This window comes from Mesoplodon densirostris, chromosome 16, assembly GCF_025265405.1.
Source record: "Mesoplodon densirostris isolate mMesDen1 chromosome 16, mMesDen1 primary haplotype, whole genome shotgun sequence".
NCBI lineage: Eukaryota > Metazoa > Chordata > Mammalia > Artiodactyla > Ziphiidae > Mesoplodon > Mesoplodon densirostris.
The window spans coordinates 71,858,237-71,930,325 of NC_082676.1; the positions used below are offsets into that span (position 1 = coordinate 71,858,237).

At 44.3% G+C, this 72,089-nt stretch overlaps 1 non-coding gene across 1 annotated transcript; it reads left to right on the forward strand.

Annotated features, from left to right (window-relative positions):
• The first annotated feature begins 21,976 nt into the window (after nt 1–21,976).
• Nucleotides 21,977–22,080, forward strand: LOC132477213 (U6 spliceosomal RNA). The gene has a single exon (XR_009530233.1). It is a non-coding gene; the product is annotated as a U6 spliceosomal RNA (small nuclear RNA).
• Nucleotides 22,081–72,089: the final 50,009 nt, after the last annotated feature.

A 72,089-nucleotide genomic window follows, 5' to 3' on the forward strand; every position in this document is an offset into this window, starting at 1 on the left:
ACCCATTTCGCCCTCCTGGCGCCCTTCCCCTCTGGGAACCACTACTTTGTTCCCTGTCATCCCCCTGTTTGTTTTTGTTCAGTTTGACTTGTTCATCTATTTTGGTTTTTGTTGGTTTGTTAGTTTTTTATATTACACATATGAGAAGGCTCTATTTTGAATCATTGCATTTGGTTCATTGTGGTGGAATGTTTGATTAAGGAATTTATTTCAGAGGATGCTGTTGGCTGCTGTCAGGTGATACACTTACCAGGTCCCCATCCCTCATGCGCAGCCTGCTGGTAAGAAGCCCCTGTGCGTGGCTGATTGTCTGGAATCCGTACACCTGAGAGATAGTTGACCTCCGATGTCACCTATGCTGTCCCCTTGAATTAATCAACAAGCCTCACGAAGATAAATCCAATCTAGCTGTATTTTAAAATATCAAAAATGTAATTGTGTCTGACTTATAGATGCTTTTTCTGCTAGTGTTTGGACCACAGCCACCATGGCAATATTGAACTTGCGTCAAGTTCAATAATTTGTTAGGATTGTACTTATCGTTCCCTGCAAATGAAACCAAGGTCACCAATGCTTTAGGGATGCACACCAGGGCCGGACTGCCCGCCTGGCTGTGGGGTCAACATGCTGCAGTGCTCCTGATGCCATCAGGGACAGAGGCTGTGCTGGATGCCTCCTGGGGTCTGCAGAAATCCCACTTGCAGAGCTGCCCGTCTCCACGGCCCCCAGGTCTACACACACATCGCATATCGTCGCAGGTCCTCCCTTCAACACCCTCCTTCCTGAACCTACTCCAAGTGGGGGGTCTACATAGATTCCACCTTCTACAATCCTATAAACCTTGACACCAGCCCCTCTTTTAAGCAGTTTGGTTTTTCTGGATGGCCCTTGATGGGAAATGACTGCATTATAGCATTCTATTATCCTGGCCCTTTGAGTCTGGAGTTAAACCTTAATCTGAACATATCTTGGTGGGTAACTTATAATGACTTGACCTTTTAGTTCTTGTTGTAACTGAAACTAGGGCCCTCCAGGGAAGCTGAAGATGAAAAGTCACAGGAGAGGAAGAGTTGCTGGATATTTCCTTTGCTTATCCAATTCATCTGAGGAAAGGTGAGGTTCAAGTACAGGAGGATGTTTAGGTTCAGGTCTTCTTCTGTCGGCACCATTTCATCTCTAGAGACACAATAGACCAGGTCAACTCAAAGGTTGGACAAGCTCAGTTTGGATGTACTGGATCCTGGGAGCAGCCCCAGGATGGGCATTTGCTGGACAAGTTGGCCCCCTCATTCTTTAAGATAGGGGTTCAATGAGCTTCTTTTTGTAATTAAATATCAGCCATACTTTAAAAATAATAAACATCACCATTACCAATAATCCTCCAAATGACTTCCCCTTTTCTTGCCTTTGCCTCACAATTTCACAGAGGTTTGCAGCCCAGGAGGGGCCATCCCTGCATCCCTCACTCTCCTGCTGGGCGGTCCTCTGAGCAGGTGAAAGAGACCACCCACCCTGTTCTCTCAGCTCAGACTTCTCCATGAATGGGCTCCCCAAGTTGGCCATTGTCCTGCTGTGTTATTCGGGAATCTTCCATTCTGCCCTAGAATAAGAGAAACAAGCAAATAAGGAAGCCGGATAAAGGTCAGTGTGGAAGCAGGTGATCCGTGAGTCACTTGAATTGAGTTGGATGATTTGAGCAGAGCGTGTGCTGCTGCTGAAAACGGATGGGAAGGAATGGGAGGCTTGGGAGGCATCCATGTGCACGAGATCTGACGACCTCCGTTCTGGCCCCATGTGTCCCTTGGCCAAAACACATGGATAACAGCCATGGTGGTGGCAGGTCAGTGCGAGCCACAGCTGCCGGTCAGGCACATTGGCCCCAACATCTCTCAGATGGAATCACTGGGTGTCCGGTCCAGAGACTTCCCATCCTCTGAGCCTCTGACTCTGGCCCTCATCACCACTCCATCAGCAGGAAAGGGATGTTGCTGAGGGTGTTGCCTACAGAAGATTCAGGGAGTGGGGTCCTTCTGGCCGACAGGCACCCTACCTAAAGCAAAGGACTGAGCCCAACTCTTTCCTCTTGCGTCTCACTGTTTTTCATGACCTCACAGAGAGCTGCCCAGAAGTTACAAGGAGAGCAGCCGTGCATCAAGGAATTTCCTACACAACAGAGGTAATGGACAGGGATACCCTGGGTGATGGGGCCTGTTAGAAACACGTCCTGTCCACGATTCATATAATGAGCAAAGGGGATGGGGACCTGCATCAGAACTCAAGTCAGAGATGAGAGGCTCTGAGTTTCCATTCTCTGTGCCTCCATGAACTCGTTCCATATAAACGCTCCTGATATAATGTGAAGTGAAAAAAAAGCAACTTGGATGACACTCATTTTGCGAAACTACTTACACTAAAGATAAGCAATCATATTTACGTTTCTATACATTCATGAAGCACTGCATTCCAGGCATTAGGTTTGACGTTATAGCAGCATTTTTTTCTTTATAAATATTTAGCGAGCATTCATTGCTCTAAATAGACATGTATCAATGTATGTATAAACATGGAAGGACGCCAGAAGAAAATGCATCCAAATGGTAACAATGGGTCATGGTATTCTTAATAATGTTTTGTTTATTATTCATCTTTTGTATATTTTCAGGAATTTCCAAAAGCTAACAAGAATTGTTTTCTGATTTAACAGAAATCAGCATGATATTTCAAATATCCTTTGCAGCAAAAATCTTTACAGAAATTCCAGAGTGGGTTAGGAGCCAAACTCACACAACAGGAAGGTTTGATCTTTAAAAATGAAACAACCTCCAACTGTCCTAGGAAGGTCCCGTGCAACACTTGACACAGCATCCTTCCCAAGGTGCATTGTCCCCATCACTCCACTGATGAATCTCCCTGACCCACGCCCATCACTCTGGCTCCTACATGTGGAAGTCCATGCTAGGTCCTTCTGCCAAGACATACAGAGATTTACACTACATTTGGCCCAAATCTCTTTCTACATTTGAACAGGGTTGAAATTACTAGAAAATTAGTCAAGATGCACCAACACCAGGACTTATACCTATAGTCAGCCCATCACCCACCAGTTCATGTCTTCCAAGACAGCTCAGTTGGGTTCAGACCACTTGTCCGAAGAAGGTGGATGGGCTGGTCTCAGGGACTCACTGATGGAAGGAGTGGCTTCAGGAACCCCACAACTTTCCCTAGGTTCCCACCTAGGTCCGATTGCAGCTGACTCATCACCCATAATCTTGGTGACTTAAAACAGCAGCAATCATTTTATTCTCTCATAGTGTCTATGGGTGGTTCTGGCTCAGGATCTCTTCTTGCTGTAGTCAGTCGCTGACTGGAGCTGGAAAAACCTGGGAGACGCTGGGCACTGGAGCAGCTGGGTGTCGGCTAGACATCTCCGCCCCCGTCTCTGCTCACATAGTTGCAGGGCTGCTGCACGTGGCCTCTTTACACAGGATGACTGGGGCGCCTTCCAGCATGGCAGCCTCAGGGCTCCAGCAGCAAGGAGAAGGCTGAGTTCTCTTTCATGAGCTGGCCTCAAAAGTCCCTTCACATCCCCTCTGCACACCCTAATGGCCAAAGTAGTCACCAAAGCCCTCCCAAAGCTAAGGGGCGGGATATAGCTCCACCTCTTGACCGGATGAGTGTCAAGGTCACCTTGGAGAAGAGCCTGAGCCATGGGAGATGTTGCTGTGGGGGAGATGGAGACCCCTCGTTGGTGACACCCGTACCTTGTCTCCTCCTACTCATCCTCTGAGACCCAGCTGCATAGACATTCCCCTTTGCGAGGCAGCTTTCTAGAACATCCTCTCCAGCGTTGAGGGCTTGCTCCTCAGAGCTCTGGTATCCCATCCTGCACAAGTTTATTGCTCGCAAACCGCTTTGTGCTCGAGGAGTTCACGTCTTTCTCCTCAGCAATCCTGTAAATTCCTTGAAGGTTGGGGACTGGGTCATTCATTTTCTCTTCCCTGTGTTAACCTATTCAAAAATGTTTAAAATGACATTTGTAAAACTCTTTACCAGCATGGACAGTGTAAAAGCCTTTTTTGGACATTTGTCTTTTCTCTTCCTGACTTTTAGTACAAGGTATGAGTTGCAAAGATTGCCCCCTACCCCATAAAGAAGTGAAGAAGATAGATTGTCTTATACAGATTGAAGAAGATAACTAAAAGAAATGTGAGGAAAAGGAAAATCCAAGATTCCATACAAGGCTGAATTTCTCCACTCTAAAGCAAAATTCCAAATTTTTGAACACGGGTGGTCAGTACCAAAGACACAGATCATAATGTTAGCAGGACAATTTGAAATTACCTTAATTAAAGTGACACAAAATCCTCCTCTCTGATCTTTTTAATGTTGGGCTGACTTCATCTTTCACTTGTCTTTACACTAATTGAAAGGAAATAAAATTCCCCTTAACAAGCTGGGTTTTTTGCCCTTAACAAACATAAGCTACAAACATTATTGATTTCACAACCACTGCAAAAATCAAAAAATACTTGCTTGCTTGTAACTGGAAATATTTATGTTTAGCTAACAATGGTTTTCATGGGAATGACAGGACATTCTAATCCAAGGAAGGATCGTGGAATTGACTTCCTTCTCCTTGCCTTCCATGAGCTGTAAATATTCACCTTTTTCACATCGTTAATAGTGGGGGTACAGAGTTCTAATTAATGGGCTTTCTGATTAATTACACACTGTAAATGAAACTATATTCAACACCCTTCATAATAAAAACTCATCTGAAGAAAATTTGAGTCTTCCTTGGTGATCAAGAAAGGTTCATAATTAAGAACAAACATTATGCAAACAAGTTTCAAAAATGTTTGGTTATTTGAACAATGACTTGGGGTCTGGATGAGTTGCTTCTAGTTGACAGATCCTTGAAAAACCATAGACATATTGTTCCAATTTTGGTCTGCTGAAAGATTATGCATTATTTATAGGTTGTCTTTAATTAGTTATGCTTTATAAGAGTCACAACATTTTTCCCTTTAGTTTTTCATAGTAACTATCAGTGAAGGGTCTGATGCATATTTGCCACAAGCATTATACTGTCATCATTTACTCTGGGAAGAGAAAGGAATTAGGAGCAAAGGGAGTCTTTTTAGTAACCCATACCTTGGAAGTCTAATCTCTTCGAGTGTCTGTCACAGCCAGTGGTGGTTTCTTTGATCCTGACGTTATTATCAGACCCACTGGATCCCCGAACTGTCCAAAGCAGTGAGGGCTCCTAGGTCAGGCCATCCTGATTTCTCATTCCGTGATTGGAACCCTTCTCTATCTGCTCTTTGTCTCCTCAGACCAAGTTCCAAAGTGAAAGTGTCTTGTAGGTGTTTCCCATCAGTGCCCAAGATGCTGGAGATTTGGGCTCCACCACTGAGAACTCTGGGGCTGGGGCATGTCACCCTGCTGTCCTGTCCAGTCTGCCTTCCAGAGTCATTGTGAGGGTGAAATGTGATAACACCTAAGCACATAGAATGCAGTATTATTTCTCATCCATAGTAACGAGTCTTAAATAGACTTCCCCAGAAGTACACCCCGAGACAAGGATGAGGAGCAAGTGGCCTGTTAGGAGGTGGTCCAGGAAGCACGGGGTGCGGGGAGTGAGACAGGATAAAAGAAGGGAGTCAGCACAGGTGCGTAGATAAGCAGGTGCAGCTGTGGGCAATCGGGGCTCGGTCCTGATGGGGACCTCTGAGAAACCAGGTAACACATGACTCAGAGATGCCCATCTGACATTTGAAGAAGCCGGATTTTTATTCTCCAAGTCCTGTCTGTCGCTGGTTGGGAGCTGGTCCCAGGACACCAGGTCCCCAGCACTTCCGAACTGACCCACGTGTGGCCTGTGATCTTTGCACATCTGTGGTCTCCACACACCTGAACGAGCTCTCAGGTGCCTGCAGCAGGAAGCAGTGAGTGTACATGGAAAGGTGAGTACCTGCATGGGCCCTGGAACCATCTGGAAGGTGCATCAACACACAGAATGCAGGGCGTCTGCCCCAGTGGGTCTGATCCAGTAGGTCTGGGGAGGGGTCAAGGGTTGGCCCTTCTAACAAGCTCAGGTGATGCTGATGCTCCTGGTTCAGAAACCAGTTTTCGAGAACCATTGGCCTAGTAGATAAAGGTGGGGCTTCAACAGTGTCTGCCTAGTCAGCTGGCTGGTGATATCTTCAGAGCAACAAGTCTTTGGCTGGGGGCTGGATAAAGTTCAGGTAAGAGAGAGATGATGATGCAAGAGGGAAGTCGATGGATGTAGCATCTTTTTTCTCTCTGCTTTCAGAGAATATAACTTCTTGGCCCAGCAGTAAGGTGTACATTTCCATTCCTGAATGCCATCTTCATTTATAATGGAGAAAACCACCTAGTCTTGAAAATCATGGTGGACATAGTGGGTCTTAACCTTTTCCTGGAGACACATGTAGGAGGAGCTATGATCCCAAGGATGACACCCTCCCATGAACGTGCCCAGATTTTGGATAAAATCTCTCAAATATTGTGAATGGATGAAGCACTATAATTGCTTGCAATCACTATTTTATTCCTGGTAAAACTGCAAGAACATGTCAAGAAGCGCCTCTGCAGGAAAGAAAATTCTGGCATTTCTCCCTTTCCCACCCATTCTAGCAAAGCCCGGGTATGAGCCGTCAGGCAGACTCTGTGACATCTCTGAGCATCTGTCACCGTGACCCCCTGGAACAACAGGAGGTGGCCCTGCTGCCAGGCCCACCACTCTGAGATCAGGGATGTCCTGGGCTCACGCCATGTGTTCTTTGGCTGTCCGTTGAGACCTGGGTGCTGCACTCTCCCTATCATGTGGGTCTTATCCCACTCTGCCGCTGACGGGCAGCACCTACCCACCCCCATCATGGGTCCAGGCAGGACAGCTTCCTGGACTGCTTCAGCCCCGGGTTGGGGAGTGGCAGTGCCCATCTGAGTTTCAGAAACCTCCCTCGTCTGCAGCTGTGTGTCTGTTGATGAGGGCCTTTGGGGCTGGGGGAGGACACTAAAGTTGTACTCCCATCTGTCCCTGGAGACTATTTCTGCTGGACGTCACCACAGCCCAACTCCTTTCTATCCAAGTGATGTCAAGTACTGACGTCATCCCTAGGACCTATCCTTGGCACTTGCCAACACGATAGCAGAGAGTAATGTTGTTATAACGATAACTAAAATTAGCTCTATTTTTAATGAAGGAAATAATTCCCAAGCTTTGGCAATTTTTGTATTGGTTGTAATTGCTTTTGACACATTTCCCATCTGATTGGGAAGCGCAGGTGTGTGATGGGATCCATGTCCCACGTGGCTGGTCTGAACCAGTGCCAGGAGCAAGTTTTGCAATGAGAAGGGTCCAGCACTCTAGTTAGTAAAATGAATTTCCAACTGCTCTTGGAAACCGAGGATTGTGACAAGGTAAAGGCGCACAGAGATTAAATAGAATACATTCCGATGTCTTCATGAAAACAATGAGAAAGCAGAGGTCTTCAGGTCCTGGGATCACCCAAGAGCACAGGCAGATTAGGAGGGACCACAAAGCTCTGCTGTTTCCCACATGAGTCCATCTATCCAACCTCAACATCTGAGACTCATCTTTGACTTTTCCCTACCTTCCCACCCCTAAATACAATCGTCCACATCCTGTCACTGTGTCTTTTATGAATTCTGGCTCATCCAGTTCCCCAGTTCCTGCTCTCATTGCCTTTCAGACCCTCACTGGTTCCGCTATTTTCACTTTGGTGTATTTGCCACCCAGTTCTCTCTCCCGAGCATCATCTCCATCTGCTTCGACTTGCCCTGCACTCTGCTTCCAGACTGGCCTCCCCCGCGCATCCCTACGCACGCTTCTCCTGTAAAGGGAGGCTGTCCTAAGTCCTAGAGGTGGACAGCTAAGAGGCAACCCGAATATGCTGTGTTAATACTGCGGCAGTGGACCCACTCATGTGCCCCCGTCCCCGCCCCCGTGCGGGAAATTTCCTACCCTGCGCCCCAGCGACTTTGCCCTGGGCGGCTCTGGGTGAGAAGGAGCTACATCCGCGTGCAGGGCAGGCAGGTAGCCCCAGGAACCAGTGAGCGGTGATTCGAGGAGATACAGAAAGCACCTCAGCTCCTCACTGCTCGGAGCGGTGCTCTATGCTTCTTTCTGAGCCTCCAGTGGGAACTGGCCCATCTTTCCCCAGCAGTGACCCTTGTGATGACACACTTGTCTAAGGTACAAGAATACAGAGTAATACACTTAGCAGTAGTTATTTATTCAAAGGTATCATTGGTGCCCGACACTGTGCTGAGTTCGGGTGACTTAAGGAAGAGGGGGAAGAGAAATCTCTGCAGAGACTGAGAATGGGGAGCCAGGGTGTCAGGGGAAACCAGGGAGGAGAGGGGCCCATGCTTGAAGGGGAGGGGGTGCCTCCTGGACCCAAGGAGTCTCCTGTGTGTAGGTCTTCTGGGCAGACCCAAAATATTCACTGCCTTTCTGGCCTCTTGACCTCACCTTTGTGGTCCTCTGCTTTGCTTCCTGTTTCAGTTTGGTCCTCACATGCTAGACCTCTGACTTCTGCCCTGAAGGACGATTAACTTGAGTGATGAAGTCTGCAGAGGTGCCCACGGCTCACTAACCAGCATGCTTGTACCTGTCATTCTCTCACTGACTTTCCTGTCACGGCTCCAAACAACCCTCATTGTCTCACAGACTCCCAAGAACAATTCCCTAAATACATGTTTTACTCTCTTTCCTGCTTGAATCTATTAGAGCTAAACGCAATGGCTCATTTCCTGTAAACATTGGCACCACCAACAATTGCTGTGGTAACTTGTTACAATGGTCACCACTAATTTAATTAAAATCGCCATGGAAACAACATGACCCACGCAGGTAATACCAGGGTGGGGCGAGGAAGGCAGAGCCAAAGTGGGATGTGTCTGCAGAACCACCAGTGTCAGGCAGTTTCTTTCCCATTTATTAAGTCAGCAGGGACTAGTTGCAAAAACAGCTCCTGCCACAGAGAAATATGAGTTAGTTGACCTTCACCCTTTCCTTGGTCTCCTCCCACTGACTTCCTGGTAAGGTCACGCTGATTCCTGACATGTGCCTGACCTGGACTGTGACTTTACAGCACGCGGTTTGAAAAGTTAATTTCCAAAAATGGTCTTTAATTCACTTTTGCAGCCATTATCTGTCTGACCGTAGGGTGAGCTCAGCTCTGCGTGATGCAAATGTCTTTCTATTGTCTAAGTAACTGCCCTCTTGAGGGCATGAATAAAGAGTAATATGCTTGGCAGGATTTATTTATTCAAAATTACTGTCGGTGCCCAACATTGTCTGAGTCTGGGAACCGGGTAGGGGATAAATATGAACACAATCTCTCTCTGTCCTCAAGGAGCTCATTCACTGGCAGGGGAAAGAGAGATTTATTTAAAATTTTACAATACAGTGCAATCTGTGTCATGATAGAGTTTTGCAAACACTTTTTTGAGGGAAGATACTAAAGTGCTATCCATTTATTAACAACAAAGGCCATAATTTTAACTAAGAAATCTTTGGAAGTTATAAGAAACAAATTTCAGTATGAAACCAGTTAACCGTTTTTGGTAAGTTCTTCTAACTTTTCTATTAGTAAGTATATATTTGTGCAAAAAAGTGTATGGTATTCTTTGGAATAAAAATTTTAATAATCACTTAACCACTAAGAAACATACAGTAAATAACAACTCAAAAAAAAATAAGCTACATTTTAGGCTGATTCTATAATAATGGCTTTAAGAATCAAAAGAATATGGAAAACATTACAAGCCATCTGATTCTGAGATTCCACACTTAGTAATTAACAAAATTTTAAATTTTGGAATAATTTTAGATTTACAGAAAAAAATTGCAGACAGTACACAGACTTCTGGTATACCTCCACCCTGCTTTCCCTAAGAGTTACATCTTAAATTTCCACAGTACAGTTTTCAGAACTAAGAAATTAACATTTGTGTATTACTGTTAACTAAATTCTTTGTGTGAATTCACCAGTTTTTCCACTAATGTTTTCTTTAAACACCAGGATTCAAGCTAAGATCTCCCATTGGATTTAGTCTCCTGAGTGTTGGCTGTTTCTCAGTTTTTCCTTGTTTTTTTATGACCTTGATGATTTTGAGTAGTATCGAGTAGTTATTTTACAGACTGTAACTTGACTTGGGTTTCCTAATGTTTTGCTCATCGTTAGACTGGGAGTATGGGTTCCGAGGAAGAATATTACAGAGGTGTAGTGTTCTCCTCACATCCTATTAGTGGGTACACGATGTCAGCATGACATCACCATTGCTGTCGACCTTGATCATTTGGTTAAGGCAGCATCTGGCGCCCCCTTGGCCAACATGCTTATACATGTGTGTGTGTGTGTGTGTGTGTGTGTGTGTGTATGCACATGTGTACACAAGTCTGGGTGTTCCTCATGGTCCTCAAAATCAATAACTGAATTCCCTGTCTTCCTGCAAGCCCCCTGCTCCTCTCCAGGATTCTCTCTCTTGGTCAATGCTGCAGTTCATCCACTCAAGCTCCCAGGCAAGAAATCTGAATGATATTTTTGTTCACTACAGTCATCCCTCAGTGTCAACAGGGGAGGGGGTCCAGGACCTTCTGTGGATACCAAATTCTGCAGATGTTCCTCTCTTACATAAAATAGCACAGAATTTGCATACAACCTATGCATATTCTTCCATATACTTTAAATCACCTCTAGATTACTTATAATGCCTAATACTATGTAATGCTACATAAATAGTTGCCAATGCATGGTGAATTCAAGTTTTGCTTTTTGAAACTCCCTGGAATTTTTTCAAATATTTTTGATCCACCACTGGTTGACTCTGCCGATGTGGAACCTGAAGATGTGGAGGGCCGACTGTAGTCTATCCATACTTTCTCCCAGATTCTGTATCAATACTGTTGATTCTATTTCCCAAACAATGTGTGAATCTATCCATACTTCTCCATCACCACAGCCCTTGCCGTGGTAAATCCCAAACTGCCTTTCATTTGTATTGCTATATTGGATCATAATTCAAAGATTTTGAGTTTTTCCACCCAACTCATGCTTCACTTCACAGACACCTGGTGGTCCATCTAAATCGCAAGCCAATCAAGCCACTTTGTTCTTAGAAACATATGATGTCTCACTATTGCCTATAAGAATAAGGTTAACAATGAAATTCCACAGTTAGGACCTATGGCCCATGGTCCTCTTCATACATTTTCTTTTTTGCTATTTTCTCAATACAACTTAAGTTCCATCCTTACCAAACTGTTCAACAATCTTCTGACACTTCCTATCTGTATCTCCATGTCTCTATGTTCTTTGCTCTTTCTGGAATCCCCCTCGTTCGGGGAAAACCTAATTACCTTCTAAGACCTTGCTACTTGAAGAGTGGTCTGCTGACCAGATGCATCATGTCACCTGGGAGCTTGTTAGAAATACAGAATCTCAAGCTGTACTCCAGACTATTGACTCAGAATCAGCATTTTCACAGCGTCCCCAGGGGATTCTCAGGCATACTGAGGATGGAGACTCACTACACTAAGCCATCTCCATCATCAGCTTCACTGGAAAGTCTTCCCTGACATGCCCTTCACCCTTGTGTACCCACCTCCCTGCTCTCTACCTTCTTTGATGTTGTGTAGAAATCATCTGTTGATGTGAGCTCTTGAAGGAAAAAGGGATGTCGCCTGTTCATTTTTGTATCCTCAGAGCCAAACACAGGGATCACTGTCCTTCATCCCATAAACAGATACCAACACCTGCAATGGGCCAGTCACAGTGCAAGGTGATGACAATGACATCAGTGAAGACATGGCACGGTCCCTGTTTATATTCTAGGCGTGAAGACGATGTTCGTCAAAGAGAGACAGAGACTTTAATGACAATCTTGCAAGTGATCTGAGCCCAAAGTGTTTGAATTTGGAGGAGCAGAGAAACATCTGTTGACCCTAGGTGTGTCCCAGTGCTTCACAGGGACATGACTGTATCTACTCAAGGTCAACATTCACACTTATAAATACGGAACAGAGAAAACAAAGAGGTGGAGTTGGTGATTACCTTACCCGTCACCAAGCACACTGTACCTAGAGAATTTCACTCTTGGAAAAGTTCTTAAAGCTACAGCTACCCAGCTACTGTTTGAGTCCCCTTGTCAAAACTCCAGCCTCATAACTTTTCATTCTTTATTTAAATGCTGCTGCAGTCAGAGAACTCACTACACCCATGATCAATTCATTGCATCCTCATTTAGCTATGGCAGCCAACTTCTTCCTCAGATTGAGTTGATAAGTCTACCTATGTCTACTCCTAGCCTCCTGAAAGGTCTTTCTGCCTTGGATAAGTCACTGCTTCCCAGCTGGGATATCTTATAAATGTGAGTTTCCCATGAAGAATTCTTCATCAACAAGTTAGTGCTGAAGGCAAGTGGAGTTTCATCCTGTTTGGAACCCCTGGAGGACATGCCACAGAGTCAGTCCACCTGAGAGCCTAGGAAGTTGAGGTATCCACTAAAACCCATGCATCATAGGTAAAGGCTGTTGTTAGGTGGCATGTTGATTCTCTGGCACTTCTGGCCTCTCAGATAGGCAAAGTGAACATGTGTCGCAGTCAGAACAAGTGCAGAGAGTCTTTGGGTGTAGAAATGAGTACTGAGAGGGTATGAGCAGGACACCAGCAATGCCTGCTGCAGGAGGGGTTGGGGAAGGACATGCACTCAGGTGTGCTTGTTAAAATAAAGACCTTGACCACTGGAAAGAAGAAACAGAACAAAAAAGTTGATTTTACAGTATTTCTTTCAAAGAAAGATAGTAAATATTCTATAACTTACAAAAATTAGTGGAGAAAGCAGATTTTTTTCATCAGCTGTTACCAACACAACTCTAGCTTTCCCTATGGATGCTTTTTTGGAATGACCCCACTCATAGTCAAGGCCACCCAACTGGCAGAGCCAGAGAATCTAGATAAGAAGATTGCCCTCCATCTCTTTTCTTCCTAAGGGGGTGCTCCATGCCACCACCAGCTGCCCAGCCTCCAGGTCATACCGGGGGTCTGAGGCGTGGCTGCTCACCGAAACTGGGGCAGGTTGGAATGAAATGGAATCTGTCAGTAAAGATCCACCTGCACCAGCTCTTCATCTCAGCACCTTGAGAGAGCTTCTCCCACCCTCAGAGCAGCCCCTGCATTCCCCAAAGTTGTTGCCTTGACGACAAGTGCAACATAGACATGGAGCCCAGAACTCGTGAGAGAAGCAAAGCCTCCGCTTTTTTAAACATCTTTATTGGAGTATAATTCCTTTACAATGGTGTGTTAATTTCTGCTTTATAACAAAGTGAATCAGTCATATGCATACATACATCCCCATATCCCCTCCCTCTTGCGTCTCCCTCCCACCCTCCCTATCCCACCCCTCTAGGTGGTCACAAAGCACCAAGCTGATCTCCCTGTACTCTGCAGCTGCTTCCCACTAGTTATCTATTTGACATTTGGTAGTGTTTATAAGTCCCTGCAACTCTTTCATTTCGTTCCAGCTTACCCTTACCCGCCCCCCGTGTCCTCAAGCCCATTCTCTATGTCTGCATCTTTATTCCTGTCCTGCCCCTAGGTTCATCCGAACCTTTTGTTTTTGTATTTTTTTTTAGATTCCATATATATATGTGTTAGCATACAGTATTTATTTTTCTCTTCCTGACTTATTTCACTCTATATGACAGTGTCTAGGTCCATCCAAGTCACTACAAATAACTCAATTTCATTTCTTTATACGGCTGAGTAATATTCCATTGTATATATATGTCACATCTTCTTTATCCATTCATCTGTCGATGGACACTTAGGTTGCTTCCATGCCCTGGCTATTTTAAATAGAGCTGCAATGAACATTGTGGTTCATGACTCTTTTTGAATTATGGTTTTCTCAGGGTATATGCCCAGTAGTGGGATTGCTGGGTCATACACTAGTTCTATTTTTAGTTTTTTGAGGAATCTCCATACTGTTCTCCATAGCGGCTGTATCAATTTACATTCCCACCGACAGTGCAAGAGGGTTCCCTTTTCTCCACACCCTCTCCAGCATTTATTGTTTGTAGATTTTTTGATGATGGCCACCCTGACTGGTGTGAGGTGATATCTCACTGTAGTTTTGATTTGCATTTCTCTAATGATTAGTGATGTTGAGCATCCTTCCATGTGTTTGTTGGCAATCTGAATATCTTCTCTGAAGAAATGTCTATTTAGGTCTTCTGTCCATTTTTGGATTGGGTTGTTTGTTTTTTTTTAATATTGAGCTGCATGAGCTCTTGTAAATTTTGGAAATTAATCTTTTGTTAGTTGCTTCATTTGCAAATATTTCCCTCTCTTTTCCATTCAGGAATTCAGGAATGCAGGGGTCCTTATGAAGGTGGTTAGCAGCAGGGCCCCTAACCTCAGGGCACCAGCTGAACAGAGATTCCCCTGTTACTTTTGGGTTTGATTTGTTAGGTGTCGGCTCAGCTGGCTGCCTCCATTAGGGAGTAGCAGCTCATTGGTCTCTCCAAGCACCCAGGTGGGGGCCTCCATTTTCAGCCACAGAGGACCAGGAGAAGTGGATACAGCAGTCAAAAGAGGGGGGAATTCTACCAATTAACTGTGAGCTGAGGGCTGGGGATGGAGTAGTGAGAAAATTGGGGGAAGTAGTGATTTTGACTGCAAGAAGTTACACTGGATTACATTTAAACTTTTTTTTTTTTTTTTTAATTTTTATTTTTTATTTTTTATTTTTTATTTTTTTTATTTTACAAATTTAATCAGTTATACATATACATATGTTCCCATATCCCCTCCCTTTTGCGTCTCCCTCCCATCCTCCCTATCCCACCCCTGCAGGCGGTCACAAAGCACCGAGCTGATCTCCCTGTGCTCTGCGGCTGCTTCCCACTAGCTATCTACCTTACGTTTGGTAGTGTATATATGCCCATGCCGCTCTTTCACTTTGTCACAGCTTACCCTTCCCCCTCCCCATATCCTCAAGTCCATGCTCTAGTAGGTCTGTGTCTTTATTCCTGTCTTACCCCTATGTTCTTGATGACATTTTTTTCTTAAATTCCATATATATGTGTCAGCATACAGTATTTGTCTTTCTCTTTCTGACTTACTTCACTCTGTATGACAGACTCTAGGTCCATCCACCTCATTACAAATAGCTCAATTTCATTTCTTTTTATGGCTGAGTAATATTCCATTGTATATATGTGCCACATCTTCTTTATCCATTCATCCGATGATGGACACTTAGGTTGTTTCCATCTCCGGGCTATTGTAAATAGGGCTGCTATGAACATTTTGGTACATGTCTCTTTTTGAATTATGGTTTTCTCAGGGTATATGCCCAGTAGTGGGATTGCTGGGTCATATGGTAGTTCTATTTGTAGTTTTTTAAGGAACCTCCATACCGTTCTCCATAGTGGCTGTACCAATTCACATTCCCACCAGCAGTGCAAGAGTGTTCCCTTTTTTCCACACCCTCTCCAGCATTTATTGTTTCTAGATTTTTTGATGATGGCCATTCTGACTGGTGTGAGATGATATCTCATTGTAGTTTTGATTTGCATTTCTCTAATGAGTAAAGATGTTGAGCATCCTTTCATGTGTTTGTTGGCTGTCTGTATATCTTCTGTGGAGAAATGTCTATTTAGGTCTTCTGCCCATTTTTGGATTGGGTTGTTTGTTTTTTTGCTATTGAGCTGCATGAGCTGCTTATAAATTTTGGAGATTAATCCTTTGTCAGTTGCTTCATTTGCAAATATTTTCTCCCATTCTGAGGGTTGTCTTTTCGTCTTGTTTATGGTTTCCTTTGCTGTGCAAAAGCTTTGAAGTTTCATTAGGTCCCATGTGTTTATTTTTGTCTTTATTTCCATTTCTCTAGGAGGTGGGTCAAAAAGGATCTTGCTGTGATTTATGTCATAGAGTGTTCTGCCTATGTTTTCCTCTAGGAGTTTGATAGTGTCTGGCCTTACATTTAGGTCTTTAATCCATTTTGAGCTAATTTTTGTGTATGGTGTTAGGGAGTGATCTAATCTCATACTTTTACATGTCCCTGTCCAGTTTTCCCAGCACCACTTATTGAAGAGACTGTCCTTTCTCCACTGTACATTCCTGCCTCCTTTATCAAAGATAAGGTGACCATATGTCCGTGGGTTTATCTCTGGGCTTTCTATCCTGTTCCATTGATCTATCTTTCTGTTTTTGTGCCAGTACCATACTGTCTTGATTACTGTAGCTTTGTAGTATAGTCTGAAGTCAGGGAGCCTGATTCCTCCAGCTCCGTTTTTCGTTCTCAAGATTGCTTTGGCTATTCGGGGTCTTTTGTGTTTCCATACAAATTGTGAAATTTTTTGTTCTAGTTCTGTGAAAAATGCCATTGGTAGTTTGATAGGTATTGCATTGAATCTGTAGATTGCTTTGGGTAGTAGAGTCATTTTCACAATGTTGATTCTTCCAATCCAAGAACATGGTACATCTCTCCATCTGTTTGTATCATCTTTAATTTCTTTCATCAGTGTCTTATAATTTTCTGCATACAGGTCTTTTGTCTCCTTAGGTAGGTTTATTCCTAGATATTTTATTCTTTTTGTTGCAATGGTAAATGGGAGTGTTTCCTTGATTTCACTTTCAGATTTTTCATCATTAGTATATAGGAATGCCAGAGATTTCTGTGCATTAATTTTGTATCCTGCAACTTTACCAAATTCATTGATTAGCTCTAGTAGTTTTCTGGTAGCATCTTTAGGATTCTCTATGTATAGTATCATGTCATCTGCAAACAGTGACAGCTTTACTTCTTCTTTTCCCATTTGGATTCCTTTTATTTCCTTTTCTTCTCTGATTGCTGTGGCTAAAACTTCCAAAACTATGTTGAATAAGAGTGGTGAGAGTGGGCAACCTTGTCTTGTTCCTGATCTTAGTGGAAATGGTTTCAGTTTTTCACCATTGAGGACGATGCTGGCTGTGGGTTTGTCATATATGGCCTTTATTATGTTGAGGAAAGTTCCCTCTATGCCTACATTCTGCAGGGTTTTTATCATAAATGGGTGTTGAATTTTGTCAAAAGCTTTCTCTGCATCTATTGAGATGATCATATGGTTTTTCTCCTTCAGTTTGTTAATATGGTGTATCACATTGATTGATTTGCGTATATTGAAGAATCCTTGCATTCCTGGAATAAACCCCACTTGATCATGGTGTATGATCCTTTTAATGTGCTGTTGGATTCTGTTTGCTAGTATTTTGTTGAGGATTTTTGCATCTATGTTCATCAGTGATATTGGCCTGTAGTTTTCTTTCTTTGTGACATCCTTGTCTGGTTTTGGTATCAAGGTGATGGTGGCCTCGTAGAATGAGTTTGGGAGTGTTCCTCCCTCTGCTATATTTTGGAAGAGTTTCAGAAGGATAGGTGTTAGCTCTTCTCTAAATGCTTGATAGAATTCGCCTGTGAAGCCATCTGGTCCTGGGCTTTTGTTTGTTGGAAGATTTTTTATCACAGTTTCAATTTCAGTGCTTGTGATTGGTCTGTTCATATTTTCTATTTCTTCCTGATTCAGTCTTGGCAGGTTGTGCATTTCTAAGAATTTGTCCATTTCTTCCAGGTTGTCCATTTTATTGGCATAGAGTTGCTTATAGTAATCTCTCATGATCTTTTGTATTTCTGCAGTGTCAGTTGTTACTTCTCCTTTTTCATTTCTAATTCTATTGATTTGAGTCTTCTCCCTTTTTTTCTTGATGAGTCTGGCTAATGGTTTATCAATTTTGTTTATCTTCTCAAAGAACCAGCTTTTAGTTTTATTGATCTTTGCTATCGTTTCCTTCATTTCTTTTTCATTTATTTCTGATCTGATTTTTATGATTTCTTTCCTTCTGCTAACTTTGGGATGTTTTTGTTCTTCTTTCTCTAATTGCTTTAGGTGCAAGGTTAGGTTGTTTATTCGAGATATTTCCTGTTTCTTAAGGTGGGATTGTATTGCTATAAACTTCCCTCTTAGAACTGCTTTTGCTGCATCCCATAGGTTTTGGGTCGTCGTGTCTCCATTGTCATTTGTTTCTAGGTATTTTTTAATTTCCTCTTTGATTTCTTCAGTGATCACTTCGTTATTAAGTAGTGTATTGTTTAGCCTCCATGTGTTTGTATGTTTTACAGCTCTTTTCCTGTAATTGATATCTAGTCTCATAGCACTGTGGTCGGAAAAGATACTTGATACAATTTCAATTTTCTTAAATTTACCAAGGCTTGATTTGTGACCCAAGATATGATCTATCCTGGAGAATGTTCCATGAGCACTTGAGAAAAATGTGTATTCTGTTGTTTTTGGATGGAATGTCCTATAAATATCAATTAAGTCCATCTTGTTTAATGTATCATTTAAAGCTTGTGTTTCCTTATTTATTTTCATTTTGGATGACCTGTCCATTGGTGAAAGTGGGGTGTTAAAGTCCCCTACTATGATTGTGTTACTGTCGATTTCTCCTTTTATGGCTGTTAATATTTCCCTTATGTATTGAGGTGCTCCTATGTTTGGTGCATAAATATTTACAATTGTTATATCTTCTTCTTGGATTGATCCCTTGATCATTATGTAGTGTCCTTCTTTGTCTCTTCTAGTAGTCTTTATTTTAAAGTCTATTTTGTCTGATATGAGAATTGCTACTCCAGCTTTCTTTTGGTTTCCATTTGCATGGAATATCTTTTTCCATCCCCTTACTTTCAGTCTGTATGTGTCTCTAGGTCTGAAGTGGGTCTCTTGTAGACAGCATATATATGGGTCTTGTTTTTGTATCCATTCAGCCAGTCTGTGTCTTTTGGTGGGAGCATTTAGTCCATTTACATTTAAGGTAATTATTGATATGTATGTTCCTATTCCCATTTTCTTAATTGTTTGGGGTTCGTTATTGTAGTTCTTTTCCTTCTGTTGTGTTTCTTGCCTAGAGAAGTTCCTTTAGCATTTGTTGTAAAGCTGGTTTGGTGGTGCTGAACTCTCTCAGCTTTTGCTTGTCTGTAAAGGTTTTAATTTCTCCATCAAATCTGAATGAGATCCTTGCTGGGTAGAGTAATCTTGGTTGCAGGTTTTTCTCCTTCATCACTTTAAGTATGTCCTGCCACTTCCTTCTGGCTTGTAGAGTTTCTGCTGAGAGATCAGCTGTTATCCTGATGGGGATTCCCTTGTGTGTTATTTGTTGTTTTTGCCTTGCTGCTTTTAATATGATTTCTTTGTGTTTAATTTTTGACAGTTTGATTAATATGTGTCTTGGTGTATTTCTCCTTGGATTTATTCTGTATGGGACTCTCTGTGCCTCCTGGACTTGATTAACTATTTCCTTTCCCATATTAGGGAAGTTTTCAACTATAATCTCTTCAAATATTTTCTCAGTCCCTTTCTTTTTCTCTTCTTCTTCTGGAACCCCTATAATTCGAATGTTGGTGCGTTTAATGTTGTCCCAGAGGTCTCTGAGACTGTCCTCTGTTCTTTTCATTCTTTTTTCTTTATTTTGCTGTGCAGCAGTTATTTCCACTATTTTATCTTCCACCTCACTTATCCGTTCTTCTGCCTCAGTTATTCTGCTATTGATCCCATCTAGAGTATTTCTTATTTCATTTATTGTGTTTTTAATCGATGCTTGATTCGTCTTTAGTTCTTCTAGGTCCTTGTTAACTGTTTCTTGCATTTTGTCTATTCTATTTCCAAGATTTTGGATCATCTTTACCATCATTATTCTGAATTCTTTTTCAGATAGACTGCCTATTACCTCTTCATTTGTTAGGTCTGGTGGGTTTTTATCTTGCTCCTTCTCCTGCTGTGTGTTTTTCTGTCTTCTCATTTTGCTTATGTTACTGTGTTTGGGGTCTCCTTTTTGCAGGCTGCAGGTTCGTAGTTCCCGTTGTTTTTGGTGTCTGTCCCCAGTGGCTAAGGTTGGTTTAGTGGGTTGTGTAGGCTTCTTGGTGGAGGGGACTACTGCCTGTGTTCTGGTGGATGAGGCTGGATCTTGTCTTTCTGGTGGGCAGGTCCACGCCTGGTGGTGTGTTTTGGGGTGTTTGCGGACTTTTTATGAATTGAGGCAGCCTCTCTGCTAATGGGTGGCGTTGTGTTCCTGTCTTGCTAGTTGTTTGGCATAGGGTGTCCAGCACTGTAGCTTGCTGGTCGTTGAGTGAAGCTGGGTGCTGGTGTTGAGATGGAGATCTCTGGAAGATTTTCGCCGTTTGATATTATGTGGAGCTGGGAGGTCTCTTGTGGACCAGTGTCCTGAAGTTCGCTCTCCCACCTCAGAGGCACAGCACTGACTCCTGGTTACTCAATTTGGGATGATTTGTTGTCTATTCATGTATTTCACAGATGCAGGGTACATGGAGTTGATTGTGGAGCTTTAATCCGCTGCTTCTGAGGCTGCTGGGAGAGGTTTCCCTTTCTCTTCTTTGTTCTCACAGCTCCTGGGTCTCAGCTTTGGATTTGGCCCCGCCTCTGCGTGTAGGTCGCCGGAGGGCGTCTGTTCTTCGCTCAGACAGGACAGGGTTAAAGGAGCAGCCTCTTCGGGGACTCTGGCTCACTCAGGCCGGGCGGGAGGGAGGGGCACGGAGTGCGGGGCGAGCCTGCAGCGGCAGAGGTCGGCGTGACGTTGCACCAGCCCGAGGCGTGCCGTGCGTTCTCCCAGGGAAGCCGCCCCTGGATCCCGGGACCCCGGCAGTGGCAGGCTGCACAGGCTCCCGGAAGGGCGGTGTGGACAGTGACCTGCGCTCGCACACAGGCTTCTTGGCGGCGGCAGCAGCAGCCCCAGCGTCCCACGCCCGTCTCTGGGCTCCGCGCTTTCAGCCGCGACTCGCGCCCGTCTCTGGAGCTCCTTTACGCGGCGCTCTTAATCCCCTCTCCTCGCGCACCAGGAAACCAAGAGGGAAGAAAAAGTCTCCTGCCTCTTTGGCAGCTCCAGAGTTTTCCCGGACTCCCTCCCGGCTAGCTGTGGCACATTAGCCCCCTTCAGGCTGAGTTCTCGCCGCCAGCCCCAGTCCTCTCCCTGCGCTCTGACCGAAGCCCGAGCCTCAGCTCCAGCGCCGTCCGCCCCGGCGGGGGAGCAGACAAGCCTCTCGGGCTGGTGAGTGCCGCTCGGCACCGCTCCTCTGTGCGGGAATCTCTCTGCTTTGCCCTACCCAGGTATGTGGGGAGTTTCTTGCCTTTTGGGAGGTCTGGGGTCTTCTGCCAGCGTTCAGTAGGTGTTCTGTAGGAGTTGTTCCACGTGTAGCTGTATTTCTGGTGTATCTGTGGGGAGGAAGGTGATCTCCGCGTCTTACTCTTCCGCCATCTTACCCGGAAGTGTCACATTTAAACTTTTAAGAGGGAAAAAAAAAGTCTATAAATGTTAGACGACTATATAAGAAAGTATTCACTGCTGGGTTGTTTTAAGATGCATTCTCTATCCAGAACCTTGTATTAAACCTTGAAAACAGCACAGTGGCATTTCTTAGCTGAAACCAGTGAAATGCGTCTAGCCATAATCATATTTTCTCAGTCGGCACAAAATCATGAATCACCCGTTTCTCTAAGGACATAATTAGTTTCAATGCAAGAGACTTTAATTTCCCCCCCTATTTATCTTATGGTAATAAAAACCATTTACTTACCATGGATGCCAAAGAATAGATTAAGCAGATCAAAAACAGTATAAGATTAACATGTGCAATTTACTTGGCAGATGGAGGTATTTTATCATTTTACCAAGTTGTTCTCTCTCTGGAGGGAAGCTGTGTGTTGATACTTCACAACCGAGACCAAGCTGGGGCCAGTCAGACGTCAGTGTTAGGGGAGGTGAAGACTGATCATCGCTGTGGACCAGGGAATGCTCTCCTTGCATCACCAAAGAAGAAAGATAAGAAAGGATCTTTCCTTACACTCTCTAAATTTAACAAAGTTGTAAGTGTGCTTGCTTTGGCAGCATATATAATAAAACTGGAACAATACAGAGAATAGCATGATCCCTGCACAAGGATGACACACAAATTCATAAAGCATTCCTTATTTAAAATTTAAAAAAAGTTTATTTTTTTTGTTTGTTTTTTGTTTTTTTGCGGTACACGGGCCTCTCACTGCTGTGGTCTCTCCCGTTGCAGAGCACAGGCTCCGGACACACAGGCTCAGTGGCCATGGTTCACGGGCCCAGCTGCTCCGCGGCATGTGGGATCTTCCTGGACCGGGGCACGAACCCATGTCCCCTGCATTGGCAGGCAGACTCTCAACCACTGTGTCACCAGGGAAGCCCCCCAAAAAAGTTTTTAAGTATACTGCTGTAGTAAAAAGAACCACACACACATACAAACACACATAAACACACACACAATAAAACAATATTATAGGTGACAAAAATAGGAGGGTGGAGTCTATAGATACTATCTATACTTCTTAAATTAAGACATAAGTGTACTTATTATTCATAGGTGTGACATATGAATAATAATGACAACTAAAAATGTACTATAAATCCTCAAAATTACTGGAAGGCAAACACACATATACCTCAAATATCAAAAAGAAAAGAAAAGAGAGAAAGAAAGAGAAAGAGTGAGAGAAAGGAAAAGAAAGGGGAAAACAAAGCAAAGAAAGGAAAGGCAATTTTTAGAGCAAATGATGGAAATAAAGAGTATATTGAAAACAAATAAAAATCTCAAAAGTAAAGCTAGTAACATGTAAAATATAAAATGTCATGTTTGATTAGTACATTTGGATGACATGACACTAATAAATGTAGAATAAATGTAAATAAAATGTAAATAAAAAAGAAACTAATGAAATCAGATTAGGCAAAGAGTGACCAAGCAAATGTTAACAAACAGAAAGCTAGGAGTCACAGTAATAATATCAGACAAAGATAAAGTTAAAGCAAAAAATGATAAACTAACACAAAAAGGATACCAAATATTAATACATGGTCTCACCCACAGTGATAATGCAACTGTATTTTATGCAGTAAATAACAAAGGAAAACAACATAAAGCATAAATCTAGAAACTTCTAAAATAAATCAACAAAAACCAGAAGTAGTATGAGACCAACTCATCCTTATGATATCATGACTGATCAAGTGGATAAAATTTCTCAATTAATTAAGGAGGTAGAGTCATGGTTCTGAAGCCTGAGTTACCCTCAGCCCAGGTGAGTTTGTTCAAACACAAATCACTGGGCTCCACCCGAGTGGTTCTGCTTCATTTGGTCTGGGTGGGCTCTTGTATCGTGTTCAGATGGAAATTCAGGAAGCTGCAAGGTTTACGCGTGTGGTTCCAGCACCCAGATCTTTGACAGAGAGCCCAAGGGACTCTCAGCAGAGCCTTGAGCTGACTGCAGCCCCAGCATGAAAGCCGCCAGCAGTGGGGTTCAGAGAAGGGATATGATTCCCTTAAGTCTGCACATGAGGACAGAGGGGGAATTTTGCCCCCAAAGTCTCTGTTTCCAAAATGCAGGCACATTTTGTTACCTCTGGGAGAGAACGGGGTAGAATTTCTCATCCTCTATGGGTCTGTCCATCTTGGTATTACCTCTCCTTAGCTTCTGAGGTGGTAAAATTTTCCTCAAAAGCTGCTGTCTATTTCTGCCCCCATTAAAAAAAAAAACAAAAAACTCTGTGTTTGGCCACATGCCAAGTCCTTTACACACATTCCTTTATTGTGTGATCATGTGAGGCACACCTTCCATGACCCCCATGTTATGGGTTGGGTATCCGAGGTCAGCAAGTTCACCTACCTTGACATGGGGCACATGGAGGAGGGGCTCAAACCCCCATCCACTTTGACCCAACATAATAGCCACACGACACTCCTCACTGCCCCCTTCTTGTCTGCTAACTCTCTTTCCTTTGCATTTGTCTCTTTCTCCCAGCAAAGAAGGGTAGGACTTCTAGTGGTTAGTGGTTAGTGTTTTATTTATTGTTATTTTTTATTTTTCCCCAGGTTCTTTCCCAGGAAGTAGTCAAGTTTATACAAGTCTCAAAGCCACCTCCCATGGCGAACTTCCACCCTCTGCTGAAACTGCTCCTTCCTCTTGATGTTTTGGTTTGGACGGAAGGTGGAGGCTGTCATCAGAGAATAGCCAGTTGCTAGTAGCCCCAAAGGCCCACAGGCTGGTCTGTCCTCACATGGCCTACCAGCCTGTGCTCAAAGCTGAGTGCAATTCTCAGCTTTGAAAGTCTCCAAAAATGGCAGCATCCTTGGCCAGAGACAAGGCTCACTAGTTCTGCGTAATTCTGTAGCTTAGAAATCATCATCTTTAAGGTGCATTTGAACTTTCATGTTGGTTTGATAACTTAACTTCCAGAGTTTTGAAGATGCCTTGTTCTCATCTTTGCCTTTCCTGTGGATCAGAAGGCAACTGCAGGAGGAGTGTATCAGACCAAGAAATCTAACCCAGACCCTGGTTTCAGCACCATGGGAGCAGACCATCGGGGGTGGTCTCCAGGAGCCCTCCCTTGCTAGACATTTGGATAGTTCACCAATGCCTTCTGGGAATGCAATGCTGCATTCCACCCTGAAGTCTGGAAAACTCTAGACCTTAAGGAGATGGTCATGTTCCAAATATTGAGATAGCAAAACAAACAGGACTGAAGAGCCTCAGGGAACTCCCATAATTTCCAACTGTTTCCAAAATGTGTTCAGTTGAGCAAAACCCCAAACGTATTGTGTAAGGTCCATTTCGCATTAAATCCACATGTCAAACTGAAAGAAACCATCTCCATATGAATCTGATTCATTCACGCTTAACTAATACAAAGCTTGGCAAGGAGCAAATTGATGGTCAAGAGGCCCCTTTCAGTGGCCTGAGGACGTCCCCCCTTGCTCCAGGTTGTCTACCCAAGAAGGGAAAAGAGGAAAGTGAATGTTAGACTCCTCACTTGACTCAACATCTTCCACTGGCAAGGCTCTTTCCCCTTCTTATCAGCAATAAAGCACCAATAATGAGAAGACACTGTCCTTGAGTAGGACGGGCGTTGTTGGGTCAAGAAAGGCCCCCGGGCCCATCCACCACACCCTTAAAAAGGGGCTCTCAGACTTGCCTCGCCTCCAACACCATCCTGGGTGAGGGTCATTAATTTTTCTCCCCTACATACCTGAGCAGCCAACTGCGTGGCCTTCCTGAGTCCACCGGCTCCCCATGATCCTTTTGTTTCTGAATGATATTGTTAGTCGTGTGGCTGCTCTGTTCAGGAACTTTTGGCCTCACTCTCACCTACAAGCCTTATGGGCTCAGAGGCACTTTGCATTAAAGATCTTTCTCCCACCCCAGCTGAGCAGCCAGCTATTCTGGCCTTTTTGAAAACCTGCTCTTTCATTCCTCTTCCCAGTCTCTTCTTCCCTCACTGCTCTGTTTAAAACTCTGTTCTTTAAAGATCTACTTAAATAATACCTCCTCTATCCAGTTTTTTTTAACTTGTTGTTTTAAATAAAATTAGATTTACAGGAAAGATGCAAAAATAGTATGGAGTGTCCCTGAACAATTTCCCCAACCTCCCCTCTCGCCAGCAATCTTACATAACCATAGTGCAAGTATCAAAACCAAGAAATTCACATGGGTTCAATACCATCAAATACTCTAAGACCTAGTCAATAAATATTTTTTGAGTGACTATATGCACAGGATGGTTGTGGAAAGGACAGAGAGTCACCAGGGAATTAGGGACAAGATGTGTTTCTGGAATCCTTGTTTACTTAGGAAAATTAACTCCCAGAACACTTTGATCCTCGGTGGTCACTGTTCAGTCCCAAACTTCTGGTGCTTCACACAGCTAGTCTCACACACACACCCCATCCTCCTGCTCTCTACCCTCTATCTAAGTGATGTCAGCTCTGGAGACAGCGTCAAGGAGCCTCCAGGAGAAGTAGAACCATATCAGCCGAGGATAGAAAGAATCCTCAGGGGCCCAAAGTGATGACAGTTTTGCTTTACATTGATATCAAAATCAAGCTGAAAAACAGACCACAAAGGAATGTGCATGCTTATAAACTAAGAAAAGTCTACTTTGTCTAAACTCTGATGAAATCAGAGCCACTAAAAGGCTTTGGTCCCTGAAGTCACGAAACTTTCAAATGTTCTGTTCGTTCAAAAATGGTCTTCCAGTCATTAACAGGAAACACACTATCCTAGTCTGAGACCCACAGATACTCCAAAACTAGCCACACCCCTGAGTCTTCACGTGAGGTGGACTGTTTAGGTGTGCTAGGGTGGCCACCCCATGGTGGAGGCCACTGATGGAATTTAATAATGTCATAAGAAAAGCTTACATAATCACAAACTAAAAATTACTACTTACAAAATAATAGCTCAAACCTCTAAAACATACAAGTACTAATTTCATTTTCCTCCAGATTTACTTCCTGAAAAGGTGTGTTTCTTGTATTTATGTATATTTGTAATACAGATTATGCATAGCTCAAGTGAGACATACCGCGTTGAACAAGTATGGGCTTGTGGAGACCGTGGCCTCTGCCCTGGCGGTGCTGGGAACATCCCATAACTTTGCTGGTGATTATGGTGTGACTGTGGCCTCTGATCAATATCCATGATCAGGCTGAGGGTGTTTCTCTCTGGCTTCTGAGACAGTAATGGATTCAAAAATGTTGCCTCTCCCTCTCTTTCCTGAAAGAAATGCTATTTGATAAGAGTATTTTTCTTTTATTTTTATTTTTATTTTTTTTAAATTTTTTTTTGCGGTATGCGGGCCTCTCACTGTTGTGGCCTCTCCCGCTGCGGAGCACAGGCTCCGGATGCGCAGGCCCAGCGGCCATGGCTCACGGGCCCAGCCGCTCCGCGGCACATGGGATCCTCCCAGACCGGGGCACGAACCCGTATCCCCTGCATCGGCAGGCGGACTCTCAACCACTGCGCCACCAGGGAGGCCCCTATTTTTCTTTTATTATAGTGTTAGATGTACTAGAATTTGATTTATTATCTTTGCTTTTCTATTCATCTGTGAAATTGCCTTCTACCTTCCTTTTTTTTTTTTTAGATTAGCTTGTTCAGATTTCACTACCTGTTCATTTGTATTGTCTTAATATGTATTGTTCTGAGGCAGTTTATTATATTAAAAAAGTATCTATGCCTTAAATTTAGGTAAAACTTTTCTATAAAATCATCAGGGCATGAAGCCTTTTGAAAAGATGGAGTTGACAGACTTTCTAGTTTCTATTATGGTGGCTGGTCTACTAACTGTTTCACCTCTTCTTGGCAAATGTTGGTAATTTATGGAAAAATCATCAAATGCATCTATATTTTTTAATGCTTTGGATGAAATTTATGCAGAATATACTCTTAAAGAAAAAGCTTTACATCTGTCTGAACATTTCTTTTCTCCTTCACAGCATTGCAGGTTGTGGCTCTTTGTGTTTTTCTTGAAGGGATGTGCATGAGATTGATTTACTTATTGGTCTTTTCCTGGAAGCAACACTTGGTTTTATTTATCAGTTCTATAGATTGCTTATCTGGGCATTTTTGTTTGATTTTAAATTTGTTAGTGACTACATTGATGTTTGTAAATGCTTTTCTCTAACTTCCTTTGGTTGTACATTCTTTAATCCTTGAGTAATTTCTAGTGAATATATTTCCAAATATTTTTACTTGTTAATTAAAACATTTATGACCATGGTTTTCTTCTGCTATAATTTTGGACCAATATACATTGTCCTCCTTGTCCTGGACTTCTAAAAAGTCCATAATTTTAGTTTTTTTTTTCCAGTTTGATCTAAGGACTATTTTTGAATTAATAATTATTATTTTTAATTTCAGATGATTAGATTGGTAGTAGCAAAAGGGGATGGGGGAAGTGTTATTTTAGTTTCCACTTGTGTTAAGGTTCTGTTTATCTGGTTTCTATTTATTGCTTTTGTTTCTCTGTTATTCTGCTTCTCTGGTTATTCTCCAGTAAACAATAGGAGATAGAATATGATTTATATATGATATAGTATAAGGAATTGGCTCACAGGACACTGGGAAGTCCCATGACCTTCAGACCAGGAAAGCAGGTAACAAAATTCCAGCCTGAGTCCATCTGAAAGGAGTTTGTTAAACACCGTGCCTTGATTGTGTTTTTATGAGATTCTCCTTATATTTCTAACAGTCATTGCCACAGATGTTCACTGACACTCTTGCACATACATATACATAAACATTCATGAACATTCCAGTTTCTTGGTGGATTTTACCTTTGACTTTAAATGATGCCTCATGAGGTTTCAGTATTGATGTTGCTGCTTTCTTTTTGTAGTATAGTACGTTCTTGTTCCATCATTTTATTTTCTTTATTAAATTTCCAATCTGTTTCTTTTAAAAATAGTAGAGCATCTATGAGTGTGGCCTCCAAAGTCCACTCATTCGATTCCCTGGCTCCACCCCCACCAATTACTTATCTAACTATCTCTCTGTCTCCTTGTTGAGATACAGCATATGGTAAAGGGTTTGAAAGTGCCTGACAAGCAGTAAGAACCCAACGGATGTTTATCTATGGGTAATTTTTATTACTACCATTTTATTTTCTATTATAAATAGCAAAACATTTATCTTATAAATAGTGAAGCATTAGAATTTAGTTTTTTAAATCCAATCTGAGGACTATATATTTTAACAGGGTGAGTTAAAATCCATCCAAATTAATTTCCACCATCAACAGTGGGGGTTTTATACCTCTGCTTTCTTTTACATTTTCTGTTCTCTCTGATTTCTTACTATTTCATTACTTTCCCTTCCTTGACTTTAGCTGGATCCTGACTCAGTTGTGAAAGGGGTGTGATTCTGGAAATGTATCCACTTCAATGGGGTTATCCAATTTTGTAGCAGACTATTGTTCATAGTGTTCTCTTATACTTCTTTTTGTTTCTGTAAAATCTGTTGTAATGTGTCCTCTTTCATTTCTGATTCTTTTCTCTTTTATTTTTTCTCAGGCTAGCTAAAGATTTGTCAACTTTTTTGATATTTTCAGAGAATCAATGCCTGGTTTCATTGTTTTTCTGAATTGATTTTCCAGTCTTTATTTTGTTTATCTCTGCTCTAATAGTTATTATGGGTTCCTTTTGCTATCTTTTGGTTTAGTTTTGCTCTTCCTTTTCTAGTTTCTTAAGGTATAAAATTTGGTTGTTTATTTGAGACATTTCTTCTTTTTTAATGTAAGCATTTGCAGTTATAAATTTTCCTCTTAGGACTGCTTTCACTGTATTCTATAAGTTTCGGTATGTTGTGTTTTCATTTGCATTTGTCTCAACATATTTTTAATTTCTCTAGTGAATTGCCTTTTGAACCCTTGGTCTTTTAAGATTGTGGTGTTTAATTTTCACATATTTGTGGATTTTTTCTGTTTTCTAGGTCCATTCTACTGTGATCAGAAAAGATATGGTATATGATTTCAGTCTTTTTTTTTTTTTTTTTTTTTTTTTTTTTTTTTTTTTTTTGCTGTACGCGGGCCTCTCACTGCTGTGGCCTCTCCCGTTGCGGAGCACAGGCTCCGGACACACAGGCTCCGCGGCCATGGCTTGCGGGCCCAGCCGCTCCGCGGCATGTGGGATCTTCCGGGATCGGGGCACGAACCCGTGTCCCCTGCATCGGCAGGCGGACTCTCAACCACTGCGCCACCAGGGAAGCCCTCAGTCTTTTTAAGTTTATTGAGACTTGTTTTGGGGCCTAAGATATGGTCTATATTGTAGAGTGTTCCATGTGCACTTGAGGAAAATATGTATTTTGATGTTGTTGGGGGGACTGTTCTTTATGTCTGTTAGGTCCAATTGACTTAGAGTGTTGCTCAACTTCTCTTTAGGCAAACTTGGAGAAATTGCAGGTTCAATTCCAGACCACTGCAATAAAGTGAATATCAATATAAAGGGAGTCACAGGAATTTTTTTGTTTCCCGATGCATATAAAAGTTTTGTTTACACTACACTGTAATCTAAGTGTGCAATAGCATTATGTCTAAAAAACAATGTACATGCCTTAATTTAAAAATACTTTATTGCTAAAAAATTATAACCATCATCTGACAATGGAGAGTTGTCACAAACCTACAAGGACCTGGAGCTTTCTGATCCGCTATCCTGCTAATGGCAATCTGAGATAATTATTTCTTAAAAATGTAAAATCTACATTTCGTAAGTTGTTCAATTACTCTTATCAGGTATACTTGAGGCCTACATAAAATTTTAAGCTGAAGAAACTTTTTCCAAATATTGCAGCACAAAGATTTCTAACCTGGAGAGAACCCTGCTTCACTACAACAGTCAAGATTCTGACATCCCAAAGGACAAAATAATCAAGATTCTCAAGAATACTTATTTTTATCGAGGCCAATATGTAGGATTTGTCTGGTTCAGATACATAATTGATGGAGATATTTCTCTTAGACCTTGAATAAGTTTTTTGTTGAGCTGGGCAGACTTCTCAGCAAACATAGTGTTCTCAATACTCCTGAGTACTTTAAAATTTCCAGTGATTTCTGTTTCTCAGAAAACTTGTTGCTTTTAGTAATATCTCAAAGGATGTCAACAGAAATCTATTTCAATGTTACAGTGTTACAGTGGGTCTGTTTTAGCCTTTACATTCTTATTTCTGGAAGACAGCTCTTTCAAATGTTTCATCTCTCTCTTTACTCATATAGAACTTTGTAAGAGATCCAGTTTATTAGCTCACCCAGAAAAAGCCAGGCATATCCTAGTCAGACTGCCTGAGAGTGACTGGCTTTGTCTTCTGCTCAGTAAATGCTTCACAGCTCTCTCCCTACTGCAGCTCCTCGCACAGTTGTGATAAGAATTAGGAGTGGAGTGTGCCTCTCTCTACCTGCTTATCTCTCTGCCTAATAAAACACTGGCTGGGGCCATAGCACTAACTACAGTGTTTGTTCACTATCTTTAAGTGGTTCCTCTAGAAGTTAAGGAGTGACTCCAGGAAACACCAGTGGGGGAGTAGGAAATTGAACCAGGGGAGGGGAGGAAGTCAACAAAAGGTGTCTTATTGAGCAGTTCACTTCAGAGAGCAGCTGGAGCTCAGTCCCCAGGGCCATCTGAGAGAGCAGGTAGGACACATCCCAGAGTTGTCCTACCTAGGAAACAAGGAAGGTGGGGTGTTTGTCCACCCACTTCTCTCAGTCACTGACTGAGGGCTTCTCCTGAGGGATACTAACTCCCCAGCATTTCTGGTCCCTCCATGGGTGGAGAGCAGGCTTAGACAATTAGAAGTGGCCCGCTGGCCAAGGCTCTCAAGCACCTGCAGTTGGCATTCTTAGCATCTGGTCTGCGCAATGTAGAAGGATGAGGATGGGAGGACATGCATGGGTACCAACCACATCTGCTACACTCCCTCTGTACTTCCTTCTACTCGTGGGAAAAAATAGAAAGATTCCAGCCTTCCTTAGCAATTCTCCAGACATGTGCTCTGAGTAGGCCTAGGAAAAAAGGAAATCATGATTTTGACAATTAAATCTTCCAGTATGTGACCTTTTCTGTAAGCCGAAAGCATTTCCAAGAGAATAGAGTACTATTCATATAGAAAGGTCCATTTTCCCCTGACTTTAAGGTGTGGCTCTGTATACAAATGCATTAACTCACTGTTAACATAAAATAAAAGTCTCAGAATATTAGCATTTTCTATGATGTAATCAACATAAACTAAGCATGCTGATATTGCTGAAGCAGCAACAACCAGAGGAGGGATCTTCCTATAACAAAAATATTTATTTTCTGCCAACTGCTTTAAAAATATATATATATATATATATTTGAGATGTCCTTGAGATGAACTCTACTGACTACCTTTAGTACATTCTCATGGAGAAAAATGTTTTTACAGAACACGACTACATCTATTCAGGAAATATTTATCAAGGACCTAAAGTGTGCCAGATACTGTGCCTGGCACAGTAGATAAGTGATAAAAGCCCACAAGCCTTGTCCCCAAGGATCCCACACCTTAGGAGGCAAGAGCAAGGCAAGGAGAGGAGATGGATCAGCAGAGGAAGGTCACAGAGAGGAATGGTCGTGAATGTGGACCCTGGAGTCAGACTGTCTCAGCTCAAACCCTGCTTCTGACCGTCACTGACTGTTTGTCCTGAGACAATTATGGAGCTCCTAATCTTCAGCTGTGCTCATTTCTGATGCGGTAATAACACTACCCACAAGTTACGGGGGCATGAAGACTAAAGGAATTTAGCATAATGCCAGCCACTCAGTGCACAGTAAATGTCAGCTGTTGTTAGTACAGAAAAAGAACTGGATTAATAATCAATTGCCACAGAACAAATTACCATAAATTTATAAGCTTAAAGCAAGACACACTTATTATCTTTCAGTGTTTGTGGGTCAGAAGTCCAGGCACAGCTTAACTGTGTCCCGTACTTCAGGATCTCTCACAGGCTTCAATCAAGGTGTCAGCTGGGGCTGGGGTTCCACCCGAAGACTCAGCTGGGGAAGGGTCTTGTGGGGTTGTTCCTGGAGGGCTGGAGCAAGGGCCTCAGCTCCTCACTGGCTATTGTCTGGAGGCCACCCTCATCCCTTGCCGTGTCTCCCCAGCATGGCAGCTGCTTCATCAAAGGGACAATGAGGAGGGTTTGCCAGCAAGAGATGAGCCACAGTTATGAGTGATCTACTCACAGAAGGTACCTCCATCACTGTTGTCACATTTTATTGGTTGGAAGCAAGTCACAGGTCTCACCCAGACTCAAAAGGAGGCGATTCCTAAAGAGTCTGAACACCAGGAGGTGGAGATAATTGGGGGCATGTTAGGGTCTCCTGCCACAAATGTGTTTTAAATATAAAACGGTGTAAATTGTCTGCTTCAAAGAGATGGGATTAATTAGTAAAGGATATCAAGGAAGCTTCTTCAGAGAGCAGCTGCTAAACTGAGACCAGAAATGTAGGGATTTTCCAGGAGGACCAAGAGCCAAGGGCATCCCGGGAAGAGAAACGTCCTTTACAAGGGCAAGCAGTGGCAAGACCATGTATTCTCATCCTGCGGGCCACATGGTGGGGTGGAGAAGTGGGCAAGGAAGGGCATTATATTTCACCGAAGTACCTTCTACCTCCCCCTCTGCATCCACGCCACCCCTCTCCCCTGCTCTGTGCCCTGGGAGGCTGACCATCACAGTTCTGCCCCATGGCTCCAACTGGGTTCAAACAATGGTAAACATTCCAGGAGGTGAGAGGGCAGGAGGAGAGAGAGATTGGGATGCTTCTGTTCTCTGGACGCCTCTGTGAGTTTGCTTTGACCTGTGAGATCCTTGGACAAAGAGTAAGACCCTCGGGCTTCCCTGGTGGCACAATGGTTGAGAGTCCGCCTGCCAAAGCAGGGGACACGGGTTCGTGGCCCGGTCCGGGAAGATCCCACATGCCGCGGATCAGCTGGGCCCGTGAGCCATGGCTGCTGAGTCTGCGCGTCCAGAGCCTGTGCTCCGCGACGGGAGAGGCCACAGCAGTGAGAGGCCCGCGTACCGCAAAAAAAAAAAAAAAAAAAGAGTAAGACCCTCACCGCTGGCTGTGTCTCCAGATTCCATGACAAGCCCTCCCCTCATCTCTTTCAGGCCTGGGGGTGATGACAGCTTCCTTTGTTTCTAGATTAGGGACACATTTCTTGTGGCTTTCTTACCCATTGCCCACAATTCTGCAAATGTTCCCTTTATTAAAATGTCTTCAGATTATCCACTTTGGTTGTGGTCTCTGTTTTCTGCTAGGGTTAGGCTCACCCTAGACTTGCTGTGTTCCTGATGAGGGATGCTGAGGCCCATAAGTGAGGCAAGGGGACAGTGAGGAGATGGTGGAGCACAGGCATGTGTGGAGTATTATCCCAAGGACCTAGCATCTTCTGGGAAGAGAAGAGGATTCAGATGGCTTCCTGGTCTGTGCTTGGCCTTCAGGGAATGGCTGTGCCCGTCACCCAGGGGAAAAGTTCAGAGGAAGAGTGGGTTTAACAAGTAGATGATGAAGATTTGGATCTGACATGCAGAATCAGAGGGTCACGTGGAGCAGAGAGCAATGCGCATGAGACATGGGACATAGGAGTTTGTAACCAAGAGGGTGTTCTGAACTAGAGACCCAATACAGGAGGCATCAGTTTGAAGTTTGTGTTTAAAAATGTGGGAGAGGAAGAGGTTGTCTAAGGAGAGGGTGTGGAGTGAGAGCAGCAGACACCTGAGAAATAATTTAGGGGGAATAAAGACCTAATAGATCTATAAGAACACCTGAATATTTTACCATTTTCATAATACAAATCTTTTCCCATTTTTGATTTATTCCACAAATATTTTTGACCAACTGCTATATGACAGGCATTGTTCTAGATGCATGTGGTCCATCAGTCATCAAGAAAGGCACTAGCATCTTGCCTCACGGGGCTGCGTTCTGGCAGGGGAGGAGGAAAGTAAAAATGAGCCCTAATGAGTCAATGTTATAGTAGCTTAGAAGGTGATGACAATACAAAGGAAAAAGTGTGTGGGGGGCGGGCCTTGGAGAAGGAGTCTCCAAGGAAGCCAGGTGGCCGGTCTTGATATCAGGATGGAAACTGCTCCAGGCAGAGGGAAGACAGGGACTCTAAGAGAGGAGCAAGCCTGGCATGGCCAAGAGCCTGCAAGAAGGTCAAGGTGGAGAGTGAGCTGGACAGAGGAGGAGAGATGATGTCAGAGATGTAACAGGAGACAGAAGTCATGGAGAGATACCGGACGACAGAGGGGAGCCCTGGTGGGGGCACTGGGAGGAGCGGGAGCCACTGTGGGGAAGGGGGGATCACCGTGAAGAGGGGGTGTCACCGTGGGGAGGGGTGTCACTGTGAGAAAGTGGGAGCCACTCTTAGGAGGGGGGGCACCGTGAGGAGGGGAGAGGCACTGTGGGGGGAGTCACCGTAAGGAGGGGGGAGCCACTGTGAGAAGGGGGGAGCCACCATGGAGGGGTCACCGTGAGAAGGGGGGGTCACTGTGAGGAAGGGGGTGTCACTGTTAGTAGGGGGGCACCGTGAGAAGGGAGGAGGCACCATGAGGAGGGGGGTCACTGTGAGTTGCCAATGTGAAGACTGGCGACCCCTTGATGGTTTGAACAAGATAGTGATGCGAGCTGACTTCCATTTTAACAGGACCACTTTGCCCCTGGTGGGGTGTCTGGAGGAGCTGGGGGTAGAAGCAGGGGGATTCCTCAGAAAGCCTTGCCCAAGGGACACGGTGGTGAATGTGACCACCTGGTAACAACAAGAGGGTGAGAGTGCATGGGTTATGTGCACATTTTGAAGATAGAACCAATAGGGAAAAAAACAGAATATTTCCTAGGAGTCAGTGATTCAGAGGAGGATCATCAGTGGATTCTAAAATCAGTGGTGAAACTTGATGAGAGACAGGATATTTACAAAGTCTTCAGGTATCTTCTCACAAGAGATTTATTAATTGCACAAATAGGGGAAGCCTGGCAGGCGCCATATTCACCAGGGGATCAGCGTTGACGTCACCAGTCGTGAGACAGATGGACATTGTGTGCCTGAACGGTATGAAGCACCTTGGAGAACACAGCTTTCATTTGGAGCCTTGCCCACAATGTAACATCAGGCAACCCCAAATTCGAGTGTATTCTGCAAGATACTTGGCCTGTACTCAAAAAGGAAAAGAAAAAAGTAAACACAACAATGGAGGAACTGCTTCTGACTTTAAAACACTGAAATTCATTGATAAGATTGTGAGCCACTCTTTTTTCCTTTTGCCATAGAGGACATTATTGGGTCAACTGACAAAATTTAAATTAGGTCTTTAGATTACAAACAATATTACACCACTATAATTTCCTGATTTTAATACTAGTCCTGGGTTAAGTAAGAGAATGTACTTGTATGCTCTGAAGTAACTAACAATAAAAAGAGTTAGATGTCGTATCTTACTTACTTACATACTTACTTACTTACTCCCAAATGACCAGAATAAACACTAAAATACATAGAATGATAATGCAAATGTGGGAAAATGTGAACTTTGGGGGAATCTGGGTGAAAGATACACAAGAAGTCCTCATATTATCCTTGCAACTTTTCCGTAAGTCTAAAATTATTTCAAATGATAAAAGCTTATTTTGTTCATAAAAACACTTTCCAGAAATTTTGGGAATTTCCAGAGTTCTTCAATTCTCTCAACAATTGCTGCTTATGATTAAATTCTAATAGATGTTACATTAAAGGCATATTTAAATCCCTAAAATAAGATAACCAGAAAGAGAGATCCATTACTTAATATATGCTTTCCTGAGAATTTATAAATCTTTTCATTTACGTTAGGCAGTGGTTCTTTTTTCCTTGCTCTGTCTTTGAGCAGTGGGACTATTCATCTTGTCTTCATATAAAATTAACCCCAGCCTGACACCCCACAGGTACCAGATCCCCTTCCTCTTCTACTCAAGGAAACCTCTGACTTCTTGCTGGGTTCTCAGTGTTCCAGGGAACCCAGTGTGAAAAGTTTTCCACCGGAGAATCTGGGATGAAAATGCTTCTGAAAAGGGAATGTTCCTGTTCTCCTTAAACCCCAAAGGCAACATGCATTTCATACCTTCATTTTGCTTAAATCAAACTCTTTACCACTTCTTTTGACTGTAAAACTATTGGGAACCAGGATTCTCAGCTGTGCCACAACCTTTAGACCATTTTTAATTTTTGTTGCTCTACACATTAAGAGGAATTGTTCTAGAAGATGCACACACACGAGAGAAAACTCATATTTCAGACCATATGGAAATAATAAAACTATGTGTCAGCAGCTCTAGGAAGATGTCAGCAAATTTTGAAATTTAAAGGGTGAGAGATGGCTTATCTCTGGAGACATGGCTTGTGCCTGGGGGTTGGGCAGCTTCCTCCCCAGAGCTCACTAGATCATTGTCTCTGACTTCCAGTGATCGTGGTAGGAGAAACAGCAATCAGGATTCAGACATCCCAGCTGGGGAAAAGCACCCTGTGGGGCCCTGTTCAGCCCCAGTGTCCTTGGCATCATTTCTCATCTGCATAGTGCAGTGATCAGACCGGACACTTTTACTTCACTTTAGGCATCTTTCAGCTCCAGGCATCGGAGACCAACTCAACTGCCTTGAACAAAGGGATTTCTGGGTAAACAGCAGTGGTGGTGCCATAGTCCTTGAATCTCTCCCCATCCCCCCATTAAAACAGGCAGGGAAGACCCCTATAAGCCCCACACATAAGCAGATGAAGACACACAGCCAAGAGGCACAACTCCTGGATGCTATCACCATGGGATGGTGGGTGGGGTACACAAAAGGAAGCAACAAGATATCTGATAGTGGAACCCCACAGTTCCCAACAGGGGCACTGGCGGAGAGGCCCCCCCCCCACAGTGGGATGGGCTATCACTGACAATGTGTAGGATTGTTGTACACAGTGATGATTAAGAGCAGACAGATTTTAGTCACTGATACTATCATTTTCATATTCCCTGTAGATGATGTACTCCCTGCCCCAGCCTCTCAGAGTTGGTCACTAACATCACAAAAAGAGACAACCAGACCTCAGGGCCTCCTGATGGGCGATAACCACATCACCTACAATCCTGCCAGAGGCACGGAACCTGACTTCAGTCCAATTTACGGGAAATACCCAGGACCGCGGGGCAGCTTGAACTGTGCAGGAGAGTGCCACCAGCACAACGCATGCAGCAGACCAAATGGCAAGGCTTTGCTTGTTTCGTGACAATTGTAAGGAAAAGAAAGGAATGAAAGGCAATTGACACACCAAAAGAGCCTAAAGTAACAAAGCAAATTTAAAAGTATGGATGATAATAAACTATAGTATCCAGGGGTGGACATTTTGTTTTAAAACTACAAGGAAATACAGGAGATGATTACTATCACATTAGGGAGAGTGGTTACATTTAGGGGAGAGAATGTGATTAGATTCTACAGGCTTCTGAGGTGACTGGCAAAGTCCCATTTCCTGGCCTGGGTGATCACATCTGTGTTTGCCTTACAGTGCTCATTAAGCTATGTATTGTGTCCATGTCCCATTTTATAATAAATTATTTTATTAGTGGCTTGAACAATAGAGGGAATAGTTGGCTGGCTAATGGTCAGATGCCACTAACTGGAAGCCCAGTGTACAAAGCTCTAGAAGGAGCTTTGTCTAGCAGCTCTTACCTTGTCACCAGGAGACTGGTTTTCTTTGTCTCTTGGCTCTGTGCTCCATGGTTTGAGTAAGGCTCTTGCCTCATAGTAGTAAAATGACTGCAGCTACCCCAGCCCTAATCTCTTCACCCCACCCTATCCACACGGGGAAAAAAATATTTCTTCTAGGAGCTCCAGAAGAGCAATGGAATCACTCTCACTGGTCCAGACAAGGTCACATTCCCATTCCTAAACCAATCATTGGCTAAACCCACCCAATCCCAAGGTGATCAATAATTGATTCTGAGCTTGGCAGAGAGAAATAGCCACATAGCTGGTAGGAGACAAGAGTATGGGGGCTGGGAAAGCACTCCAAAATGATGTCTACTATACACTCCAGACCTAAAGGTTCTCTTGATTTAACCCACTGGGTAGCAGGACCAGAGGTGAAGATGGAGATAAGTTGAGAGGAGATGAAGACAATGGCTTCATGAGATGAGTGGTCTTCAGAGAGTGGCCCCAGGAGAAAAAGCTATCCAGGTGGACCCGAGCTCTCCCCCGTCCTGAGGCTCCCCCTACACGAGGACCCCACACGTGTGCACTGTGTGTTGGTACCTGCCACCATGCGCCAGATGCTGGACTAGGAGTGTTACATGCATGTTGCTTCTTCAAACACTCCTGCTCCCACCATGAGAGATTCCAGCATTGCCCTTAGAGAAGGGACATGAGGGCACCGACAGATGGACTGATTGGCCCCAGCTCTGCAGCTGGTACGTGGCAGCGTCCAGATTCAAAACTACGTCTGTCTGAGGACAAATCACGTGCTCTTAGCCACTCCAGTCTTCATGAAAACCTGTCAGACGGACACTGTCTCGCCTTTGGAAAACTGGGCAAATTGGAGTCTGGGGGGACTTGATTAAGGAGGGAGGTTAAGGAGAACACTGGACGTGGACCTGTCATTCAGCAGCAGATACAAAGTAAGGTCCACTCTGCACTCACATCTCTCTCCATAAACTGAATCTCTCTCTCAGGAGGGACTTGCCCAGCACCCGTGACATTCAGGAGCCCACGGTGGCCTCCAGCTCGGCCCCTGTGTCTCCTTTGTGCCAAGGACCTTCTGGCAGTGTAGGTAAGCCATCAGTCCTCATCTCAGAAAGATGTTTTCCAGTTTGCAGAATACACAGGATTATAAGGGAATGTGCCAATCAAAAAAAAAAAAAAAACAACCATATATATATACGTTATATAATAAATATGTTCTTCTTTAACAAACTGGGGAAATAAAGATCTAGCCATGGATCCCATACTGACCATGATTTCAAAGTATTGATGAGTATAAATGATGAGTCCAGATACCTGTGACAACTTTCATATGATATCAAAATACCTCTGATTTTTTAGGGTGAGAGGAAGCACAGGTTTTGCTAACACGGCTGTGGTTTGCTGTCTACATTCATAATGGAAGCACCTGTGAAGCTTCTAAGGCAAGTGAAATAAGACGTAGGTTTTGCTCTTCACCCAAGGTCACGGATCTCCCTCAATTAGGAACTCTGCCCCAGAGAGGGTTTCCACAGCAATAGTATTCTTTGGGGATCCACGTAGTGTAGCACAGTTGTGTAGACTAGACTTATAAGAAAATTTTCTATGTAAAGTTTATAAAAAGAGATACAGCACATCAAGGAAGAGCTCTTGTCCTTTACAGAATATACTGTGTTTCTTCAGTTTTCATTTTTGAATGAAATCAAAGAGAGGAGGCAGGTCACAACTTCTTGTTTGTGTGTCTCTCAGCTGGAATGCCCACGTGGAATCCCCGGGAAGGGACGGATATTTTTGTTGGTTTAAGCAGAGGATAGAAATCTAATAGTGATGTTTACATTTAGACCATACTAAAAAAGCAGCCCAGAAAGATTCTTTGAGTGTCCTGCATTCATATGCATATGTATGACTAAAGGAATTGGTTTTTCAGAGAAGACATTTTTCCAATTCCAGCCTGCATTTCTCTAATGCACTGAGTTTGAAAATGAAATGAGCATTTCTGGTGTCTTGTACTTTTGCTTAGGTTTAGGAAACACTTAAGCTTTGTCATAAAACTGGAGCAATGCAGCCTGGCTGGGTCCTGGTGACATATTCTGATCTGGAACAAGATACCCAGTGATTTTATTTTATTCTTACTCAGGTTTTCTCAGCAAGGATGAGAAGAGTCTGGAGCAGTGCAGCATATGAGTCAGGGCCAGGCTGGAGGAAGGTACAAGTCTTTCCTGTTAGAATGTTTCTGAACCCTGACCTGCTAAGAGGAAATGCTGTGCCTGCAAGATCCTAGGTGAAGAAGCCACAGGACTTGCTGCCACATCTGGTCCAGCCCAGACTCCATCATCCAGGAGCTCGGGTGAGGGCCAGGAAGTCTGGGCCACTGTTGTAGTCAGTTTGAGCTTCTGTAACAAAATACCCTGGACTGGGTGGCTTAAACAACAGGCATCAATTTCTCAAGATGAGGGTGACAACATGGTTGAGTTCTTGGTGAGGGCTCCCTTTGGGGTTTGCAGAAGGCTGCCTTCTTGCTGGGTCCTCACACAGCACAGGGGGAGCAAGCTCTGGTTTCTTGCTCTTCTTATAAGGGCACTAATCCCATCATGGGGGTTCCACCCTCATGGCATTATCAGAACCTAATTGCCCCCAAATGCCTCACCTCCAAATACTACCATGCTGGGGATTAGGATTTCAACATACGGATTTGGGGGACACAAACGTTCAGTCCACAGCAGCTGCATGTTTTCAAAGATCTTCAGAGAAGGTCTGATAAGTCCACACCCTCATTAATACACACTTACAGTGAAACAATCTTTCTTTCTGAAAAAACTGTCCTTCAGTCAACTTCATGCTACAAAATACAACTATATTTATATTTTTTAAGTGAAAAAAGCTTAACTCCTTAATTCCTTCTCAGGGATTATATAAATTATCAAAAAATAACCTCATGAAGGGGAAAAGTGAAAGTCACTTGAGATCCCTTGGTCCAGAGACAACCTTCATACAATCTGGTGAACAGACATCTCTCCAGATGTACTCCAGGTGTACTCACCTGTATGTGCCCATATGTGTCCACAGACATAAAAGGTGTGTATTAAATGTGGCCTTTACCCCGTTTCACATTGATTTTCAACTCAAAATCTTTCCTCGTCACCAAATACAGGTGTCCGTCATCGTGGGTGTCACAGTAACCCATGACCTATCTGTGAAACAATTTGTTTAAATATCTGTCTCTCAATCGGCCAGCACTTATGTTGTTTCCTACTCAGATGAGCAGCCCTGCAGGCACCTCTGCACTCATTTGATGCTTTCTTGAGGACATGTGCCTGGACTTGGAAGAGGCTAAGATCTCATTTCACACTTTGCCCCCAGAGAAGTTATAGTCATTTTTATTCCCATCAACCCCATGGGAGGCGCACATTTCCCCTCACCCAGGTCAGCTGTAGATTTACTAACCTTTGTGATCTTTACCAGTCGGATCATTGAAAACCCTTATAGCTTTGGTTTACATTTATTTGATGTGAACAGCTTGAACCCCTTTCTCTCAGCTGTATTGACTAGCCAGACTTAACTAACAAACAAAAAAAGCACACAGATTATCCTTTTGAAGAAGATGCAGCATTATGTAGTTATCAACTGCAGAATCTTGAAAAATAAGCTCTGAACTAGAACAAATCTTAAATTTTCCCATGATGTCACAGGATTTCAAGTCAGGAAGAGTATCATTTGGGACTCCTACCTACTAAGTATTGTCTTTCTTTTTAAGTGATCGGTGATCTTTGTCTGTTTTCCAGGCTCAGTTATTTTGGCAGCAAAAGACAGATAATGGCCATGTCAGTGCTTCTGTCTGTAGAGATTGGACTTTAGTGTTGGCTACATCTAGGTTAGAAACCTGACTCCTCTCCATACTAACTGGCCTCAAGTTGGTTCCCTTTCCTTTTCTCCTAAAAATATTACTTATAATTTTAAAAATAGGTGTTTAGGAATGAGTAAATAATACCATTCTCACTTTGCACATAGAAATGGAAAGAAGTTCTGTTATTTGTCCAAAGGAAAAACTGCAGATAAACATTTATGTTGAACCCGCACACCTACCATACCCATTTTTCTCCGAGAAAGGGATGGAGGGGGTTAGGGTGTCAACTTCCAGAATGAAGAAATGACTGGCCAGGGTCTGACATCTAAATGGTAGATCTGGGTTGGAACACAGTCATGCTGACACCTGATCCAACATCCCCCCTCTCCTCTATGTGATAAACAAAACACAATGTAATTCTAACAGCCCTTTCATCAACTGCAACTCAGAGCCAAGGTGACCCATGGCACAGTCAACTGCAAATCCCACAGAGAGCACTCGTCCAAGCCATGGTCCAGGAACAGGCTCCAAACTCACTGCTGGCCCAGGCCTTCTGCAAGTTCTCCATCCCACAAAAGGATGCTGCAAAATCTCATCACATTTCATTCTTGAGAAACCAGAATTAATGACTTTTTTCAGGAAGAACGTTTCTTTCCGCCCACAAGGACGAAGCTATCTTTCTCACTCTCTCTCCTCCCGTAAATCCCATGATGTTGTGCAATCAATGCAAATTAAATATTAGCTAAATAAATCATCTCCCGGTGGTGCTGAGACTGTCGCCAGCCTTCTTACTCAATAAAGATGCATTTGATGCCAGAAATTATGCTATCATCTGTCTATCAGTAAATAATATTTGCCTAAAGGCAAGGTTCTAAGTGTATGAAACCCATCAAGTCACAGGGAGTGCACCCCTTTCTTAAGGAGCTCATAACCCAGGCAGGAAGAAAAATTATCCCATGGAAAATCTGCCTGCACACAGCATAAACGTCTGTACTCCTGGGGCCAGAGGGAAGCTTATATTAAAGGAGGGAAATCTCTCTCCTGAGCTCTGACTCCGAGCTGGACTCTGCCAAAGACTCTACAATCGCCCTTAGTTCATGCATTTTCACAACTGCCTTGTGAGTGAAGATTATTACTGACCTTCACGAATAGGAAATTAACATTCTGTGAATAAAAGAGACGGAACTGGGATCTAAACTCTCAAAAGAAGATGTTCCACAGAGAATTTACTGATCTAGCAGGATTTCATTCAGTGATTCATGAATCAGGCAGCATCCAATCCAGCAGATAGGAAGGGGCCCCAAAGGGTTGTACAAGGTGGGAGATTTTTTTTTTTTTTTTTTTTTTTTTTTGTGGTACGCAAGCCTCTCACTGCTGTGGCCTCTCCCGCTGCAGAGCACAGGCTCCGGATGCGCAGGCTCAGTGGCCATAGCTCACGGGCCCAGCCGCTCTGCAGCATGTGGGACCTTCCCAGACCGGGGCACGAAACCGTGTCCCCTGCATCGGCAGGCGGACTCTCAACCACTGCGCCACCCGGGAAGCCCAGTGGGAGATTTTTATAGACTAAGATGAGTGAGAACAAGGAGGTTACCCTGGACTTTGCTGACTGGTTAAGTGGTATTCCTTCCTTCTATGGAGCAAAGGGCAGGCTTGGAGCAGTTCAGGTAACATGTGCCACTCAGGGGTGTGCTGACTGATGGACCCAGGCCTTCCTTTCCTGGGAAAACTGAGCATAGAAGCTTAGGTAAGTTTTGGTTTGCTGACTCGATTTGGGCCTAATGTGGTTACTTTAACAGAATAATTAAATTTCCCTTTCATATCAGAGAGCATGGGGAGGCATGCATGTGACGTCCGGATGATGGTCTGGCATCCTGGGGGTACTTGCTTTCCCATAAGAAACTCAAGTGCTGAATTTACCTGTCAGCACTGTCCTGAACCTGGGAAACAGAACATTCTTTGTTTAATTTCTGCAACCAACAAGGCACCGAGCAATGGTAGCAGTGCTTAACAGAGCATTTCCCGAGCACACACCCACAAAGGCTTTGGAATAGCATCTCTCGGGGGTGGGGCTCCAGGTGGGACCACACAGAGCACAGGGAGATCTGTGAGGGATGGAGGTCTGGGGGAGCCAGTACCACCAGCACCTCTATGTCCCCTTTCTTTGTACAGGAAGAGCTGCATCATCTCAGCTGAAAAACAATGTGGGTTCAGCCCACTGCCCTTCTGCTCTATTCAGTGGATTAAATTTTGCAATTAGGCCATAAAGCTGAAAAAGACAAAAGCTCAACAATAATCCAATACTGAATGATGCATGGGTGGGAGGAAAATGAGTTAAAAAGAACAGACACTGGGAGACCTTAGGATGGCAGAGGAGTAAGACGTAGAGATCATCTTCCTCCCCACAAATACATCAGAAATACATCTACATGTGGAACAACTCCTACAGAACACCTAACGAACACTGGCAGAAGACCTCAGACTTCCCAAAAGGCAAGAAACTCCCCATGTACTGGGGTAGGGCAAAAGAAAAAAGAATAAACAGAGGCAAAAGAATAAGAACAGGACCTGCACCACTGGGAGGGAGCTGTGAAGGAGGAAAAGTTTCCACACTAGGAAGCCCCTTCACTGGTGGAGATAGGGGGTGGGTGGGAGGAAGCTTCGGAGCCACGGAGGAGAGCACAGCAACAGGGGTGCAGAGGGCAAAGTGGAGAGATTCCTGTAGAAAAGATCAGTGCTGACCAGCACTGACCAGCCTGAGAGGCTTGTCTGCTTACGCACTGGGGCAGGCATGGGCTAGGAGCTGAGGCTCGGGCTTCAGAGGTCAGATCCCAGGGAGAGGACAGGGGTTGGCTGCATGAACACAGCCTGAAGGGGGCTAGTGCACCACAGCTAGCCGGGAGGGGGTCTGGGAAAAAGTCTGGACCTGCCTAAGAGGCAAGAGACTATTGTTTCCTGGTGCGCGAGGAGAGGGGATTCAGAGCACCGCCTAAACGAGCTCCAAAGAGGGGCGTGAGCTGCGGCTCTCAGCGTGGACACCAGAGATGGGCATTAGATGCTAAGGCTGCTGCTGCAGCCACCATGAAGCCTGTGTGCAAGGTCACTCTTCCACATCTCCCCTCCCGGGAGCCTGCGCAGCCCGCCACTGCTAAGGTCCCATGATCCAGGGACAACTTCCCCAGGAGAACACACAGCATTCCTCAGGCTGTTGCAATGTCACGCCGGCCTCAGCCACTACAGGCTCACCCCGCATCCCATACCCCTCCCTCCCCACGGCCTGAGTGAGCCAGAGCCCCCTAAACAGCTGCTCCTTTAACCCCATCCTGTCTGAGCGAAGAACAGAGGCCCTCAGGCCACCTACATGCAGAGGCGGGGCCAAAACCAAAGCTGAATCCCGGGAGCTGTGCGTACAAAGAAGAGAAAGGGAAATCTCTCCCAGCAGCCTCAGGAGCAGCGGATTAAATCTCCACAATCAACTTGATGTACCCTGCATCTCTGGAATACCTGAATAGACAACGAATCATCCCAAAATTGAGGCAGTGGACTTTGGAAGCATCTGTAGATTTGGGGTTTGCTTTCTGCAAATGATTTGTTTCTGGTTTTATGTTTATCTTAGTATTTAGAATTTATTGTCATTGGTAGATTTGTTTATTGATTTGGTTACTCTCTTCCTTTTATTTTATATATATATATATTTTTTCCTTTCTCTTTTTTTGTGAGTGTGTATGTGTATGCTTCATGGTGTGACTTTGTCTGTATAGCTTTGCTTTTACCATTTGTCCTAAGGTCCTGTCTGTCCATTTTTTTGTTTTCTTTTTTTTTTTTAGTATAGTTTTTATCATTGGTGGATTTGTTTTTTGGTTTGGTTGCTCTCTTCTTTCTTTCTTTCTTTTTTCTTTATTACACTTTAATTTTTTATTTTTAATAATTTTTTAATTTAATAACTTTATTTTATTTTTTTCTTCAATTCATTTTTTCTCCTTTTTCTTCTGAGCCATGTGGCTGACTGAGTCTTGGTGCTCCGGCCGGGTGTCAGGTCTGTGCCTCTGAGGTGGGAAAGATGAGTTCAGGACATTGGTCCACCAGAGACCTCCCGGCTCCACGTAATATCAAATGGTGAAAGCTCTCTCAGAGATCTCCATCTCAACACAGGAACCAGCTCCACTCAATGACCAGCAAGCTACAGTGCTAGACATCCTATGCCAAACCACTAGCATGACAGGAAAACAACCACACCCATTAGCAGAGAGGCTGCCTAAAATCATAATAAGGTCACAGACACCCCAAAACACACCACCGGATGCAGTCCTGCCCACCAGAAAGACAAGATCCAGCCTTATCCACCAGAACACAGGCACCAGTCACCTCCACCAGGAAGCCTACACAACCCACTAAACCAACCTTAGCCGCTGGGGGCAGACACCAAACACAGTGGGAACTACGAACCTGCAGCCTACGGAAAGGAGAACCCAAACACAGTAAGTGAAGCAAAATGAGAAGACAGAGAAATATGCAGTGGATGAAGGAGCAAGGTAAAAACCCAGCAGATCAAACAAATGAAGAGGAAATAGGCAGTCTATCTGAAAAATGATTCAGAGTACTGATAGTAAAGATGATCCAAAATCTTGGAAATAGAATGGAGAAAATACAAGAAACGTTTCACAAGGACATAGAAGAACTAAAGAGAAAACAACCAATGATGAACAACACAATAAATGAAATTAAAAATTCTCTAGAAGGAATCAATGGCAGAATAACTGAGGCAGAAGAAAGGAAAAGTGACCTGGAAGATAAAATAGTGGAAATAACTATTGCAGAGCAGAATAAAGAAAAAAAAATGAAACAAATTCAGGACAGTCTCAGAGACCTCTGGGACAACACTAAATGCACCAACATGTGAATTATAGGGGTCCCAGAAGAAGAGGAAAAGAAAGGGACTGAGAAAAATTTGAAGAGATTATAGTTGAAAACTTCCCTAACATGGGAAAGGAAATAGTCAATCAAGTCCAGGAAGTGCAGAGAGTCCCATACAGGACAAATCAAGGAGAAACACACCAAGACACATATTAATCAAACTATCAGAAATTAAATACAAAGAAAAAGTATTAAAAGCAGCAAGGGAAAAACAACAAATAACACACAAGAGAATCCCCCTAAGGTTAACAGCTGATCTTTCAGCAGAAACTCTACAAGCCAGAAGGAAGTGGCAGAACATATTTAAAGTAATGAAAGGGAAAACCCTACAAGAAAGATTACTCTACCCAGCTAAGATCTCATTCAGATTTGACGGAGAAATTAAAACGTTTACAGACAAGCAAAAGTTAAGAGAATTCAGCACCACCAAACCAGCTTTACAACAAATGCTAAAGGAACTTCTCTAGGCAGGAAACACAAGAGAAGGAAAAGGGCTAAAATAATAAACCCAAAACAATTAAGAGAATGGTAATAGGAGCATACATATTGATAGCTACCTTAAATGTAAATGGATTAAATGCTCCAACCAGAAGACAGAGACAAGCTGAATGGATACAAAAACAAGACCCATATATATGCTGTCTACAAGACACCCACTTCAGACCTAGGGACACATAAGGACTGAAAGTGAGGGGATGGAAAAATATATTCCATGCAAATGGAAATCAAAAGAAAGCTGGAGTAGCAATTCTCATATCAGACAAAATAGACTTTAAAATAAAGACTGTTACAAGAGACAGAGAAGGACACTACATAATGATGAAGGGATAAATCCAGGAAGAAGATATAACAACTGAAAATATTTATGCACCCAACTTAGGAGCACCTCAACAAATAAGGCAATGCTAACAGCCACAAAAGTGGAAATTGACAGTAACACAATCATAGTAGGGCACTTAAGCACCCCACTTTCACCAATGGACAGATCATCCAAAATGAAAATAAATAAGGAAACACAAGCTTTAAATGATACATTAACAAGATGGACTTAATTGATATTTATAGGACATTCTATCCAAAAACAATGGAATACACTTTCTTGTCAAGTGCTCATGGAATATTCTCCAGGATAGATCATACCTTGGGTCACAAATTAAGCCTTGGTAAATTTAAGAAAATTGAAATTGTATCAGGTATCTTTTCCAAGCACAATGCTATGAGACTAGATATCAATTACAGGAAAAAAATCTGTAAAAAATACAAACACATGGAGGCTAAATAATACACTACTAAATAACCAAGAGATCACTGAAGAAATTAAAGAGGAAATTAAAAACTACCTAGAAACAAATGTCAATGAAAACATGACAACACAAAACCTATGAGATGCAGCAAAAGCAATTCTAAGAGGAAAGTATATAGCAATACAATCCTACCTCAAGATACAAGAAACATCTCAAATAAACAACCTAACCTTACGCCTAAAGCAATTAGAGAAAGAAGAAGAACAACAAAAAACCCAAAGTTAGCAGAAGGAAAGAAATCATAAAGATCAGATCAGAAATAAATGAAAAAGTAATGAAGGAAACGAGAGCAAAGATCAATAAAACTAAAAGCTGGTTCTTTGAGAAGATAAACAAAATTGATAAACCATTAGCCAGACTCACCAAAAAAAAAAAAAAAAAAAAGGGAGAAGACTCAAATCAATAGAATTAGAGATGAAAAAGGAGAAGTAACAACTAACACTGCAGAAATACAAAGGATCATGAGAGACTACCACAAGCAACTATATGCAAATAAAATAGACAACTTGGAAGAAATGGACAAATTCTTAGAAAAGCACAAACTTCCGTGGCTGAACCAGGAAGAAATAGAAAATATAAACAGACCAACCACAAGCATTGAAATTGAGACTGTTATTAAAAATCTTCCAACAAACAAAAGCCCAGGACCAGATGGCTTCACAGGCGAGTTCTATCAAACATTTAGAGAAGAGTTAACACCTATCCTGCTGAAACTCTTCCAAAATATAGCAGAGGCAGGAACACTCCCAAACTCATTCTATGAGGCCACCATCACCCTGATACCAAAACCAGACAAAGGTGTCAAAAAGAAAGAAAACGACAGGCCATTATCACTGATGAACATAGATGCAAAAATCTTCAACAAAATACTAGCAAACAGAATCCAGCAGCACATTAAAAGGATCATACAGCATGATCAAGTGGGATTTATCCCAGGAATGCAAGGATTCTTCAATGCAAAGGATTCTTCTTATATGCAAACCAATCAATGTGATACATCATATTACCAAACTGAAGGATAAAAACCATATAATCATCTCAATAGATGCAGAAAAAACTTTTGACAAAATTCAACACCGATTTATGATAAAAACTCTCCAGAAAGTAGGCCTAGAGGGAACTTATCTCAACATAATAAAGGCCATATATGACAGACCCACAGCCGACATTGTTCTCAATGGTGAAACACTGAAACCATTTCCTCTAAGATCGGGAAAAAGACAAGTTTGCCCACGCTCACCACTATTATTCAACATAGCTTTGGAAATTATACTCACAGAGATGAGAGAAGAAAAAGAAATAAAAGGAATCCAAATCAGAAAAGAAGTAAAGCTGTCACTGTTTGCAGATGACATGATACTTACTATACATAGAGAATCCTAAAGATGCTACCAGAAAAATATTAAGGCTAATCAATAAATTTGGTAATGTAACAGGATACAAAATGAATGCACAGAAAACTCTTGCATTCCTATCACTAATGATGAAAAATCTGAAAGAGAAGGAAACACTCCCACTTACCATTGCCACAAAAAGAATAAAGTACCTAGGAATAAACCTACCTAAGGAGACAAAAGACCTAAATGCAGAAAACTATAAGACACTGATGAAAGAAATTAAAGATGTTACAAACAGATGGAGATATATACCATGTTCTTGGATTGGAAGAATCAACGTTGTGAAAACGACTATACTACCTAAAGCAATCTACAGCTTCAAAGCAATCCCTATCAAACTACCAATGGCATTTTTCACAGAACCGGAACAAAAAATTTCACAATTTATATGGAAACACAAAAGACCCCAAATAGCCAAAGCACTCTTGAGAAAGAAAAACGGAGCTGGAGGAATCAGGCTCCCAGACTTCAGACTATACTACAAAGCTACAGTAATCAAGACAATATGGTACTGGCACAAAAACAGAAATATAGATGAGTGGAACTGGACTGAAAGCCAAGAGATAAACCCACACACATATAGTCACCTTATTTTTGATAAAGGAGGCAAGAATATACAATGGAGAAAAGACAGCCTCTTCAATAAGTGGTGCTGGGAGAACTGGATAGCTACATGTAAAAGAATGAAATTAGAACACTCCCTAACACCATACATAAAAATAAACTCAAAGTGGAATAAAGACCTAAATGTAAGGCCAGACACTATAAAACTCTTAGAGGAAAACATAGGCAGAATACTCTATGACATAAATCACAGCAAGATCCTTTTTGACCCAACTCCTAGAGAAATGGAAATAAAAACAAAAATATACAAATGGGACCTAATGAAACTTAAAAGGAAACCATAAACAAGACCAAAAGACAACCCTCAGAATGGGAGAAAATATTTGCAAATGAAGCAACTGACAAAGGATTAATCTCCAAAATTTACAAGCATCTCATGCAGCTCAATAACAAAAAAACAAACAACCCAATCCAAAAATAGGCAGAAGACCTAAATAGACATTTCTTCAAAGAATATATACAGATTGCCAACAAACACATGAAAATATGTTCCACATCACTAATCATTAGAGAAATGCAAATCCAAACTACAATGCGGTATCACCTCACACTGGTCAGAATGGCCATCATCAAAAAATCTACAAACAATAAATGCTGGAGAGGGTATGGGGAAAAGGGAACCCTCTTGCACTGTTGGTGGGAATGTACATTGATACAGCCACTATGGAGAACAGTATGGAGGTTCCTTAAAAAACTAAAAATAGAACTACCACCAGGACTCAACAATCCCACTACTGGGCATATACCCTGAGAAAACCATAATTCAAAAAGAGTCATGTACCATAATGTTCATTGCAGCACTATTTACAATAGCCAGGACATGGAAGCAACATAAGTGTCCATCGACAGATGAATGAATAAAGAAGATGTGGTATATATATACAATGGAATATTACTCAGCTGTATAAAGAAACGAAATTGAGTTATTTGTAGTGACTTGGATGGATAGAGTCTGTCATACAGAGTGAAGTAAGTCAGAAAGAGAAAAACAAATACCGTTTGCTAACACATATATATAGAATCTAAAAAAAAAAAAAAAAAAGGTTCTGATGAACCTAGGGGCAGGACAGGAATAAAGACGCAGACGTAGAGAATGGCCTTGAAGATGTGGGGAGGGGGAAGGTTAAGCTGGGGCGAAGTGAGAGAGTGGCATGGACATATATACACTACCAAATGTAAAATCAATAGCTAGTGGGAAGCAGCCATATAGCTCAGTGCTTTGTGACCACCTAGAGGGGTGGGATAGGGAGGGTAGGAGGGAGATGCAAGAGGGAGGAGATATGGGAACATATGTATATGTATGGCTGATTCACTTTGTTATAAAGCAGAAACTAACACACCATTGTAGAGCAATTATACCCCAATAAAGGTGTTTAAAAAAAAAAAACAGATGCATGAAAACACTCAGCTTAATAAAACAGACAAATCTAGCCAAGTCTGTGAGGACCAAGTGTTTGAAATACCTGGCTTTCAGGGCTGTCGAAAAGAACTTTCTGTGATCATGGGAAACGTCCAGACTGACACTGTCCGGTGCGGTGGCTGCTGTATTGAATGGCACAGTAATCTACGATTCTTCTTTCTCCCATCAGGAAAGCACACAGAGCAGCTAATTAAGGCAGCAGCCCCGGAAGTCGTTTGTGGCAAGTTGAGGCTTTAAGAAGTCTTGAGCAAAGGCTGGGGAAAGTAACGGAGGCCGTGAAGACAGGCCTGCTGGGTGATCTGAGGCCAAGTAGGATGGAGGTAGTCCCAGGGACAGCTGCGAGCAGAGGTCCCCACTCCCGCTGCGGCCTGTTAGGGACCTGGCCCACAGTAGGAGGTGAACGGCGCTTGAAGCTTCCTCTGCCGCTCTCCATGGCTCCCCATGGCTCGCGTTACTGCCTGAACCACCCTCCATCCCCCCAACCCCTCCCCGGAAAAACTCTCTTCCTCGAAACCGGTCCCTGGTGCCAAAAATGTTGGGGACTGCTGGATTAGAGAACAGGTCCCAGACTTCCTCTGATCAATTCCAATCATTTTCATCAATTCCTAGGTAGTAATTCTTCACCCAAATTCACCAGAGTTTGAGCCAGGCCTGCAGAGTTTGCCTCCTGATTTTGAGTTCAAATGGTTCCAGTTGTTCCTCCCCACCTTGGAAGAGAAGGAAGAGAATTTAAATGGTGCATCAAAGAGGTGAGTGAGACAAAGGAGAGGCCTTTCAAACTGCAGATGCCCCGGGCTTCAGGTGCCTGACCCCCCAGGCAGCTGAGGCTGCCCCCATCTCCGCTCCCCCTCCTCCCACCTTGCCCGCCCCCCGTTGCTACAGGAGTGGTGGGCGGCCACCTGGCAGGTGGCCCCAGGGGAGGTAACTCTTCCTGGTGGACCCCTTTGGCTCACAGCAACAAACAAAATGAGGCAAATCTACCACAAAAACCAGTCCGATCTAGACTCTTTAGGGTAGTGGGGGTTTGCCCCTCGACAGGGACACCTGACCACCTGACAAAGTCTGGAGATTTTTCTCGATTTCACAACTGGGTGGGGGAGGGGAGGGGTGCCACTGGCATCTAGAGTGCAGAGGCCAGGGATGCTGCTAAGTATCCTTCCTCAAAGAATCATCCAGCCTCAAATGTCCATGGGATCCAGACTGAGAAATTCTGCTCCAGAGTGACACAGGCAAATAAAATCTAAATTCCTCCAAAGGCATTCTCTGCTCTGTGGAATACAGCAAGAATTCTTACTCTGCCGAAGACGAGGGTGACTTTGTTAAGTGGGGCCGTCTGGGGCCCCTGAGGGAGCAGGACCAGGGCCGCAAAGTGGAGGAAGCATGCAACAGGAGGTTCAAATGAGGCCCAAACTGGGGGCTTCAGCTGATCCCACGGGGCCCCTGGAGGGTGGGTGATGCCTCAGAGGGTACATCCTGAGTTTTCACAGCCCCATACCCACAGTCAGGGTCAGGGTCACTCTGGGGAGAAAGAATCCCACATCTATGGGTGGTTGAGGGACTCTCATAGCCCGAGGGCTGGCGGTGGGAAAGCCACAGGTACAGACTGTTGAAGGCACACTGATGCCAAGGAGGGACGCATGGAAGGAGTCAGAGCATCAGGTGACACTGACCTTGTCCCCTGGGGCCGGGGCCGTGGGGTGGGGTGGGGTGGAAGTCAGGGGGAAGCTTGGGTCACTGTGTCCGCCCTCCCCTAGGACCTGGGTGGATGGCAGATCCAAGGGATGGGCGCTGTGAAGACACATCCTCTGACGGGAATCGAAGGCTGAAAGCTCTCAAAGGCAGCAGGACTGGAGCCTGCAGACTCCTCATGATTGAACTCTGTGTCATGCTCTGAACTTCCACACAAGATTTGAGGAGAAATGGAGCACGTGTGATGGGAAGGGGTGGGGGTGTCTTTCCTTTTCTCCCCTCCTGGCTTCTCCAGCTCCCCTTTTCCCTAAGCACTGACACAGCCCCCTCCCCGTCATTCCTTGATGCCTAATGATGGACTTTGTACAGAGCGTAGGGAGAGAGGAGACTGCAGGTGGGATGGAGACAGCTTAGCCTGGGTGGACACCATTGTCCAGGGTGTGGTTACCCCACCCCGTGGTCCTGGGGAATCCTTCTCCCACAGGGTCTCCCTTGCCTCTCCTTCCCCTGTCCCAAGTCACCAGAAACCTTTGAATCCAGGCTTCCTGGGGCAAGAAGAAAACCATCTCAATTTATCACTGTGACCAGCACTGCTCCCCAGGGACCTCCTTCATAAACCAAAGGCCCACTTGCCAAATCTAAGAGCAGTTCTCCCCAGGGAAGAATTCTGCCATTACAAGCAGAGGTCTTCACCCTGGGATCCCTGGAGAGATTCAGGACAGGATTCTGGGTGGGAAGAAATGACATCTTTATTTTCACTACCCTGTAACTGAAATCTAGCAGTTCTAAATGAGTGGCACATAGTCAATTTGTACACGCCCAGGAACGCAGAGTTATCCAACCCTCACCTCGAGTGTGGGAAAGCCCAGGGCTGCTTTTCTGGGGACCTAAGCTGTGTAAAGAGCCAAGGCACACAAGGAAGTCACATGCTGCCCCCAAGCCACTGGCCCTGAACCTGGGAGGTGGCGCAACCCCTTGGCTGGCCATCTCTTGTCCAGGAGTGACTCAGAGCAGGCAGAGCTCCCCCCTGGCTTAAGGCAACATGTGTCAGACACTTTGGTACCCTGCATGATGATCGCTGCTATTTCCTTACCCATCTCCTTTTCAGTCTCTAGTGGGTCCTTCCAGTCACTTACAACTTGCCACCATGGACTTTATAAATTGCAGAATTAAGAAACACAACACAACAAACAAAGAAAGGATTACCAAGGTTTGTTTGTGCATTACTTCAAGAACTCAAAACACATTTCCCCAGAAACAAAAGTGATAAGGCAAAAGGCAGCATGGCTCCCCACCTCCACCCAGAGAGATTTAGCCTGTGATGTGCTGAGAGCACAGTGTTATCTTACCAGTAAATTGTTTTTGAAACTGCACTTTGAGTTCAAACTCAGATGCCTAGTACCTTACTAGGAAGGCATGGTGATTTTAAAGTGTGGCCCCAAAATTCGTTGCACTCCTCCCACTGGGGTGAGTCTGTGGCCCCTCCCCAGGGATCTGGGCTCTATGACTACTTGACCAAAAGAATATCGTGGGAAGGGTGCTGTACCAGTTTTATTTTATGAAGATAGTATTATCCTGGTACCAAACCAGGCAAAAAATGAAAAAACTAAAGACCAATACCCCTCATAGGTAGAGATGCAATGATCCTTAACAAAATGTAGCAAATAGAATTCAGCAAAACGTATAAAATTAATTACACACCGTGACCAAATGCGTGTCTCTCCAAGGATGCAAGGCCGGTTTGATATTTGAAAATGAATCAATGTAATCAACCATATTAACAGACTAAAGAAGAAAAACCACCTGATCATATTAACTGATGAGGGAGAAAATGAATTTGACAAAATTCAATACCCATTCATGATAAAAACTCTCAGGAATACATGAGAACTTCCTCAACTTGATGAAAATCATCTACAAAAAGACTGGTTTTCCTATGTGGTCTCTCTAAACAGCATGAGCATGGGGACTTTTTAGTGCCCGCAGGATGCAAATCTTAGCTCCCCAGTCACCTGCTCTGACATCACCTATTGTGTGAGCTGGGGTTCCCTGCTCCCGCCCAGTGAGAGCAGATGGAAGTGCTAAGCTCCACTCAGCCTTGCCTGGCATGATTAAGGGTGGGGCCACACTCTTTTCTGTGGTTTTTGCCTGGAGAACACGGTTCTTGAACAATGGACAAAAAGTATTCTGTCTTTCCAGGCTACCCCTTTCCTAATCCTCTGGCTGGAAAGAGCAGGGTTTTGTTAGGGCCTTTCATGTCTGTGCCTTTGGCATTTCTGGGTTGCTGGCTTCTTCAGCTCCAATTCTGGGATATCTGAGGCCAGAAGAAACCCCTGGAACTCACCATGATGTTTTTCCTTGGGTCCTGAGGTTGCTCTCCAAGGAGCCTTCTTCTCTCCACCTTCCAGAGTCTTCTTTTGTTGGCTTAACAGATAATGTCCTGGATTTTAGTTGTCCTTAGAAAGAGAAATAGAGAAAGTCACCTATTCCATCTTCCTAAAATATCAGGCAAAAGTCCTGACAGTTTTGAAATATTTTCATTCTTTCTCACACTTTATTATTTCTCTGGATGTAATAGAATTTTAGGCTGCACCTCAGAATTGGAAGGTTTTGCTGCACTAACTATTACTCTTCCAGTGATGTCTTCTGACTTTATTTCCTTTGAATGGGATCTCTCTCTCTCTCTCTCTCTCTCTCTCTCTCTCTCTCTCTCTCTCTCTCTCAATATTGCGTTGTCTCTAAAACTCTAAAATCTTGGGAATGTGTGCCTTGGTGTGTATGTTCCGCATTTCATCTACTGGGTACCTTCAGTCTGGAGGCTCATGGCCTCAGGCTGGGGAATTGTTCTTCTACCACTTATTTGATGGATGCGTCTCCTTTATTATTTTCACTATTTCTGAGTTTCTGAAGAGTCAGACATTGTGTCTTTTTGATTGCTTTTCTAGGTTTCTTTTTTCACCTGTTTTTTGTCTTCATTTTTCATTGTACTTTCTGAAAGAATTCTTCATTCTTCTAATCTTCCTGTTACTATTTTGGGCTATCATATTTTTAATTCCTAAGACTTCCTTCACATGATCAGATTTTCCCATTTTCGTAACATCACATTGTTGAGAATGGAATGAATTGCCTTTGGATTCTTGAAATATATATGTTTTCTGAACTTGCTACATTATTTCCTCTGGGTTCCTTTAAAAAACATATTCCGTTCACTGCGTTGTCCATCTCCTCTAGTTCTCCTTTGCTTATTTGTAGGTTTGTGTGCTTATTTGTTTGGGGCTCTCATTCATGTTGAAGGACTTCACTTATCTGGAGATCCTTGGGGCCCATTTATATTTAATGGAGAGGAACTGAAAAGCTGATTGGAAAGTGGACCTGCATGCCTCCTTCTTTATTTTCTTTGTCCTTATAAGTTCATCATACCTCGTTTTCTTTCTTCACCATCACTGTGGTAGTTCCAAGTAGGAGGAAGGACAAAGGCTGAGGTCAGCCCGCCACACTAATCAGAGGCTCACCCTGACCTTTGGGGCTGGTCCCTCGGCTGCTACCATCCACACATGGTACCAAGAGGCCGGGCTTCAGATTTTTCCAGGATTAGGTATCTGTTTGTATTTCTCAACCTAATGTTATTGCTTGTGCCCTAGAGAATTGCTCCATTTTATTACCAGCTTCCCTCAAAACCTTCTCATCTACTATGACCTGGAAAGAGCTCAAGAATTTTAATTTTATATGAAATTCTAGAAAAACCACTTTGCAAGCACTGACCTTATGTACCTCCTGTGTCAAGACTACTCCCCTTTTATTCTTATCTGTATTTAAATAAACTTTTTATTTTCGAGTAGTTTTTGATGTATAGAAAAGTTGCAGAGATACAGAAAGTTCCTGTCCGTTTCTCTGGTTGTCATCATCTTACTTTACTGGGTACATTTGTCACAACTAAGGAACCGACATCGGTGCCTCACTGTTAACTAAATTCACACTTCATTTGGCTTTCACTAGCTTTTTCCTAATGTCCTTTTTCTGTTCCAGTATCGCATCCAGGAGACGAGATTACATTTAGTCATCCTGTCTCTCTAGACTCCTTGGGTCTGTAATGATATCTCAGACTTTCCTTGTTTTTGATGACCTTGAAGAACACTGGGTGGGCCTTGTGTAGAATGTCTGTCCGACTGGGTCTCTTTGGTATTTTTCTCATAGTTTGACTGGGGTCACTGGGTTTTGGGGGAGGAAGGTGGCAGAGACAGAGTGCCATACTCAATAGGTCCCATCGGGGGACACACAGTCCACGTGGCCAGCGGCGGTGACCCTCATCAACAGCAGCTCTAAAGCCACCCCCTCCCTTTCCATGTTCTGTTCTCAGGAAGGAAATCGCTAAGCTCAGCACACACTGGGGGTGGCAGGGAGGGTGATACCTCCTGGAGGCCTCTCCCCACCTTCTTTTTATTTCCACAAAACCAGAAATGATTTAATGGCTCCAGTTAGCTGAAGTCTCTCCATAGAGGAACAGACGTGGTCCTGTGCATGTGTGGAAGAATCCCCGATGGAAGACAAGGCCAAATGGTCCTCTGAGGCCCCCAACATCCTTCCTCCCGAGATAAAACAATTGTCTCTTCTCAGAAACAAAGTCCATGACGTCATGGCAATGAGTTTTCTATAGAAAGTAGACCTGTGTTAGGAGGCCTCCTGGGGGTCAAAAGGGAAATCTATACTTAGGTGTGGATTTCAGAAAGTTGTTAGATGTTTGTGTGGTTTTTTTTATTTTGTTTTGTTTTTAATGAAACCATACATTCAGCATTAAAAGCCTGAGGAGGGCAAGCTGGGAACCTGGAGCCATGTGCCTGGGAGGGTTCGGGGGTGCAGTGGCGGGGAGAAGACACAGGCTGGTCCTCCTCCGCCTCCACTTTCCTTTGTACCTGGGCGGCCTCTGCCTTCCATGGTGGGGGACCACCTCTCTCAGAAAGTTCCCATCTGGCCAGGCTCTTCTGGGGCTAATGAAATAAGTTTTGGAAAGTTCTCAGTGATCCCTGGAGGAAAAATAAACCCCGGACTGTGTGGATGTTGCCCGTGTGATGCCGACGGCTTTGCCGTGAGCTGCATTGGCAGAGCTCCAATGTTTCCGGATTGATGGGAAGGAAACGGTGAATTTTCCTGCAGTGCCAACCACTGCGAGTGTAAAAAGCCTATAGAAAAACCATAGCCCCGTGCTTTACCCACTCAGCGACCCCACAGAGCGACCTCCCCTCGGGTCGCATCCCTGAGTCACTGAACCACCTCCAGCTTCACGGCTCTGCTGTGTCCTTTGTTCTATTCCCTGCGTGTCATTGAAGCAAGCCACTGTGTGCAAACATTTGAGGGTGAGGTCCTTCAGAGGCATGGCCTGTTCCCCACTGCTCCACACACGCAGAGTTTATACCGGGGCAGGGCAAGTGGAATCTTTCTCAACTCATTCTCGGAACTATAGACAAAAATTCAAATTTTAAAACGTCCTGGATGTGGAGGACCCTGTTATGAGGAATGGAATGACTGCTGCTCATAGAGAGATTTATAAACTGCAAGCGCGTCAAAAGAAGCTGGGATCCTCTCCTGCTCACTCACTCACTCATCAAAATGCAGCTGGCAGCCGGGAACTCCTGAGGCCCAGAGACCAAGGAGGGGGGCCCTCAGCGCCCTAGAGCATGTTTGACAGGAGGCCAAGCTGGGATTGCACACAGATGGTGAACCCACCCGGCTCCACACACCCTTTCCAGGAACACACCCAGGAAAAGGTGAGGCTCACCCGCCACATGGACAGTCTGGCCCAGTTACATAAAGAAATGGGATTATTTTTATAAAGAAAGGAAAGAGGCAATCCCTTCCAAACAAATCCCAGATGGGCCGAGACCCCATTCTGTAAAATAAATACTCCCAGAACTTAGGAAGTGCAAAGGGCAATGTTTACACGAAGATCTGAGAGCTACCTGCCGGGGGGCCGAGGGCCTATAACCTGGCTGCCTGAAGTCCGTGTCCTTTGTGAGAATTGCCACCGCCGGCCTCAGGAGCTTAGCCTGGATGTTAGGGTTCCCCACACAGTGGCATCAGTTTCTAACATTGAGATGGTCACCTATGAGGCATGAGATTCACTGGGAATTTTATAAAGCCAATCATTTTTAAAATATATATTAACCTACTGCCATGCAATTTGCCTTTTATCAGAGGGTTTCCGGTACCCATTTGTATTATAATGAGCAAGTAAACTGAACGTAGGATGTGAAGAAAAAGAGTGGGAGAGTGTGTGTAAGTGTGTGTAAGTGTGAGCACAGGTGGGCACGGGTGAGCAGGTGTATGATTGAATGTTTGCATGAATGTCAGAGCAGCCGGGGTTAGCAAATAAAAATGTGGGACACCTGGTTAAATTTGCATTTCTGATGAACAACAAATATTTTTTAGTGTAAGTCTGTCCGAAATACTGCATGGCTCTATTGCAAATACGACATAGGACATGCTTACACTGAACAATTATTCATTGTTTATCTGAAATTCAGTGTCAACTGGGCACCCTGTACCTATCTGTATTGTATTTGGCAATCCTAGTAAATGTGAGTATGTGGAGTTAGGTCAGCATGTGTGTCGTGACTGAGTGTGAGTGTGTGTTAGAGTGTGTATGTGTGTTTATGTGTATGATACAGAGCTGTGTGAGTGTGTATACATGAGTGTGTGCATGTGTGTGTGAGTGGTGTGTGCATGTCTGTGAGTGTGTATCCATGTGCAAGTGTGAGTCTGTGTGAGAGTGCACACACATGAGCAGGCTGGGCCCAGGACGGGGAGGGAGGTCTGCGTGAGGAATGTGGAGAAGGTGCCACCAGCATCTGAGAGTCACCTGACGCCATTCTTCACTTCATCACACCTCCAAAATGAAGCAATGCCAACCAGAAATCCTAAGCGGCAAGTCTCAGTAATTTCCAAAAGATTTTACGCAAATTGAAAGTATAAATTTCAAGAACTTTGGTGGCTTTGATCAAAACATCCGGTCTAGTGAATCTCAAGCTTAGGGACCAACTCTGAGGACTTTTCCCCAAGACCCAGGGCCCCTGATAAGTCACTTCCTCTCTTATCATATATACGAATAACTTTAAACCATGCCTTTACTTCATCAATCCACACCTGGGGAAATCATCCTAAGAAGAGTATGAAATGCACTAACTGCAACTTTAAATGCAATATTTATAAAATAGAAAGCAACTTCAAATACCTAAATGTTTTCAAAGGATGCCCAAGTCACTTAGGGTCCATTTACGCAATAAAATAATGTGCAACCAGTAAAGCGACATTCATGAAAGTTTTGTTTCATGCACACTAAAGGCAAAGTGAAAAACAGGAGACAAATGTACACGTATAAAAGTCTATGTCAGTGAAAATGTTGTATGAAATACACAGTGTATGAAGGGACTGGTGGGAAAAGGAAAAAACATGCACAGATTTGTACCGAATTGGAAAAATGTAAATGAAAGGAAATGCACCAAATTGTTGGTAGAACTTTTCTTTTTGTGATGGGTTTTAAAAAATATTGTTGCCACACTTTTCATAAATGAATATGGGTTACTTTCAAAACTGGGAATAAAACTTACTTTGGAAGCAAAATAAATACACACAAAGTGCATTGATTGTGGTGATGGAGACGGGCATGCTGCGTCCCTGAGACCACATGTAGCCGGGAGCTGCCTGGGAGCCCAGGGTTCTTGCAACGGGATGATACTCGGGCCGCCTCATGGCTGACCCCGATTCCTGGGCTCTGGGGCCTGCAGCCAGGAGATGATGCCCAGCGAAGTGGCCTAGCCAGGTTCAGGGGGAGGTTTCAGCAAGGGGGAAGATTGTGCCTTTTTTTGCCAAGGACAGCTGCATGGTGGCTGGCACCCAGAGCAGGTGGCTGACCTGGGAGCTACAGTAAACATGCAAGTCCACTGCCTCAGGGAAGGACCTCGAGGTAAGACCAGCCCCCAGAATATGTGAGCAAAGTGTTTACTTCTCCTGGACTCTCTGGGCTGCCGTCCTCATGTTCCCATGCCCACAAGGTCCCCCTCTGTCCTTCACAACTTCCCACGATTCTAGCTGCTGTCTTGTGTGTCCCAGGTTCCTTTATCATACTCATGTGCATTTGCTCAAGAAGCCCCTTGAAATCTCAGAGCCCGGGGATAGCTGGGGCGTGGAACAGAGGCCTGGGATGTGTGGGCCCCGGGGAAGGTTTAGGCAGAGGTGGTTTACTGACCATTCTGAGTGGGTGATTCAAAAGTGACTTATCTTAAAAACTGAACAGAGAACCTTGCTTTGTGTAGAACTCTGCTCCAGGGAGTGACCCGCCTGGTACAGATCTGGATGCAGCCCCTGGAGAAGTACCCTTGGCCTCAGGCTCCACCCCACCCTCCTCTGTCAGGGGGCAGCTGTGGGACGGGGCCTGACTGTCTCAGTCAGTGGGGACAGCCATCCACCTCCCCTACTAGCAGACCCCTGTGAGCGCTGGTCTAAGAATGGACATGTAGCCCAGTCTGGGCCAGTGGGACACGAAGGCAGGGCCCCTAGCAGGGCTACTCCCTTTGGCCGGCGAGTTGTGTGAGTATGGAGCTCAGAAAGTTGCAGCCACACCGTGAAGGAAGCCAGGGCCCTGGAGGACGCTGGCAGGACAGAGTGTAGGAGGCAGGACAGACCACCTCGTTGATCCAGTCACCAAATTTAACCAGCATGGAAGGGCCTGCAGGTCCCTGGGCTTTCTAGGTGCGGGGCCAATAGATTCCTTTTCTCATTCAAACTTGTTTGCATGGGATGTTGTCATTTACACAGAAAACCTCTAAGCTGGTTCCTGTACGGGTTATATTTTCATTCAACAATGAGCATACTGAATGTGTCAGAGAAATAATGAGAAAGATTTGAGGCTTCCTGGAAAATCCAGAATCTACAGTTTCATAATAAATGGAAAATAACATCACCTCTTCCAAACAACATAACTTGGAGACTCAGTTGAAATCATAATTTCCAAAAAGGTGTGACATGAAACAATGGGGTGGTCAGGCCCAGGACGGCCCTAGAGAAGCCAGGCCTCACCCTGACCCTCCCCACTATTCTCCCATCCTATACTTCCGCTTCCATGGCCAGCAATGTGGGGCGCACCGTCCGATGGCCTGTGGCCTGGACGGACCTTGGCCTCTTCACTTACCAGGGGGATGACTTGGGCAAGCCCCCAGCAAACTTGCCTCATGTCCACTGACTCCAAGTGGGGCCATGCCAGCCCTTGAGCCACCCTTCTGGGAGGGGAAGGAAGATTGACAGGTACACACTGGCTCAGTCGCTGGGGCAAAGAACGTAGGTCCTTTACCCTGATTGGCTCAGGCCAGCCTTGACGAGAGGGCTGGCCAGCACGGAGCACTGGAGGGTCAGTCACTGCCATGTCTGCTTCATGCTCACCCACGCAGCCCATTTCATTCTTATCCTGCCTGATATCGATTCATTAATTATCTCTAACATCACTGATAAATATTCAATGGAGAACAAGTGTTTAGGCTGTGGCCTCCCTTACTGATGATTTCTTTGCTGCTAAGGACTGGGGTGGTGGGAGGGGAGTACCTCACTTTACCCTTCAGGAGAGAACATCAGTAGACACAGAGGAGTGATCAGAACCTGCCCACCCCAACCCGCCACTTCAGGAAAAGCAGACCTGAGCACCCACGGCCTCCCTACCCCAAGGAGCTGTCCACACTCCACCCGATACAAATCACCACTGACATGGTCGAGTTTAAATATGAGACAAAGTGTGCACCTTTCCCGATGCCACAGTCTCTAAGCAAAAGCAAAGCTAAACAAAATTTGGAGCTTGTGGTTGAACAACACCACCAAAGACTTGAAAACTGGGTCAGTGACAGAAAGTTCAGACCCTAGGATTGCCTTTTCCATGTTCCCATGGGGTTGGTTACCCTGCACTCACTTGAAATAAGGTTGGTGAGATGGGAGCAATGGGAAAACATCTAGAGAGAAAAGAAATCCATTCTTCACGCCCTGTGTAAACAGGGAGGGTGGACACAGGGAGGGTGGACACAGGGAGCAGAGGAATAAAATGAGACACATTTCACTTAGCGATTTAATTTAAGAACAATGAAGTCCTGAGTTCAAATGCAGAGAATGTTTCTGGCAGGGAGGTAGCATGATGGTGTCACGCATCTTAACAAAGCTTGTAGCACAACAGACCTCAATTACCACAAATCATCCAGGCGTCTGCAGGAATAAATACCAAGACTTATTATTTTTTACTGCTTTTTCCACTTTACACTTTAAAGAACATGAAGAGAAAAGTGAGATAAGTTGTAGAGGACCATGGTCCATGTTAAATAGCCAATTAAACAAATACAAATGCGAGCCATTTCAGGAAAACCTGACATAATTATCTTTCAACCTAGGAAAACTCATAGTTTAGAAGTGATGATGAATAACACAGCAGACCTGCTTAAAAATTGTGCAACGCATAGCTCATTTAAAAGGTGTGCAATGATAATGAATAGAAACAGATACTTTCCATGAAGTCTCAAATTTTCAAATTTCATTTGTATCATTTAGAATGCCTTCACTACAGGCAAGAGAAAGCTCTTCTCACAGACACTGACAGTAAGACAATTTCTTACATCAAATAAGAGCTTAGCTGCTGTAAGATTTTTTCTAGGTTCTAACTGGTTGACTCAACAGCTGTCGGGGCATCAAGGACCTATGTTCTTTTTCTCTCTTTAGGCTGTCTTCTGTGGGCTGGAGTTGACACCAACTGGCTCCCCTGTGGCTTAAGATTGCTCCAGGAGTTCTTACCTCCGGGGTCCAGGGACAGAAATGGACCAGCCCTTCATGTAACTCCCTCTTAAGAACAAGGAAAAGTTCTCCAGGAGCCCAGCAGTCACCTCCCCAGGACCTGCTGGTCAGCCCTGGGCTAGTGCCTGGCCCTCACCCAGTCACGGCGAGGGCATCAGGCTGCCATCAACAGCCTGGACCAGCTACATGTCCCCCGGGGGAGGGTGGGGCCATCACCTCTGGGTCACATAGGAAAGGAGTAGATAGCTGAACAAAAGCAGAATTTGATCTGCAAGTTATTCTAGTCACATTGTCCTAGTTCAGCTGTTTCTAAAGGCACAAAATTTCAACTCGGGCTTGAATCGATTGGCCAAAAGTTTAAAACACTTTTCACTTCAGAAAATAGTATTGGGGTCAGCAATTAGGGTGTTTTTTTCCCCAGATTTTGCTCCAGTTCTAATCTTCTATTTGAAATGCATGGTAATTTACCTTATAGACATTCTATACACACAATATTTGCGGGTCAATCTATTGTACAGAATAAAGCTTACTTATGTTTGCACTGGAACGAATTCTGTGAGGGGAATACACAGCAGACACACTCCAATGGTAGTACTGGGCTGTGCTTTGGAAAGTTGAATTTCTGTTGCTTCTTACAAAGTATTAAAATGTCATTTTAAATATTCTTTTCTGTAACCTATATAAGATATTAAAATTTCCATAAAAAATGCTAATTGAATTTTATATGTAACTGAAGAACAATGTAATTTAACGCACTTCCAAAAATGCAGAAATTTAGTTTGATGGCCATTGACTATGAAAGAAAGAAAAGTTGAGCTGTTTGTGTCTGAACCTATTTGGAGAGTAATCTGCAAAAAAAAAGAAAAGAAAAGAAATTGTTTGCCTCCCCAAAGAGGCCTACTTTAACCTAATTTGCAGACTATAGATTTATATGACAATACTATGTTTATCCCTAGGTAAGAGAGAATGTGGTCGGTGTTAGCCAACTCCCAAATAGAAATTAATCCAAATAGCATTTCTGGCCTTTTCCAAAATTGGAAAGCTAAGATTCATCTTCCTGTGATTCATCTTGCATGATGACCACAATGGCAGAGACAGGTCATGCACTTTCTTTATGTGCCGTTTTGGTTATGAAAGATGTTATTTGATCAGACGTTTATAGAAACACAAAACCGAGAATTAAAGTCCTTAAAGGCCCACCATTCACCTTCATTGCTTCCCCCTGTCCATCTTTCCCTCCTTTGTTTGTCTGTTTTGGGGGAAGGGGACACAGGGTCGCAGTACTCAGAGAAGAAGGTTCACTGCCGTGCCTGCGGAAACATAAAAATGGTATACAAATTAACCCATAACTGGTACTCCAATTTTCCACATCTGGGAAACTCTAAGGAAGTGGCGCCTCTCCACCATGTCCTTGGCATTGAGGGGCAGGCCTGGCTGAGGCTCTGGGCGTCATGGGCGGTGGAGCTGCCCCTGTGAGCCTCACGTGTGGAGCTGGAACTGCGGATCAGCGTCACCTGGAAACACCAGTCCTCGGCAGCCCCAGACCTACCCAGGGTGGGGCCCAAGGACCGTGTGCCGAGCCCTCCAGGGGCTCTGATGTTGCTGCAGCGTGAGGACCTCTGGTCTAGATCATACTTCATTCATTCTGGGGCCATTTAACTACTTAAAACTTTGCCTAAATCCCTCTCTGACCTGAGCCGGCCTTAGTGGGCTTTGGAAGCACTGAAATTTTATGGAGCCCCGGGGGAGCATATTTGTGCATGAACCCCCCGACATTCGCGCAGGTGGAGACCCCGGACTGAAGTCCTCCACCCTCCTTCCCTCCCACCGGGTGCCTGGCGGAGGGCACTGCTGACCTCTGATCCGCCAATCCACGCAGGGTGAGGTACACAGGTGCCTGAGGTGTAGAAAGCCACTAGCCTTGACCTGCTTTTCCCTTCACACCTGCATTCACTCTCTACATTCTGAGAAGCTTCTCGTGGCAGGATGAGCTGGGATCAGAGTGTCTGGGTCTTGGGTAAACTCCTGTCCTGGGTGGACCCTCCTGCTCCAGCTGCAGCCGCAGTATGTGGTTGGTGGTCCCCATGTCACATGGTTCCTGCCCTGGGTTGGGGGTTATTCCTACTCTTGGTGTCCTGACAGCCCCAGCAGGATGAATCCCAGGACAGGGTGCTCTCGGATTACCAGTTAACTGAACAAAGCTCCATTATCCCAAATGGCATGCCCATGCTGACACTTCCGGGCAGAGGTTGGTCCGTGGTGACATGGGGCTGGCTTTCAGCCTGTGGGCACCCACAGTGAGTTATTCATGAGCAGAAGAAACTGTCCATCCCAGGGTCCAGGCTTCTTATCCCAGGAGAGCCTACTAGACCTGGAATCTGCAGTACCACCTTGGCTGCACCCAGGATGCTGTAGGTTATAGCAGGGAAATCCACAGTTTTCCCTCCAAACCTTAAATAACTCACACACATAATTAACACAGACTCATTTTTGCAACTAGTGAAGTGTAGCTTTTTCTTGCTTTGGTGTCAGTGCGAGTGCCTGGAAACTATGGCTCCTTAGAGTTTTCGTGTTCCTTCTCCTCTCGCCCTTCCTCTCGCCGCTGCTCTGGAGGTGCTCGGGGTCTGGGAGGGCTGCTGTGGGATAAGTAAGGCAGGTGTCCACTGCGTATAATCAGTCAGGTCTGCTAGGAAGCCCACCTTCCCATCCACAGAGAAGAAGCATCATAAGCACACCTACGCCAGGCCGGGCATCCCTGCACCAGACACTCGCTCGGGTGGGCCTTGGAGAAGTCCTCTCTGCAGTGTCATGGAGGTGCCCACACCTTGGGCAGGATCACCGAGGTGCATTTGTCAGGGGCTGGGCAGAGACAGGGCCTCCAGGCAGGGGAGCCACAGGGAGGAACTATTTTGCCACATGAACAAATTAATAAGTGCAAAACAAACAAACAAACCCTAAAGTGCATCTGACCAGCTTTCACAAGGACTCCCTGCTGCCCATCAGTTTCCCTGCTGAAGCCAACCCACAGACTTCCTGTGTCGGAAAGACCCAGTGTGAACCATAGCCCTGCCCAGCCACTGTCCAGACGCTTCCTGGGCACCAGTTACCATCAAGAGATAGACTGGGCCCAGTTTCTTCTTCTGGGCCTGTGGGTGGGTCCCGTCCTGCCCTGACCTGCTTTTGTCTCTTCTGTGAAATGGGAGTAAAGGAACTTACACCCTTGCCTGTTAAGAGGACTGAGTAGGGATGGTGTCGGAAGTGCTTGGGACCACATGGCTCACATGGAAGGAATGAAAGGTCTTCTCCATGAGGCCACAGAGCCCAGAGCTGGGTGGACATCGGAAGTGCTGGGTGTGGTCTTCCTCTGCCCAGACCCAAGGTCACATGGAGCTGTTCTGATGAGCCCATAACAACACTTGTGATGGAGTCATCTACCCAGCTGACCCCTCCACCCCTCCCACAAATCAAATCCAGGCAGAACTTGTTCCTGGTGGAACTTCCAAGTTCCTGGTGGAACTTCCAAGTTCAAGGCAGATTGGCAGATGTACAAATGCTCTGAAGATGGAGGGGACACTCCATCAAGAACTGCATGAAACAGCAGCCATCACTTTGTGTGTGGATTTGGAGTCTGTGCTGCTCCCAGATGCTCTCTCCCCACACATGTTTTTTCAATAAACCATTCATAGGAAACTGAACCCTCTTTGAAATGAGAGACTGCATTTGGGTCACTGCTGACAAGCTGTAATTCTGAGAAACTGCACAGTTTCTGAATCCAGCTCTGCCCTCTGATACTTCCCAGCACCTCGTCCTTTAGAGTTTCCAGGCAGATGGAACGTGTCCACCTGGGTTTGTTTCAAGTTGGCTCCAAGAGGGGTTAGAGGTGGGAGCTGATGCTGTCAGCCCCCGTCCATACCCTCGGCTTCACCATCGGGGTCACAGGGACAGCATCCTGCTAGAAGGACCCATGCCTCCCCCCAAGGGCCTCCTCTCCTCTGGGGGAGTCAGTGCCCCTGAGAGCTGCCCCTGGGCAACGATGGACAGGACTTGGAAGCTGGTCCTGGACACCCCAGTCCTAGCGGACACCCCAGCCACTTCTGCCCTGGGAGGGGGACAGGGCACTCTGTGCATGGTCTCCATCACCTCCTGGAGCTCCCTGCAGGTCTGGGCCCTGCTGCCCGTGTGGAGATCTGCTCCCAGCACCCTGTGTCAGGTCTTGCCTTCCCCGGCTCACTTCTCTACTCCTCTGCGGATGCACCTGGGTTCACCTTCCAGGCGATCATATAAATGACAGACAGGAAGGAAATACACACTTGGCCTCCCTCAGAGTCCGCGGCTGGGACGGGCCCTGCATCAGCTTCAGGAAGAGACAGGGTTTGGATGATCCTCTGCGTTTGGTTCCTGTGAAAGGAATATAAACAGTGGAATAGAGCCTCGTATCAATGACAAATGAAAAGGAACTTCCTCATGACTTCCTATTTTAATTTTTTGATGTTTACTCTAATGGATTGTTAGGAATTTTTTTACTTTTTTAAACTCAGCTGTTTCCTACTTCTGCTTTATAAAGTCAGAACTGAGAGCTCAGTGTCTCGCAGGGAATGGCACCTACAGGAACCTCATGAGGGCCGGTAGCTCAGAGTCTCTGCTCTGGCCTTCCAGCTGGGAGCCCTGAGGCTGGGAGCCAGATGGCCAGCTGAGAGCTGGCCTTGCCAAAGCAAAGCCACAAAGTGATGCTCCAGACCTCATGCTCCATCTAGTCTAGAAGTGACAGAGAAGCACCACAGTCCTTAATTACAGTTCCATTCCCAGGGACCCTGAGGAAGCCAAGTATGTGACAGGATTGTTGACTGGACGGTTAGCACTGTCACTAATACACAGGGTTCACAGGGGATAAGGAACCCTCACCCTCACGCCATATCGCCAGAAGTGTTAACTGTTACGGGTATTCAGGGAACAGTTTGATAGTATCTACTAAAATCTAAAATGCACATACCCTTTGATCCAGATATTTTGCTTTGAAACTTCTATAGAAATCTCTATATTTAATCTCTAAATCTCAGATATTTACTCTGGAACTACTTAAAGATTTACAAGGGGGTGGTAACCATGATTCTGTAAATAATACAAAAAATTGGAAAAAAAAGTCAACAAGGGAATCATTAAATAGACTATGAAATATGAACTATTCTCTAGAATACTATGCAGCTATTTAAAAGAATGATATAAGCCCATATTCACCACACGGAAAGAACCAAGATTAATTACATGGAAAAAATAAGTGTCGAATGATACATTTGCTAGTCCTTCAAGCCAAATCAACCGATGGATCAGCACAGGAGGCCCTGCGGTGTTGGGTGGGATGCGACGTGTATATGTGTGAGGACACTTCACTTGAACAGCCGACCCATGCAGAGTCACATCCCTGGGTGACTGAGTGCTGGTCTGGGTGTCCTTGGGTGGTGGACACCACCAGTGCAAATCTGGCTGCAGGTGGGAGAACTGTCTTCCTCCTGCTGTGTGATTAGCAGAGAAGTGTGTCTGTAGAGCATCAAAATGGAAACGGAGAGAAGGAGACCAAAGGTGGAGAGGCCCAGCTGTGTGGGCTCCCACGACTGTCTCGTTCAGTGTGCGGGGACACTCCCACCCTCAGGAGCCATGGCTGGAGCTCCCCCAGAACCATGGGACAAGCTCCTTTCTATGTGGGGAGATGATTAATTCAACTTCAGTCGTTTCTCTTACTAGCCACCATGTGAACGCTTTTGAATATGTGTCACCTTGGTGGATTGGGAGCTATTTCTGTTCATAAGCCACCTGCAGATTTCTAGACTCGCTGGTTATTTGGCAGACTATGCCCTTCTCTTGACACGGACCTTCGTTTCATGTTTTCTATCCGTAGTGTATAACATAGTGCCAGCTGCTCAGCTGGCATTTAGTAAATGCTTTTGGTGCATAAACCATAGACTTACCTTCAAATGAAGCTGTGACAGACAAAAACAGCCAGTGAGTTTGCTATATTAAAACACCACCCTATTGAACAGAACCATCCTTCATGGCTGATATTCAACGATTTTTACCACCAAATAGGAATTTCATGTGCAGTTACACTGCACTGTTTATAAGGCCTTTTCACATCTTTTGATCCATTGTTTGGTAGGGACAGGCCCAAGAGGGAGGGGATTTTTCCAAACCCACTGAGTAGGGATGGATTCAGGATTCAAATCCAGTCCCCCTGGTCCCCATGGTTTCTGTGTCCAAAAAGAAATAAAGGGCAGCTTGTGTTCTGTTGCAGCTCAGCCCAATGTCCCCAGCAGCCACACCTGCCACACCCCTTCTGACTCAGGACACCCTTGAGTGTTGAAGTTGGCTCAGTTCACCAAAACCCAGAAAATTCAGTTGCCCAAATCCTTGGGGACTCATATTCAAAACTGAAGAGGAAGAGGGAGGCTCCCTCCACTTAGAGAGAGAGAGAACCTATTTCTCAGGTCATAAGACTCTGTTTCAAGATCTTGCCAGAAACTTGGTTTACATAAACATAGACTCTTGTGATTAAAGCCACGCTTTCCTGTTAAACTTACTAAACATGTCACATCACAATAACAGGCATATTTTAGCTCTGAACTGGGATGAAATTATTTCAATAGTTCCTCTTAACATTTGGATTCTCCCAGCTGACCAATAAACCCAAGTATCCTCACATCTTTCCTTTCCACCCACCCGTATTTATGACATTCATTTTCTGGCCATTGATGGTACACGTGTAGCCAAAAAGTGTCATCCCCAGCTTAGATTCAATCATGATATTCCTGATATTTATGTCCTTTGACAGAAGATTGCAAGTGTCTTTAGCAAAAGGTCGCCATGACAATACTGAAATAGGAAAAATAATTTTTCTTGCACACCCAGGATGTTGACAGTGCAGGTTTCACGTGAGTCATAATTGCTAAAACTTTTGTTAAGATTTAGAGTCAACCGTTAGCCATTTGCCCCTTGACTCCCATCCGTTTTCCCAGTTTTCTTTGCTTGCTGTCTTCTATTCTTTCCAGAAGAGCTGAGCTCCTGTTTCTTGAAATGCCTTCAACATTTGGTTCCTGTATACAAGACTCAGAGGGGATTCCACTTGGACTTTTCCCAGTTGGTAACAGAAATAAACCCTGTCATCTGGGGCAGTGCCATCTCATCCATGAGCCCATTCCTTCCCTTCTGGGTTGCCCCTGGTTCCACTGCCTTCAGCCCAACTTCGGTTTGCATTTCTGTTGTTATTCAGCACTTGAACTTTCAAAATCCTTGGACATTTTCCTCTCTATCTGGCCACATACAGCTAACAGGAGAAGTGAAAAAACATAAGTGAACATAGATAAAGATCAATAAGAAGTAAGTGAGTAGAAGTAGGACATCTACCAGGCACCAGTGTGGGACCATGGACACCACAGGAGATGGGAGAAACCCCCAGTGACCAGCTTGTGGAATCTTGGTTCCCAGGCCAGAGGTTGGGCCTGAGCAACTGTGGTGGGAGCTCCAAGTCCAAACTACTGGACTAACAGAGAACTTCAGACCCCAGGGAATATCAATCAGAGTGAGGCCACCTGGAGGTCTTCATCTCAGCACCAAGACCCAGCTCAATCTAACTGCCTGCAAATTCCAGTGCTGGACATCTCAGGCCAAACAACAAGTAAGACAGGAATACAGCACCACCCATCACACATACAAAACAAAGAAACAAGAAAAAACTATGTTACAGACAAAGGAGCAAGGTAAAAACCTACAAGACCAAATAAATGAAGAACAAATAGGAAACCTACCTGAAAAAGAATTCAGAGTGATGATAGCAAAGATGATCCAAAATCTCAGAAACAGGATGGAGAAAATACAAGAATCATTTAACAAGGATATAGAACTACTAAAGAGCAAACAAACAGTGA